Below are 72,089 nucleotides of genomic sequence, written 5' to 3'. Positions count from 1 at the left end.
GAATTTAGCCCCTATAAGAATAAATAGTCTTAAATAGGATTTATTGTAAGGTACTATATGTTTTATGCCAGACCTAGTTCCTAGATGTATCTTTTAGAATTCTCATCTTTTCCCTCTCATACACTGTATCTGATGTATCCCAAGTTATTATAAATATGAAGAGGGAAATACACCGTCTAAAATTCATTCTAATATTCTTGTGTATCTTTCTCTAGTTGGTATGAGAACAAGTCGATCCCATTCTGCTAGTCTTTGTCTTGTTTTTGTTAGGCAAAAGAATTATCAATCAGTCACTGTCCGCATTATCTCTCGGATCACCTCAAAGCTCAATTGGTAGAAAAATGATATACTCAGATCTATGGACTCGATTACAGTGATACTTTTTCTCCGATGACCAAAATGACTACTGTCAAACTTTTCCTTGCCATGACAACCACTCATCTTTAGCCCTTCATCAATTAGATGTTAAAAATGATTTTTTGCATGACAATTTAAAAGAGGTGTACATAGAACAACCTCCTAGGTCTGTTGCTCCGAGAGGGTCTGGTTTGGTTTGTAAGTTGTGTTGCTCTCTCTATGGTCTAAAACAATCTCCCCATGCTTGGTTTAGAAAGTTTGGTCACATTGTTCAATCTTTTGGGTCGAAACGTAGTGAGGCAGACCACTCTGTTTTCTATTGTCATACCTCAACTGGGAAATGTGTATGCTTAATAGTTTATGTTGACGATATAATCATTACATGGAATCATGACACTAAATTCTTAGTTAAAGGAGCACTTATGCAATCAGGGTTCAAACCAATGACCTTTGAAATCTCAAATATCTTTTAGGCATAGAAGTAGCTCAATCAAAGAAAGGAGTTGTAGTCTCTCAAAGAAAATACGCTCATGACATCCTTAAAGAGACAAGCATTATTTATTGTAAACCAGTGGATTGTCTCATGGATCCAAATCGGAAATTAAAGGCAAAACAAGGAGAATTTTTCTCTAACACTAAAAGATATAAGACTGATTGGAAAACTTATTTATCTATTATTAGATCAAATTTGTCCTTCGCAATTGGTATTGTGAGTCAATTCATTCCTTGTATTGATCACTAGAATGTTATCATTCATATTCTAAGATAGCTCAAAAAGGCTCAAGGATAAAGACTACATTATGAGAATAAAGGGAATACCCAAATTGTTGGCTATTCTGACGCTGATTGGGCTGGTTCTTCTATGGATAGACACTCTATGACAAGATATTGCATGTTGCTTATAAGAAATGTTATCTCTTGGACAAGCAAGAGGCAAAATGTTGTCGCTCGATCATCTACAAAAACTAGGTATAGAACAATGGCATCCCTCGTCTATAAGCTTATATGGATAAAACAATTCTTGTAAGAATTAGATTTTTGTGAAATCCAACTGATGGAGATGTATTGTGATAATCAGGTTGCTCTCCACATTGCTTCCAATCTAATGTTTCATGAGAGAACTAAACATATTAAAATTGACTGTCATTTTATTCAAGAAAAGTTATTGTGTAAGGAAATTTGCACGGAGTTTGTTCGATCAAATGATCAACTTGCAGATGTAATAACAAAATCTTTAAGAGGTCCTCATATTGAATCTATTTGTTCCAAGCTAGGTACATACAATTTGTGTACTCCAGCATGTTAGAATAAATAGTCTTGAATAGGATTTATTGTAAGGTGTTATGTGTTTTGTGCTAGACCTAGTTCCTAGATGTATCTTTTAGAATTCTTTTCCTTTCCCTCTTATACATTGTATCTGATGCATCCCAAGTTATTATAAATATGAAATCTTAAGAGAAGGAAATACAACTTCTAAAACTCATTATAATATTCTTGTGTATCTCAAGTGCCCTCATCATACCAAAATCAGGAAGCAAACATCAAGCTTATGGGGATAAAACTTTCATAACCAAAATCATTACTTTCGCTATAGAACCTTCATTGTATTTATCTGTGTTTTGGGTCACATAAGCCCTATTAAAAAGGTTTATACTAAGTAACTACATATGATGTGATCACAATACAACACAAGTTCTGAAACTATTCCAGGTAATTAAATGTGTAAGCTAACCATTTTTCAAGGCTCGACACAACTACAAGTAGCCAGTTACTTCTTTTTCCAATGAGTTGCTACTGATTAAAACTTAAACCCAAATGATAAAAGAGAGTACTAGTAGTATTTTAAAGACACAAATATCTAAAATATACAATGTTCCTGTTAGGTTCCTTTATTCAGGGAACCAAAACAGAAACCTCTTTTCTCACTCACACACTCAATAGCAGAAGATAAATTGTATGTATATGTATTTTATTCAATCTGTAATGTATAGAAAGAAGAAAATACATGTAAATGTTCCCCCAAGGAAGCCTCCCTTCCTCCACTAGCCAAGAGGTCCAGTCTAAACCCAAGCAAAAATATCTGATGATCCTCTCTCACTCTATTATGTTTCTTATTTATATTCTCTCTCTACTAACAAACTAACCTCCTTTCCCGCCTTTAATTCTCCCCTTTTATTCCTTCTCACGTATACCTTTAACTTCCTAACAGTTCCACATCGCTCTGGTTAAATGACTTAAAAACGATGTCTTTTTATTTTCCTTATTAAAACAATGTCTCAATAAAGGAACTCTATGACACTTCACCTAACATTTTTTTATCAATCCCTCCAAGGTTAGACCTTTTATAAGACTCTAAGAACAAACTCTAATACTAACTGATAAGTACTCAACAATCTTCTTAGAAAATAAACTTTAAACTTAACTCAACATCACAAAACTAGTTTATAAAGTAAGATTTGCATCCATTTATAAATTATAATATGTTCATATTGTTAAGAAGTAGACTTTAAAACTAACTCAACCCCACACAACTGGCTTGTAATATGAGGTTTACACTCACTTATATACTCTAAATTGACCTTATCTCTAGTCGATGTGGGACTTCCAACACACCCCTCCTCACGCCGAGGTATATACATCTTGAGCGTGAGACTAAACATTAATGGGTGGTCCGATAGCGGCCCTATAGCAGGTGGAACAATATGCCCAACACAAATCTCGCTAGGATAGGCTCTAACCTGACTTTGATACCATGTTAAGAAGTGAACTTTAAGCCTAACTCAGTCCCACAAAACCGGCTTGTAAAGTGAGGTTTGCACCCACTTATATACTCTAAATTGACCTTATCTCTAGTCAATGTGGGACTTCGAACACTTATCTTTAGTGAATGTGTAATCTCCAACAAATTCCCTCACATTAAGGACTAGATATTTCGAGCATAAGACTAAATATTTATAGATGGTCCGATATTATGTGACATGATAGGCTTAATAAATCTTTCTAGAATATGCTTTGATACCATCTCACAAAGTGAATTTAGGTCTAATTCAACCTCAGAATCTCAAATACTTCTTAAAAACTAATTTTCATAGAGAGATAACTAAGAGATTTAAATACTCCATCAAAGCCCCCTTTTTATAATACCTACCTACATTATTTCCAAGCCATTGAATCTCATTTTTTATTTATTATTATTTTGTCCACCACAGTCTACTCTGCATTGCCAGATAAGTAATGCACAAAACAGAAAAATCATAGCAATTTATCTGAATGAAAAATAACCAAACCACCTACCATGCATTTCCCACCCGCTTTCCCTGTTTGTCTATGGCAACATCAGACTCAATAGAACAAGCACAATAAATCAACATATCACAAGGTCTGAGCAAATAGAGAAGGCCAAAAGATTTGGATGGTTAGGTACAGTCTTGAAAAAAGAGATTCATAAGAACGTAGCCCAAAACCTAAATAGAGAAGAGAAAGTATAGTTGTGTCATGTCTAGCAGAATGAATTAGAAGAACAAAGAGATGATGTAATTGTTCGTATAAAGCTAGCTACGCTAATAGCCATACAGCCTAAAATGCATGAGACTAATTTCTATGCATTCTCAGACAATCAGAAATTATGTTAGGTATGACTTCTAAAATAATTATTATAAAGATCAACAATTTTATCATGTATGACAAGTTCTTATTGACTGACAGCTTACAGTGCATATTTCCATCTTCTCAAATCACATTGCCACCAAATTTTATTTTTTATAACTAGAGAAATAAGGAGTTGATTTTATATATTCTAGAAAATATATATATGTGTGTGTGTGTGTGTGTAGGAAAGGTTTATTTATTCCCATATAATATATTTGTTATTTGAGGATATCATCTCCTCTATTAATTGTATTATAAATGAAGCACCCACGTTCCTCATGTTGTCTTAGATACAACCAGTATCATCTTAATTTTTCTCTCTTCCTAGAGTTTAACACGGTATTTAGAGACTTCTCTAGAAAAGATAGATTTGGGATCATGCTGAACCGATCTATCCAACTGTCCAAATGCCATGGTGAGCTATCCATGCATGCACCCTCACAAGCAACTTTTCTTCCGCGGGAGCTGCAACTGGTCAAGACAGACAATATTGTGCCACCAGGCAGTCTAGGATCCTTAATCCAAATTATATGTTAGATATCCTGGATATTTTATCTTTAATCTTTTATCTTCTATTTCTCTTTTATTATTTTTTTTCTATCATTATTTGTATTTTGGACTTAATCTATATTATCTTTATTACAAATACAGTACCCTGTGTGTATTTTCTACAAGAGGGAAGACTAAACATATACCTAGTTTTTACTATATTCAATATGGTATTAGAGCCATGAGTTAGAGTTTATTATAGCTGAGATTTGTTATTTGTTGGGTCTATCATAACACCCACTATTGGACCAATTATTCAGTCTTTTACCATCACTTAAGTATTGGATGTGTCTATTTAATAGTATATGTTGATGAAGTTGTTCTTACAGATATTGACCTTTATAGCATCTCCCATATGAAAAACCATTTTTAGACCAAAGATCTTGGCAAACTTGGATGTTTCTTGGGTATTGAGGTAGCAATCCAATGATGGTATTATTACATCTCAAAGAAAGTATGCATTGGATATTCTGGAGGAAATTGGGTTGATGAATTCAAAATATGTTGACACACCCATGGATCCTAATACCAAAGCCCTACCAAATCAATGGGAGCCTATTTCAGATCCTAAACAGTATAGAAGATTAGTTGGGAAATTAAATTATCTTATAGTTACTCTTCCTGATGTTTCCTTTGCAGTCAATGTGATGAGTCAATTTCTCAATTCCCCATATGAAGATCATTGGAATGCAATCATTCGTATATTAAAGTACATTAAAGGATCTTCTAGAAAAGGTTTGTGATATGGTTTCAATAATCATACAAGAGTTGTTTGTTATTTAGATGCTAATTAGCCAGGATCTTCTTTTGATAGGAGATCTACTTTCGGATATTGTATCTCCACTGGTGGTAAATTGATCTCTTGGAAGAGCAAGAAACAAAGTGTTGTGACAAGATTTAGTGCAAAAGCAGAATATAGGGCGATAGCGTCAGCCACTTGTGAACTTGTTTAGCTTAAGCAACTGTTTAGAGAGTTACAATTTAGAGATGTCATTCAAATGACACTTATATTTGACAATCAGGTTGTTTTTCATATTAGTTCTAATATTGTCTTTCATGAGAGGACCAAACTCATTGAGATTGACTATGATTTCATTTGAGAGAAGATTGTATCCGGAGACATCAAAACTGAGTTCGTTAACTCAAGTGATCAGTTAGCATATACTTTCACTACATCTTTACGGAGACTGAGAATTGATTATATTTGTAATAAGCTTGGTATTTATATGCACCAGCTTAAAGGAGAGTGTTAGATATCTTGGATATCTTACATATCTTATCTTTTATATTCAATCTTTTGTTTCTTTGTTGTCATTTCTTTTCTATCATTATTTGTATTTTGGACTTAACCCATATTTTTATTATTATAAATATAATATCCTATATGTAATTTTTTACACAAGCGGAGATTAATCTTATACCTCATTTTTACTATATTCAATAATAATGAACCAATCTTTACAACCTCTTTTATCTTAGGAGTCTCAACTCACTTAACCAAGGACTTGATTTCTTGATAATACCCACACAATAATAACTACTAAGTAAGGAAAATCGGAATCTAAAATCTTAGTCTACAGGTATAATCTCCATCAAATATTCTGCCATATCTTTTGTAATTGTTAGATGTTAAGATATGTGTTTCTGTTATTTGGGCTTAGTCTATTCTGTATTAAGGGCATTGGCCCATATCTTACAATATAAATAAACTACCCTATGTGTAGTCTAAACATATAAGGGATATTTTCTCCCAATCTTCTTTATTTCTCATATGGTATCTAGAGCACAGGAATAGTTCCAGTCAACTCCACGGTCTCCGGCACCCATCACTGCTGCTGTTGTCGCGTCGCCACCGCCGCCGCCGCCGTCGCCGCCGCCGTCGCCGGAGCACCAGAATCGACCGGCGACCACACCATCGGAAGCGTCTCGGCCGGGCGACCACCGTCGCACGAAGATCGCCGCGATCGGAGCTCTCACGCGCCACCGCAAGAGTCGCCGCTGCCGCCGCGCGTGCCGGCGCGTCGCCGGAGCTTTCCGCCGCCGATCAGCACCGCCGTGATCGCCTCCTCGCCCTCTTTCTGGATCTGTGGTCGTTGCGTCAATCGGAGCAGTTTGAATTTTTAGGGTTTCTCCCTCTCCATGGCGTCTTCCTCGTCTACAAACACCTCTATTGGTGGCTCATCTTCTGATCCCTCAATATATACTAATTATGTGAATGTACACTTGTCCATTGACAAGTTAGATGGCACAAATTATGCAACCTGGGCGTCCGACATCAAACTTTGGTTGAAGAGTCAGGGGTACTTAGATCATCTTACTCAAAATGTGACTACTGCTCTCATAGATGACACTTCCCGCTGGATGAAAATTGATGCTCAGTTATGCATTGTTATAAAGTCCACCATTCACTCCTCACTGAAACAAATGTTTCGATCCTATGAGACATGTTCAGAAGTATGGGCACAAGCAAAGTTGTTATACACAAATGACACTCAGCGTCTTTATGGTGTTTGTCAGGACCTATTAACTGTTATTGGTCCGCGCAATCCTGGTCCCATGGCAGAATATTTGGGTAAAATTCATGCCCTTCTTCATGACTTTAATGATATATTACCTCCTGCTTCCACTCCTGCTGAAGAATTGGAACAACGATCAAAGTTCTTCATGTTGTTGGCATTATACGGACTCTCTGATGATGTTTCTCATGTCCGTGATCAGATTTTGGGTTCTCCTGTCATACCCAACTTTACTTCTACTTGTTCTGCTCTTTTGCGTATACCGAACAAACCCGTCACTGAGACATCTCCTCGTACTGATGATTCCTCTGTTATGGCTGCTCAACGTGATGATCGAAGTCGGTCTCGCAAGCCAAGTAAAGGACGTCCAAAATGTGACCATTGTGGCAAGTTAGGCCACAAGATTGATAGATGTTATGCTCTTCATGGACGTCCTCCTCGACCTGTAGCAGTGGCAAATTCTGATCCACCTCCCCGATCACCGTCTGCAGACCATCCTACTTCATCTAATATCGTAGACAAACCTGTAATCTTTAACGAATTTCTCAGATGGTATGAGGATCATCAGCACTCTGGTTCCACTACATCTGCATCTGTTGCACGTACAGGTACACCTTTTGTTGGTCTAACTCACTCCCTTGGACCTTGGGTCCTTGACTCAGGCGCCACCGATCATATCACTGGTAACAAGTCCTTGTTTTCTTCCTTGTCATGGCCGGCTAATTTACCCTCGGTAACAATGGCTGATGGGTCTAGAGTCTCATCTCATGGTATTGGTACTGTTAATATTTTTCCATCCATATCCATTGATCATGTACTTTATGTCCCTGGGTCTCCCTTCAACTTATTGTCCATTAGTCGTTTAACTCGTACTCTTAATTGTGTTATTTCCTTTACTAAAGATTCTGTTTGGTTGCAGGACCGGAGTTCGAAACACATGATTGGCACAGGATGTGAGTCTCATGGCCTTTATCATCTCCGCCCTTCTCCACATGTTGGCGTAGTCATGGAGTCACCATCCCTTCTTCATGCTCAGTTCGGTCATCCTAGTCTTGCCAAACTACAACAACTTGTCCCGAGGTTGTCCACATTATCAAGTTTGTCGTGTGAGTCTTGTCAGTTAGGGAAGCATACTCGTAGTTCCTTTCCTCGTAGTGTCTCACAACGGGCGTCGTCCCCCTTTTCATTGGTTCATTCTGACATTTGGGGACCTAGTCGTGTTAAGTCCATTTTAGGTTTTCAGTATTTTGTTACCTTTATTGATGACTATTCCAGATGTACTTGGTTGTTTTTAATGAAGAATCGTTCTGAGTTGTTTTCTATTTTTCAATCTTTTTTCAATGAAATAAAAACACAGTTTGGGGTGTCTATTCGAAATTTACGTAGTGATAATGGCCGTGAATACCTTTCTCAACCGTTTAAACAGTTTATGGCTTCTCATGGCATTCTTCACCAAACCTCATGTGCTTATACCCCTCAACAAAATGGGGTGGCTGAGCGTAAGAATAGACACCTTATTGAAACAACTCGTACACTTCTTATTCATGGTCAAGTACCCTCACGTTTTTGGGGTGATGCAGTTCTCACAGCATGTTATCTTATCAACCGCATGCCCTCTTCCGTCCTAGATAACAAAATCCCTCATTCTATCTTATTTCCTCAAGACCCTCTGCATCCATTACCTCTTCGAGTTTTTGGGTCTACATGTTTTGTTCATGATTTTAGTCCTGGTCTTGATAAGTTATCTCCTAGGTCTCACAAATGTGTCTTCTTAGGATTTCCACGGTCACAAAAGGGCTATAAGTGTTTTTCCCCTTCCCTCAATCGTCATTTTATCTCTGCTGATGTCACTTTTGATGAGTCTTCTTTTTACTTTTCACATCTATCTTCTAGTTCTGTACCTCTCCCTGTTACTGTTGATATTCCTCTTATCTGTGATTCTCCTGGTGATGCTCCACCCATTTTGTCTTCTCCTTCTTTAGACTCTCATTCACCACAGGATCATCCTTCACCTCCACCCCTTCAGGTTTATAGTCGTCGTAATTGTCTCCCTCATGACTCACTTCCGGTGCCGCCTCATGTGTCTCCTCCGGCTCCAGCAACTGAGTCTGACTTGCCTATTGCCCTCCGTAAAGGTATACGCTCTACCCGTAACCCTTCCCCCCATTATACTGTTCTTAATTACCACAGATTATCTCCATCTTTTTATACTTGTCTCTCATCCATTTCTTCTGTGTCAATTCCCAAATCTGTGGGTGATGCCTTAACTCATCCTGGTTGGCGTCAAGCTATGATGGATGAATTAAGTGCTTTACAGGAAAGTGGAACTTGGGAGCTTGTCCAATTACCATCTGGAAAGTCTGTTGTTGGTTGCAGGTGGGTGTATGCTATCAAGGTTGGTCCTGATGGCACAATTGATCGTTTGAAAGCTCGACTGGTTGCCAAAGGCTACACACAGATTTTTGGTTTGGATTATGGTGATACTTTTTCTCCAGTGGCAAAAATGACCTCTGTTCGCCTTTTCATTGCCATGGCCGCTCTTCGACAATGGCCTCTTTACCAACTTGATGTCAAAAATGCTTTTCTCAATGGTGATTTGCAGGAAGAAATTTATATGGAGCAACCGCCTGGCTTTGTTGCTCAGGGGGAGTCATCTGGATTGGTATGTCGTCTTCGCAAATCCTTGTATGGCCTAAAACAGTCTCCTCGGGCCTGGTTTGGTAAATTCAGTTGTGTTGTTCAACAATTTGGTATGTCTCGCAGTGAAGCGGATCATTCAGTGTTCTATCGCCACTCGAGTGCTGGATGTATCTATTTAATAGTGTATGTCGATGATATTGTTCTCACAGGAAGCGACTATCTTGGCATCTCTCAGATGAAACAACACCTTTGTCATCATTTTCAAACCAAAGATCTTGGCAAACTCCGGTACTTTTTGGGTATTGAAGTAGCACAATCCAATGATGGTATTGTCATATCTCAGAGGAAGTATGCGTTAGACATCTTGGAGGAAACAGGGTTAATGAACTGTAAATCTGTTGAGACACCTATGGACCCTAACATCAAACTCCTACCAAATCAGGGGGAGCCTTTCTCAGATCCTGAACGGTACAGAAGACTAGTTGGTAAATTAAACTATCTTACTGTTACGCGTCCTGACATTTCCTTCGCAGTTAGTGTGGTGAGTCAATTTCTAAACTCCCCATGTGAAGACCATTGGGATGCAGTTGTTCGTATACTGAAGTATATTAAAAGATCACCTGGAAAAGGTTTGCTATATGGCCCTAACAACGATACAAAGATCGTTTGCTATTCAGATGCTGATTGGGCTGGTTCCCCTTCTGATAGGAGGTCTACTTCTGGATATTGTGTCTCTATTGGTAGCAACTTGATATCTTGGAAAAGTAAGAAGCAAAGTGTTGTGGCAAGGTCGAGTGCAGAAGCAGAATATAGAGCTATGGCATCAGCTACTTGCGAGCTTGTGTGGCTTAAACAATTGCTTAGTGAATTGAAATTTGGAGATGTCACTCACATGATACTTATATGTGATAATCAAGCTGCTCTCCATATTAGCTCTAATCCTGTCTTCCATGAGAGAACCAAACACATTGAAGTTGATTGTCATTTCATTCGAGAAAAAATCATATCCGGAGATATCAAGACTGAGTTTGTTAACTCAAGCAACCAGTTGGCAGACATATTCACTAAGTCCTTACGAGGACCTAGAATTGATTATCTTTGTAACAAGCTTGGAACATATGATTTATATGCTCCAGCTTGAGGGGGAGTGTTAGATGTTAAGATGTGTGTTTCTGTTATTTGGGCTTAGTCTATTCTGTATTAAGGGCATTGGCCCATATCTTACAATATAAATAAACTACCCTATGTGTAGTCTAAACATATAAGGGATATTTTCTCCCAATCTTCTTTATTTCTCATAGTAATCAACATCCATCTTCCGTCTGTTTCACTCCCAAAACATACAACACACATGGATACTCATATGACATAGGATCAAATATTTTCACATGATCAATAAAGTCTCAGTATTTTAATATGAAGATTTGGTTTGGCACCCAAGATATCTTCAGCTGAGAACCACGTATCAAAGACTAATTCTTTTGGTCAGAAAACCAATTTAAGAAGCTCCCTTCTCCCAACATATGTTATTCCAAACACACCGACATGGAAATAGATTGAACCACTCCCTATCTCAATATTAAGAGTTTTGGGGTACAAAGGGTATCTTCGGCCGATAGTCAAATAGTAATCTTTCACATCACAGACTAGTTCCTCGACGTATTAAAAATCATTTAAGAAACTACGTTCTCACAACTGATGTTATTTCATAGACATTTGAAAATCAATTATTATTTGACAAACATATTGCACACCATGTTGGTCTAAACATTAAGATTGAATAGCAGAAATCAAAAAACCCAATTCAAAATCTTGACTATTAAAGAGGAGAGGGAACAAGGGAGTAGCAGTGTGGCACAGACCAGGGGAGATGTAAAACTTGCGGGTAGGGCCAGAGTTGTTGGAGACTCGTAGGATGAAGCGAGCTACAGGCGGCTGTTCCTTGGAAAGCCGAGAAGGCTCAGGAAAGATGTGTATGTAGAGGTACCTGTTCCGTTCTATGGAAATGTACCTGGGAATAATAGACAACACATCAAACATCACACATACATATACAATAACAATTCAGGCACAATCACTCACAACACAAGACACTAATCAAATTAATAGTATAGAGATGTGTTACGTGATGTGCGTACCAGTTCCAAATTCCGAGCTTGAAAGGGTCGGATTTTTTGTAGGAGCAGGGTCCAAAGTTGTCGATTCTCCATTGGGCTAATCGGGAAATGGTTTCAACTTTGGAATCGGCCATGTCAGTGAGAGGTTATGGGTGTGGGGAAAGTGAGGAAAAGGAAGAAAAGAGGAGTACCGGACACGGACACAGACACCTGCAGAAGAAAAAGCAGGGTTGGACTGTGTCAAAAAGCATCGTTGTTGAAAAACAACCAGGTTTGTAGTGTTTGATAGCGCGTTATTGATTGTATAGTGTCATCATTGGTTGCGTTTTTTATTCAGAGAAATATGCTAATCATTACAAAAAATACCATGAAATAGTTAGGTGATTGATTAAAAATGTCACAAAATTAGATTAAAAAATGGAAAATATGTATACGACAAACATAGATGCATTTAAATAAAATATTTTACAACACATATTTTAACTTTTAAAATAAAAAAGAAGTTAACTTAAAATATATTTCTCATTTTTTTTATTCTACTCATAAACTTAATAAATATTGATAAATACTATTGAAATTTTAATTTAAGAATAATACATATTTTATTTTTATTTTTATTAGTATTTCAAATGTTACGAATCTATTAATTTAGGTTTTTTGTTTTGTTTTTGCCATCATGAAATTATTTTATCAATACTATTTTGTATATTATTTAAGTATTATAATAAACATACCAAATTATTATAAAACTATTATAGCTTTATATTTGAATTTATTAGAAGACATGTTCATAAAGGGTTTTTCTTCAGTGTTGTTAATGGATCACAATTGTACTTTAAAAGATTAAAAAGTGCCGAGATATCAATTGAAATACCGAATTGAATTTAAATGAATCAATCGAGATAACTTTTTTATATCACTTAGGGTGTGTTTAGTTGGAGGTAATTGGGGGAGAGTAATTGGGGGAGAGTGATTGAGTGGATTTGAGGGGATTTGAGGGTGATTTTTTTGTGTGTTTATTTGAGTGGATTTGAAGGTAACTGAGAGTGAATTTTGGGTTGAAGTTTGTGAGAATTAGTGTAGGATTTGATTGATGTGACGATTTTAAAAAATTAGTTTAATTGGTAGAAATTGAAGATTACCAAAATGTCCCTAGGTATTAAAGTAATATAAAATTATATTTGTTAATGTTATATTTAATTGTAAAAATGTTTATTAAAAGTTAAAAGTTTGGAATAATTATTAAAAATAATTTAAAAAATATAATTAAATTATACTTGATTAAAATTAATTTTTTATTAATATAGCATTAATACAAGTAGTGATCTAACACATCCTATCAATTTCCCCCCAAATATATTTTACATAATTTATTCCACCGCTTATGCGGTGGAAGTCCCATCAGCCTCTTCACACATGTGGGATTTGCACATAAGAAGTCATAGCATTGCTCCAACAAAGTCTCATCAGATATCTGCATCCCACTCAGCATATCGTAAATGTCAGCTTCTGTATATGTGTAGTTCGGGGTCCGACGAAGAATTTCTGTTTGAGAACGTAATATTTCATTCCTATCTTTCATCGTCGAAACTTGTTCTACGGCTGCATTAGAAATGACCCCGAGATGCACATTTGAAGAGGTAAGGGCATCAGTGAAACCGTCCAGACTGCTCCTCAATGCACTAAAGTGAGAATCAACGACATCGACCAGCGGTGCCTTCCTTTTGGAGCCTCTTGAGGATGAAGTTCCACCAGATGGAACGGAAGGCACAGATTGAGTATTCCCTGGACTATATTCATCTACAGATGGAGGAGGTGATGTTGGAGTTGGGTCTCTGTATGTCGTCCAGTCAGGTTGTTCTGGAATGTACTCAATGTTCTTATTCAAATCAACACTAACACGAGGCGTAATCCGACGACGTGTTTGACGAGCGGTCCGAACACCACTCCCAGTAGCTCGATCAGAAGCCCACAACTCCACCATTAAATCATAATGTCTTATGCTGGTAACTCTCTACTTTGATGCAGTTGGCCTCGACTTAAACAACATACATGAAAAATTTAGTGGTTGAAGTTATATATTTTAAGAATGTACCAAAAGTCAATGTTTAACAAATACCTGAATTAGGTCAGCCCAAACCTCATCTTCAGCTTCAAACCTCATAGTGACACTATTCCAAGCAAAGCCACTCAATCCACTAAAGAGGTCATGAGCCTCCCGCCATCTGTCTTTCAATACCTTTTGACGATTTTTTACATTAGCTTTAGTAACATAAACATAACCAGCATTATGAAGGAATTGAACCATGTTATTGTATGCTTGGGTTGTCCAACTACCATCAATCCTATTCCCCAAACGATTCTCCTCAATCATAGAATGCAAAAGTTTTGCATCCATGTCCTCAGTCCATTTGCAAAACTCTCTCATACCACCAGAGGTATCAGTCGCAGCACCCTTACCCCTGTCCATATTAAACCTATTTGATAGAGAAACCAGTAAGAAGTGAAGTTCAATTAAACATAAAAGTAACAGCATGGCATATTCAAATCATATAGTCATAACAATATATTAATTACAATAACTAAGAATTTTGATAATCTCGCCACATTTGATCCGCTATGGCATCCCTAATAGTACTACCAACCCTATAATCATCTTCACGAACTTGAGAGGATGACACATTCTGCTCTTCCCTTTCATTTAACTCGTTATCAACCTCATTAAGCAATGGGTCATCCCTATCAACTCCACGGATAAAGTTGTGTAGGATACAACAAGCCAAAATAATATTCGTCATCGTCTCCAATTCATAATGTGGTTCAGTGCCACTTGCAATGATAGAGAACCGTTTCTTCAATACACCAAATGTTCTTTCAATAACATTTATGAGTGATGAATGTCGATGGTTAAAGAGCTCTCGTGCATTTTGTGGTCCTCTGCGAGAAAATTCTTTAAGGTGATATCTGACGCCTCTATATGGTGTCATAACCGTACTTTTCAACGTAAATCCAGCGTCGCCGAGATAGTATTTTCCTATAGGTATGTTCACATCAGTACTGATTAATTACAATAAATTCCCAATCATTATATTCCAATGAAGAGACTTACCTTGGGGGATGACCAACGGATCATCTCGATCAAGAGCATTTTTTAAGATTCTAGAATCAGATGCTGTGCCTTCCCACCCAGCTAGAACGTATGTGAATTTCATATCAAAGTCACATGCGGCAAACACATTTTGAGTTGGCCAATCTTTTCTACCACGAAATCTTGGAGCATCTTCTCTTGGCACCCTTACACGAACGTGAGTACCATCTATGGCCCCTAAGCAATCCTAAACATTGAATTAATAAGTCATCATACAACTGCATAACATTAACATCCTTTCATAAAATCACAGTCTGACTAACACATTCAAATCATTACCTTGAAGTAAGGATAAAACCGATTATTGTTCAACACATATGGATGAACCTCATCTCCTGATGGCTGACTTAAAAATTCTGATTCTAGAGTTATAATAGCATCCAGCACATTGTGAAAGAATTTGCTTACCGTCGCCCCAGATCGATGAAAGAAAAATGCGACACTCCGATTCTTGACATTATGCCCAACTATATAAAGAAATTGAGCTACTTGTTCTTCCACTGTAGACCGAATGGCGTCTTTAACTAACCCAGTTGATCTTAATCTCTCACAAAGATTAATAAATGCCTCTGGACCCATCCGAATAATGTCACGACACTGAGTAGTATGCACCAGGTACGACATTAACTCCTGTCTGCGACGGTCTTTGTCGGGAAGGAAATTGCTAACACTGCTTGCATCACTCGAGAACATATTCAATATATTCAAGGCATGACAAACAATGCATAACATTGTTAGTGCAGCCATTGAGGTTGTTATTTGTAATTGTTGATGTAACATTGCGACTATATTAAAGTCTACACCAACCACATCGTCGTCTATATCTTCACGGTCCAAGTACGACAAATCTAATTCTTCTTCCATCTATTTTTACTTAAAGAAATAATCATACTATAATTAACATCATGCATTGATATTTTAATTAAACATATCTTGTTCATATTTTAATACATTCATATATCATATATTCATATAATAAATAAACAAAATACAGTAAAACATTCATATATTCATTCAAAATATAGCAAAAAAAATTATACAACACATTAAAAAGGCATTCGTATTTTCCAATTAAAAACAAACATATTTTCAAATTAAAAACAAACAAACAATAACACTTACCTCTTGAAGATCTGTGTAGTGGAAATGATCAAATAAAAAGGCGAAAGATTTCACTGAAACTCCAACCAATGTAGTCAAACAATCACTGATTATGGACGTTCCACCTCTTGTCTATGTATATCAACTAATACGGTATCACCAAACCTGTTAATATCATAATATTACATACAGGAGAACTATCACTTCTAGGATTTTAAATTGTTCAAAATATATATTTAATTGAACTAAAATACACTCTACAATCTCAAATCAACAAAAATGATTTTGAACAAATAAAACAATTAAATAATATAAACTAATACATTTTTTTTACATACAACTGGAGAAAAGGTAAATATCACAAATATGTATTTTTCTGATAAAACAAATTCACCCACCCATCAAACACCAAAATTAATTAATTATTATTTAATTCATAATCGAATAAAACAAATTGCCGATGCATATATATTGTGTCCCTTTCTTAATTTATAGAAAAACAACACATCACAAAGAATGCTACGGTCCCAACAACGGCTAGATGCACAATTTTATTATATGCCTTTGTATGTTTTTGTTAAATAATTCAAATTCTCATATTTTGCAAATATATTATTTTATATTAAATAAAAGGTATATGATGATTAAGTTAAAATTGAAATTGTAAAATAAAGTTTTGTAAAGAAATTGAGAAGGGGTGAACTGGCTACTGGCTGTCATATTAGGTTGAGGTTGATCGGGTGTATGTCTACTACGTACTTACCCTTTTTCACACCACACCTCACAGTGTTGCTCGATTAGAGTCCTTCTTCTTCTTCTTCTTCTTCTCCCACTACCCTCTTATTTCTTCTCTGTCTCTACTCTCTACCACTCTCAAACTCTTCTTTTTAAGTTCCTTTTGATAATGTAAAAAAAAATTTTGCGAAAAAACCAACCAATTTTTGCGAAACAAAATTATTCATAGCTATCACGTGTTTCAATAAATCTAAGATGTTCTTCAACACGACAAAATTGTAGCTTTGCATAACAAAAGAAAGCACAGAACGTACCAAAATCTGAACTCACAATAATGAACAAATACAGCACAGACGTAAACAACTACAATCATACTTCACGTTACCTTTGTGTGTTCCTCCGCACTCAAACTCAGTTGCAGCACCTCCTTCACTTGCACATCACAATGGTGTTCTTCCTGGCTGAATGCTGTTATGGTTGGATTAATTAAGACCCCCACAACCACACACGCAGCACATATTAATAGTTCTTCAACACGGTCAAAAGCTAGTGCCTCTGTATTGTGTGACTAATGCATGCGAGAATCGTCTATGTTGAAGCGAATATTCACTGTTCAAGAGAATCTTCACTGTTGAAGACCTGTAATAAGCTAACCCTCAGGAATCTCTGCCATTTACAGCTTTGAATAACTCAGATGCACAGTAGCCAAATTTTCGGTTTCAATGCATGGAATTTGGAAATGTTTGAGGGACACATGAGACATTTCGTCTAGGATCCCTCCAAATCGCCGCTTTCCCCCGGGTGACGAAAAAGGTCCCCATCCCGCAATTGCCTCCCATTCCCTCCGCGCGGTTCTTATCAAACGAACACGACTTTCACTTCGTTTCATCGCTCCCAAATCATCGTTAAGAGTAAAATAACCCCATGTGAACACAACCTTAGTCATATTTACAAATATGATCCAACTCTTAAAAAGCTTGCAGAAAATATACAAATGGGTTAAAATAATTAAGAAATTATGCATTAATATGCTGTAGAGTTAAGCATATGTGACTGATGACATTTGCAATATCTGGGATAACATGCTCAAAATTTATTGAACCTACTCCTAGCAAGAGATTTAGAGAATCCATTTATTGGTTGAGATGAGATTAAAGTTTATTAAATTATTGTAAACGAAAAACAAGGAAATAAATCATTTTAAAAGAAAATGACGTGATGTTTCAAAAGAATATGTTCAGAAATCAAACGTAACTTATCTATCTCAATATACATAAACTTTAGATGCAATTACACTCTTTAACACATAAAGTAAGTAGAAATATAAAAATGTATTTAAACCGATAAACGAATTTAGTTACTACAAGTTTGAATTAGATTGAGGTCAAAAAAATTTTAATTTTTTTAAATATAGATTAAATTTGACTCAACTCACTTAATTTGATTAAACGGATTTGAACTAAGTTGAAGGTAATTGACTCACAACCCATCATCAAAAATCCTTTATTAGATTTTTACTATTCTTTTACAAGTTTTTTATTATAATTATTTATTACTTCTAGCTATGTAGATTGACCATTTAATCTTTTTAAATTTTATAATATTGTTCAATAATGTTTGAATAGTTTAAATGGTTAATTTATTTGTTTGACAAGTTATGTAAGTTGATACCTTGATTCTTAACTACAATCTTTATAATAATGTTTGGTAAAATAGCTCATCACTTTGACTATAATGCTCTAAACTAATGTTATACAATAATGAGTTGAGTTAATTCGTTTTTATTGCATTGTAATAAGTATATAAAAGAAATTGGAAGAACAAAACATCCTTAAGTGGGTTAATCTACTATTGCACTAGCTCGTGGTGGGTCGAGTTGAGTGATAAAGTCAGATTTTACCATTATTTTAGTATTGAATATTGAACAAAAATCAACTCTTCCTTAGCTTTTTACCTTCTAAATCCTAGTTTTCTTTGATTATTCTAGGTAGTTACATCTTGAGTTGTAATGATTCAATTTGATCACTAATCCCCGCTTTTTGTGTGCTTAAATCAATTAGAAAAAGATTTTATATCAAAGCAAGGCATTGACACCCAAGACAAGTAGGAAGAACAACAAAAACTTGAACCTGAAGAAGTTCGGAATCACGCCTAGACTCCCCTCCAAGAGCGCTGAGCGCCAAATAGCTTGCAAAGCTCACGCTTGGGCGCCCCTTCAAGGGCGTTGAGTGCCAGATGGCTTGCAAAGCTCACACCTGGGCGTCCCTCCAAGGGTGCTGAGCGCCAGATGGCTCACAAAGCTCACTCCTGGGCGCCCCTCCAAGGGCGCTGAGCACCACTTGATGTGCAAAGCTCACGCTTGGGCATCCCCTGTCTAGGCGTTGAGCGCCACTTTTGCTAATGTGACATGTTTTACCTATTTAGGTCTAAAACGCGAGGGAAGTATCATCTTTTGGCAGTTGGACACGAAAACATTCTCCAAGAGAACTTGGAGGCTAGCTTTGGTGTGTGGAAACATTCCTTTCTTCTTCCTTGGGTCTCCACCTTCTTCCATTTCTTCCATTTGTAAGCTTAAGCTCTCTATGACAATGAAGAGCTAACTTCATTCTTGTTGAGGATAGATGTAACCACTGAACTCTTATGTAATATGAAGATGTTTTGAATATATTTATTGCCTCTTTCATTGAATTCTAGTAGTTTTGTTCCTTCACTTAAAGCTTGTTATGGTTTGGCCACTTAGAGTTTGATATTTGGTTTGTATGACATTGGAAAATATATTGTGTACCTAGACTTGGAATAAGCTACTAAAAGGAAATTGTATCTAGGGATAAAACTTAGACCATTAGTTATCTTAAATCTTAATTCTTAAAGCATAGTTACGTATTATGGTTTTCAAGAGATTGAAGTCTAATAAAGAAGTTTAGGCTCTTTCTACCAAGGGATTAAGTTTTGAGTAAACTAGTAAATTGACGTTAGCATATTAATGAAGATGATGTGTTTTTACAAGCATAAGGTGAAGTAGGTGAAATCTTACCCCAACAATACTAATTCATATAATTTCTAATCTAATTTTATTTCCAAGTGTTTTAGCTACAAAAGTTCACTTTACTATTCATGCATCATATCTATTTTAATTGCACCCAAAAACCCATTTCATGAAATCATTCTTTAGTCTCTATTGATTTGGTACACTTGCTAATGAGTTAACACTAAGTTACAAAATTTTGGTTCAACAAAAAGTGATTAGAGTTAAACTGACTCATTTTTAACTATATGAACCAAGTTGACTCACTTTGCACCCCTACACATAAGTTTACACAATAACACTTATAAACTCTAGCACATAGGCTAATGATTTATTGGGACCAATAAAATGTTTAGCTCATAGGCTAATGATGAATTTGGCCCCGAGGCTATATTACTTTAAACTCGGAGAGCTTAGCCCTGAAGCCATATTACTTTAAGTTAAGAGAGAGCTTGGCCTCGAGGCCATATTACTTTAAGCTCAAAGAGAGCTCGGTCTCAAAGCCATACTACTTTAATTAAGCTCAGACAAAGCTCGTCCCTAAGGCCATATTAATTTAAGCTTAGAGAGATTTCGACCTCGAGGTCATATTAATTTAAGCTTAGAGAGAGTTCGACCTCGAGGTCATACTACTTTAAACTCAAAGAGAGCTCGACCTTAAGACCATACCACTTTAAGCTTAAAGAGAGCTCAACCACGAGGCTAGAATTACTTTGAAGCTCGAATAGAGCTCGACCACGAGGCCAAAATTATTTTGAAGCTCGGATAAAGCTCAACGACGAGGCCATAATTATTTTGAAGTTGAGATAAAGCTCAACCACGAGACATGATTATTTTGAAGCTTAGATAAAAGTGTGGCCACGAGCTTGGAATTACTTTAAAGCTTAGATAAGATCTCGATCACGAGGGTAGAATTACTTTAAAGCTCATATAAAAGCTTAGCCACGAGGTTGTAATTACTTAAAAGCCAGAGAGAGCTTGAACCTAAGGCCAGATTATATATTAGAGCTCGGCCCCGAGGCCAATCCACGTACAAAGCATGGCCAAATGGCCTAACTATGAACTCGACCGAATGACCAACCCATTTGCAAGCCATACAACTCGACCCAAACCAAACTCCTGAGACTAGGGGGCTTATGTTCCTACTCGGCCCAAAAGACATATTAAGTGCATGACCCAATATGACCATTTAAACTCTTCATTATGAAGTAGCCAAAACCTACACCTATTTTGGCCATATTTACATATTATAACTAAATATTTGTAGTTTGAAATGTTATTATTATTTATCCTTATGTTATTATTATTAGAATGTTATTATACTCTCTATATAAGCATTATTCTAAAAGGGACATAAGCCCACAACCCATGTTGATCATATAAATATAGAAATAACCTTAAGGGATACTCACTTCAAACTTGATATTTGATAATTATTCTTATATAATAGATCCTAACCCTCTTACTGACTTAAGAATCGGAGAATTTTTTATAGGTGGATATTCCCCTCTCATAAACGAGGATGCACTCTTCAAAAGAAATGAGCAATCAAAATACCATTAAGTCGTCTACAAAATTCATGATCCAAAATGAGGTAAGATGAGAAAGAATTCTATATAGTCTTTTATGCACATGTAATTTTTGTGTAATTCAAATTTTTGGAAACATAAATTATTCTTTTTTTTTTTCTGATTTTGGCAACGGGAATTGCATAATTTAGCCCAAGCAAGAGAGAAGCCAAGCCCTCCCTGTCAACTACATTATATTGAGGGCGGGCCCATTATTACAGTAAGATAAAACAAAAGCCCTCGGAACAGAAAAAGGGCATTAGAGTAAAATCCCAACACGACCCAACGCTCTCACACCGCAATCTGTCTCCACCTGTACCAATCCAAATAATAATTTCTTCTTCAAAATTCATTTGCTCACTACACTTTGATCTGATCTCCACAAACCCAATCAATTTCATCATTCTTCTTCTTCTTCCACAAAGAACAAGGAGAGAAAGTTTCAACACCGTAGCAGAGGAATCAAATCTAACCATGGCAGGTTTCAGTGGCGACGAAACCGCTCCTTTCTTCGGCTTCCTCGGCGCTGCCGCGGCTCTCGTTTTCTCCTGTTCGTCACTCTCTCTCTCCTTGGTTTGTCAATTTAATAATAATGATGATAATGATTTAATTTGTTGCCTTTTGATGATTGAAAGGTATGGGAGCAGCGTACGGAACTGCGAAGAGTGGGGTGGGAGTCGCGTCGATGGGTGTGATGAGGCCGGAGCTTGTGATGAAGTCGATAGTGCCGGTGGTTATGGCTGGAGTGTTGGGTATTTATGGGTTGATTATTGCGGTTATCATTAGCACCGGGATAAACCCCAAGGCTAAGTCTTACTATCTCTTTGATGGTTATGCCCACTTGTCCTCTGGCCTTGCCTGTGGCCTTGCTGGCCTCTCTGCTGGAATGGCCATTGGAATTGTTGGGGATGCTGGTGTTAGGTAACTCCTCCTCATACCTATGGGCACTTGTAGAATAGAAACTGTAGTAATTATTGGAAATCTCATATGGATTCTAATATGATGAAAGTAACGCGTATATGTGGGACACAAATCTCACTTTCATATTGAATGCTGATATGGTCGAAATAGTGTGTATATAAATTTGGTGTATACCTTGTTCATGAGTTAGTTTTCCTAGTTGAAATATGCCTAAACCCAAATTTAAAGAGTAAGACCTTTGAAATAGTGTGCAAAATATAATTAATTATTCATGTAAGATGATGTGGGATTGGGTCTTGGGGAAAAGATTTGTCTCCCATAATGTGATGAATCAAGGTTTGAACTCCCGCTGGCAGAGGTATTCACATTTGGTGCTCGACCTATCTTGAATAAGATTGCTTTTGGAGAAGGATACTTATGGGAAATTAAAAATAAATAGCATAGAACTTACATGTTTAGTATTTTTTTAAAGTTGTTCTCTAATTACTTTACTAATTCATGTAAGAAAAATTTGCATGTAAAGCCTGCATAGATTATCTAGGAAAATTTCCAGTTCTGATTGGAGAACAATACAATTGCATCTAAGTTTTGTCCGTTCGTTTCTTTCATTACTGCAAGCAACGAAATTGATTAGATTGTTGTTTTGTAGAGTATATAGTGCTTAGCAATGATTTAAAAGTCATATATTTCTTGTTGTTTAATAATAACTGGTGAGCAACCTTTCACATTATTCACAGCATTGAAATGTGTTGTGTTTACAATTTTGTCCTTGATTTGTGCTATTATATTCTTCAGTTCGCTTTTGTTGTTCAAACCGTTTCTTATTGATCCTGAAAAATGTTATAAAGGAGTATGAACCATGTTTTTGTGATTTAGATGTTTAACTCGTTAAAATCAGGGACTACATTAAAGTTTAAGAGGGGGGACATTTTTTAGAATCAGTGTGCTATTTAGTTTACTTCTATGAAAACTATGCGGTGCTCCTCACCTAAGGTTAGCTGCATTGCACATATTCTGTTTTTTCTAATGGATTTTGTATGATCATTTCTATATATGCTTACATGAGGCTTTCTTTTTGCTGACGTGGAAATTAGTAATTATTAATGCGGGCTAAATAGATGTATTGGACTATTTCAAAATATCTGCTTGTGGAAATTGCTGCTTAGTTCAATTCCTGCTGCGAAATGTTGTGTATTGGTTTGTTCATTATATGTTGTTCGAGTGTAATATCAGAATTTCTTAATTTATCTTGTCTTTATTAACTTGTGGACTTGTAAAATATTTTATTCACGTTCCTTGTGTGAATAAGTGGATTGAGCTGATGAAATAAATCTGATGTGTCTCTTTCTACTTAACATGTTATTTACGTTGAAAGGGTAAAATATTATCAAAATTAGGGATGAGATGGCTATATTGACTTTCCACCCTTTATGTTGTGTCAACGAAACCTACTTTTGCCTTTTTAAGTGGTTGTTATTAGAAAGGCAATTCATAAATTAATTTGTTGCTTGTGGAGATAATTATCTAATGTAGAATCTAATTTGCAATTTACACTCTATTTTATGTTCTTTTCCGACTAAAAGATATGTTTATTGAAATTCAGCTGCTGTTACTCTTCTCCCTCTTTATATAGTTGTTGACCATGGATGGTTCATGTAAATAACCCTGCTTCTGCCGCCATTTTCAGATGTTTAATGTTTATTTGAATACTTAATTTATTCCCTTTTGTGCGATTCGCTATTTTTTGTTGTTTTATGCCGTGCCATATCGATTTTCTACCTTCTTGTGTGCATATATGTGTGTGCTTTTGCATTTTCCAGCTAAAATTATAGTTTGCTTTATAGAGCTATGTAATATGTGTAATTGTTAACTGATCGAATACTTGAACACTAAAATGATTTGTTTTGTCAGGGCTAATGCTCAGCAGCCGAAGCTGTTTGTTGGTATGATTCTTATTTTGATTTTCGCTGAAGCTCTTGCTCTTTATGGCCTCATTGTGGGTATCATCCTCTCATCTCGGGCTGGCCAATCTCGTGCTGATTAAAACGAGCCAACTCAGTGATACTTGGTAGTCCAGTGATTTTTATTATCAGGCCTGTATTTGAAATGGGAGATATTTGTCTTTAGTATATTGCTATTATTTCATTTATTTTCATACACAAACCTTGTATCCAAACTCCATCAGTTTTATCTAGTATTTTCCTATGGACTTCATATTTGGATGGCTGCATAGTGATTTGATACTTTTTTGTTGTGCAGAATCAGTGGAAATTATTGATACAATATACCTTGTTTGTACAAGTTAAAACTATTGATGACTTATCCTACCTTTGTTGCAATATGAACTTCCATAGGATTATTCTCAGGTTTACAACCCTATTTGAACAGAATGAAATGGTTGTTTAACCTTCTTGTGAGAAGATAACAATTAATTTAGGGAAAGGAAGAAAATGTGTCACATTCCAAGACCAAAGAACCTCGGGTACCTAAGCAATATATGTTGCCTCGTGGCAGTGGGAATCTAATATTAAAGACTTCTAAATGTGCCTTTTATACATTATTCACATGTATATGACGTGTGCACTATAGATATGTGATAATATCATTTATAGAGATGTACAATACAACTTGCATGTTATAAAGCTCCGACACGACCTACCGCGCGCGCTTTCTTGCGTTGGAAGCGTTGTGGATACGGACACCTATCGGGTGCATGTATTGCGCGAAGTCGAACGCACTTATTTAACCTAGTCACGACTCTGTTCCCAGACGTACAGAGAAGAAAAGTACAGGTACGTTATCACGTCTCCGTGTCAAATACATTTGACACGTTGTCTCGTCATATTATACGAAAATGCTGCCACCTCAATTTTTTTATAAAGGAAAGTAAACTGGTAAGGTCAAATCCTTTGATATTGAATGGTATTTCTAAAAGTTTTTCATTCTCGCTGGTTGTGTTGGAGTGAGGTCAAAAGAGAAGTTGTGGTGTTGCATTTAGGGTTTCGAAAGCTGCGAAAGAGTATTGAAGATTGTGATTGTTGGTTGAACTGTGGATATTGGTGCTTCCTTGTTGGATTGTGGGTGTTGGTAGTTTGTTTTTTAATTATGGGTGTTCGTTGTTTTATTCGATAGTGGGTATTCGTGGTTTTGTTGGATTGTGAGTGTTCATGGTTTTTTTTTTTCACAGTTGTGAGAGTATCTTTTGTGTTTCGATTTTTCATTTTCTCTCTTAGCGTCATTTAGGTTTTGGAGATGACTTTGGGATCTTTTTTAGAGACCTATATTTGGTGGCCTTATATTTGTTTTATATTTGCTTGACCAAGTAAGTATTCCTAACTTTTGGGAGAGGTTGGGTGCCACGAATCCGAACTCAATTTGTCCCCATGATGCCAGACTATTTTGATGAGGTCGGGGCACATTATTTTGACAAATATGAACTTGAGGTCGACAAGAGGGCATTGAGCCAAGACAAACACGTCATTGAGCTCGACCATACCTTGTTGAGCCTGGACACAGACCCAATTGCACTAATGAAAATTTGGTTTTGAAGTTGAGAGATAATATATTTTTTTTAAAATGTGTAGGATATACTATAATGGACAAACACGAAAGGGGAATTGTATGTATCGTCTAAGTGTGTGTATTAATATTCAATACTTTGATTATTGTATTCAATGTATGAACCTATGCTTTGATTTACATTTACAAGTTACACTTAGAGTTAGGCCTAACTGTGTATATTAATATTCAATACTTTGATTATTGTATTCAATGTATGAACCTATGCTTTGATTTACACTTACAAGTTACACTTCGAGTTAGGCCTAACTGTGTATATTAATATTCAATACTTTGATTATTGTATTCAATGTATGAATCTATGTTTTGATTTACACTTACAAGTTACACTTAGAGTTAGGCACAGAGTACACACACAACCTATAGTTGATTTGAATGGTTGTCTAAAGTCATTTCAAAAGGAGTGCATGAAGGCCACATCTTTTAAATGGATAGTGGATATGGTATAACATGTGATAATTTATAGTCTTGTACTTGTAAAATTAATTAGTAGGTGGAATGTTGGTGAAAAGACTTTTAGGATTAAGGAGAATTGAGTCCCTCTTACAGTTCATGATGTTTGTTTTTTCTTAGGTTTATGTAATATGGTGAAAATGTTGACTTAGAAAATGATGTAGGTGGAATTGTTAATAAGTTATTTAGGGAGGAGAAGCAGGACATAACAATTATGTGTATAAAGGAAAAGTTGACTGAAAGCAGATTTCAAAGCCTAAGAACTGTTGACAGTTTTTCTTGGTTGTATATTTTTTTGGAATTTAGAATAAGGTTGTCAAACTCGAGAGTTTACGTAAACTCGTGAGAGTCCAATAAACTCGACTCATCAACTCGACTCGTAAACTCGTAAGAGTTTACTTTGCATGAAAAAAAATATAAATAACATCCTAATCCAAATAAGATAATAAAATTATATAAATTCAAATACATAAGTTCATAGAAATATTGTTCATAGAAATATAATGTAAAACATTAATTGAAATGTCAAAGTCTCTATGCCTAATCCTTTAATCCTCTAATAATGGCATCATCATCTCCATCATCATCCTCATCTAACTCTTCCTTTGATGAATGTTGAGCATCCTCATTGTCCCCAAATGTTATGTTATCAAGATCAAGAGCATCTAGAGCAGGATCTATTGTTGCTCCATTTAAGTGAACATTTTCACTTTCAACTCGTTCAATCTCAACAACATCATCTGCCTCTTCAATTATCCATTCATCATCTGATTTGATGTCATGAAATGGAAGAGATACAGTTTTTCGAATTTGTCTACTTTTCATCTTGGAGTTATACATCACATAAACTAAATCATTCATCTTGTTTTGATGCAAACAATTCCTTCTCTTTGTATGAACCTAAAATGAAATATAATATTTTTAGTGAATATATAAAATAAAGAAATTTATAAATTAAAAATAATTTAAATTACCATTTCAAATAAGCTCCATTTACGCTCACATCCAGAAGAACTACAAGTCAAGCTTAGAATTCGAATAACAAATCTCTTCAACTCTGGAGTTCCATCACCAAACATGTCCCACCATTCCTTAGGATTTAACTCTTTTGTACACTCCTTTGCATCTTCAATTCCAAAAAGTCCTCTACCATAATGAAATTCAATAATTTGTGAATTAATTTTTCTTTTTTCTACCATATCTCGTATCAATCTTCTCATGCAAATATACAATCCTTTTTTCACCTCTTCACCCTCATCATATCTAAAGATAGGTTCATAGTGGAAATGAGGTTCAGAAAATTGGCATTTGCATGCAAAGGCCTATGAAGTTGATTATACCATCGATCATCAATTATTCTCCAAACCTCTTCATAACTACATCAATTATGCTATATCAAAAATAATTTCACACATAAGTAATTAAATATTGAATGAGTAAAAGTTTGAAAATTGACCTATTTTTGATATTATTAAAATTAGGCCTAATCTTCTTTTTTGTACAATCCATCTCTTCATAAATGAAAACCATTGCGGATTTTACATCTGAGTGTACTAATCTTAAGACCACCATAAGAGGAGCAGCAACTTTCAGGCATGTGGAGACATTCTTCCAAAATCGACTATCTAATACTACATATTCTATTTTTCTGCCTTCTTGTGAAGTTCCAAACTTGGTTGTCTTTCACACTTCAGAGCTAAACATGGTCAACAATGATGCTTTTCAATTCATGAAGACAAACAAGAGTTAAATAAATTGTGACAAATATAGTCACACCCGGTCTTATCAAGTCTCTACCTTTAACGAACTTTTTCAACAAGGAAATCAACATTGATCTTCCGTAAATGTAAATGGTAATATTTCTTCCCTTCTTAATTGTCAATTCATGGACCTTTAAATTTTTTTCAAAATATTCAAATATCAAATCAATGCAATGTGTTGCGCATGGAGTCCAATACAATGTGTTGCCTTGAAATTTGCAGTATTATCAGTCACAACTTGAACAACATTTTCTTCTCCAACAAACTTAACAACATCGTCTAACATTTTGAAAACTTTATCACTGTTTTTGATATGTCTGAAGTGTCCAATGAATAAAGAAAAATCATTTCTTTAGGACTATTCACCAAGAAGTTGCAAATCAAATGTATTTTTCTATCTATCCAATCATCAAATATAATTGTAGATCGAGTTTTCTCCCACTCCTCCTTATTTGATTTAAGGATTGTGGAACAAACGAGAGAAAGGGTGTTGCATTCCTAAACCATTGCAATAACTACCTAGGGGCAGTGCATGGAAGAGAAAAGACTTATGCGGATACACGTTCATGAAGGAGCGGCTACTTCATTATGTAAAATTCTAAAATTACCCTTAATGAAAATAAAAAAAATTGAGGCCCACGTGTCAAATGATTGTCAAAAGTGAAAACTGTCAAAGTATTGTTTCTGAAATGGTATATTACGTTGAGAAAAAACACATTTAAACCCAATTTCCAAAGTATAACACATTATAGTGAGGGGAGGGTGGAAAGAGTGTGGAAATGGCGACGAGGAGCAATGCAGAGGGTGAGGGTGATGGTGGGAAGAGTAACAATATCGTATGGGACGAAGCTTTGCAGAGGTTCGAGACAGAGGACAAGGAGGCGTTTTTGGAGTACGTGTTGAGAGAGAAGGGGAAGGTCATGGATTTGGTCCACACCTTTGTGCCCCCTTCCAAGAGAGGTTTTGGCTTGGCCTCCCACCTTTGCGTCGCTGCCTTTCAACATGCCCAATCGCACTCCTTAATCGTCATCCCGACCTGTTCCTATGTCTCTGTAAGGACCTAACTTTATCGTTAGATTAGATTATACCCTTTTGCTTCTTCTTTCTTTTTGTTTCCTCTGTATGCTTGTTTTCATAAGTTCATTGATATGGCATGAGAGGGTTTTAAGGGTTTATCTGTAGATTGAATCTTAATATTTAGGGTGAGCTCTTTTGGTATAACTAGGAGGTATCTGGATGTTCTTGTTTCACATTCAAGTAATCTCCTCCTATTGGGTTAAAGGACAAAGTGTCAAACTACATGTATCAACAAAAAATGATAACCAGGGTAAGCTTTGACTCAAGGTAAGGTTGTGGCTTGGTGATCGGTTGGTCATGGGTTTGAATTCAGAAACAGTCTCTTTGCTTAAGAGAGGGGAAGGTTGGTTGCGTACTAGTACCTTCTTCTTTACATCTGCAAATTGAGGAGTCTTTGATACTGGGATATGTTTGTTTATAAATTGAGGAGTTTTCTTTACATTTCCGAGCCCTTCACTTTAGTGTGTGGATCTTGCCCTGCATAGGCAACTCTTGTCTACTTGGGAAGAAAAATGTAGGTTTATTGCTATGCTTTGCTTTACCAACATTCCATCATCGAAACTGTATTCTTCAATTATCCTTGATGGTTTTCTTGATTCTCAACTTGAATGGCAGGGGTTGAGGAATCCTAGCAGCAAATTGTTGTCTTTGTCTTGAATAGACAACGTCAATTGGTTGTAATTTGTAAGATTTATGTGCGAATAGAAGCAATCTCAATTATGAGCGCCATTGGCCCCCAAGCTCTTTGCTTTGTAACAAGGTTTTAAAATGGTCCCTGACTATGATTTTGGGGCACAATTAGGGAGCTAAGCATCATAAACTCCAGTTTAGATCCAGTATATAGAACTGCAGTACTACAGAATTTGGTTGTTTTGAAGTATTCATATCAGAAGCTACACCTATGGATAATTTATAACGCCTGAAAGTTGGTTAGCTGGTAACTATAGAACTGCAAGACAAAGTATAGCTTGCCACGGATTAAAGGCATGTCTATGAATTTAATGGAAAGCTTTGTTTGTATTGTGTTGTCTTATAGAATATGGGTAATAAAGTCTTACCCAAAGTACAATACAAATTCATAAAACAGAATTATTAACTTTACACCAATAAGCAATAGTCTTAGCTTCGCAGCACTTTTTTGAAGTACTTTTTTCTTATAATTTTTTATATGTATTTTAAACATATCCAACAAATAAGATCTGGACAAAGATATGCAGGCCTGATCCGCCTATCAGTAACTCTATCAGAGAATTTAGGGTTAATACTACTATACTTAGTCTGAAATAGAAACTTGATAACCCTTATATCCTGAAGTTCGAGGATATGTAACTCACTTGTCTTAACTATTAAGTATAGTCGTGTCTAATGTCTGATTCTACACAGTTTTTGTAGTGAGTTAGATGACACAATATTTTTGCTGAACATTGGTTTAGTAAAGTATGAGGAAGAGGGATTTTGATAACAAATATCCTAATATCATAAAAGATATAATTGAATATTTTTTTTTTTGTTTTAGATGTTGAGTCAGGTCTAATTGTATTTGTCATTAGTTATTCTGAATTAAAAACTTATATTGATATTGAGTTTTCTGAATTAAGGTGTGATAAATGTATTTTATATCTTGGTGTTAGCTCACCATTGTACTTATTGTATTGTGATTATGCTTTGAGGTGAGAAATATAAGTGAGTTGAAAGTTAATAAACAAGATAAATAATATATAAGAAAGAATGTACAAGTTCATTGTGTTCGAATTTTGAACATGAATGTATTTTTTATGTTCACGTTTTGGTCTTTTAAGAATTTCTACTGTTTTGCAGGACACATTTCTTCCCCGGAACCCATCTTGGAATTCTATTGTGTACTCAAAAGGAGGCAAATCTAGTATCTGAAACTGCCAAGCTCCTAGTCCAGGTTCTTCTGAGGAACCGTTTGTATGATAATTATTATCTGCTAAACTATTCTTGATTGGCTCTGTCGTTAATAATAGCAACACTTTTTTTGCTTGTAATAAATAACCTCCCTTTTTTATAAAAAAAAACTTGTGATTATTGGTCGCCAAAGGGCATTCCTCATCACTAGTGTAAGTAAATTTTTTTATATTACTAAAATATTTATATTAAAGGACCTAACTTCTAGGAGACTCGTCAAACATGCATTCATTTGATCCATACATATTTGGGAGAAGAAATTCTATATGCAAATTACTACCCTTTTCTTTCATTCTGATTATGTTTAATTATTTATCTAGTTGTCCCAAAATGTCAAGATGGTCATTTACTATTTTTTTTGTGTCAATTTGGTTCTGATTTATGAAAAAATGATGCAATTTGGTCATTTTTATTAGTATTTTATAGATAGTGTTAAATTCACTGTCATTTGTGATTTTTTTATTTTTTTAAAATAATTTAATTTTTTGTTTGGATTTTATTTTCACATACATTTCAAAGTTATGTCATGTGGCACAATAAGTATGACATCGTATTAATAGTGTGATGTAATAGTAATAATGTAACGTGACATAGTGTTAATTTAGTTTTCATATTTATTTTTTTATTTAATTTAGTATTAACTTTTAAAAATGGAACAATATTGTCTTTTTATTTAAATGTAACAATTTTTTTATTATTCATATGCTGTTATTTTTATTAAAATTAACATTGTTATTAAATATTTATGAAAATATTTTTAAACTAACTTTAAAATCTATATAAATTTGTTTAAAATCATGTTAATTAGAGTTTAAATGTGATTATTAAATCTAATGAAAAATAAAACACAAATTGTTCAACAAAAAACAACAGAAACAAATTAAAATTAATAAGTTGAATAGAATAATTTCTTAATATTCAAGTTTGAGTTCATATACTTTTATATATATATATATATATATATATATATATATATATATATATATATATTTAATTTAACTTTTTTATAATTGTTGTCCCTTTAAAAAAATAAATTTTAGTTTTAATTTGATATAAAATTTTCACAATGCTATATTTTCTAAATTTTTCGCGTATTAGAATTTTTATATTATATTCGTAACATCTTAAATGGGATGTTAGACAACTCACGGCTAATATTCAACCCTCTAAACCTAACTTGTTGCCACCTTCTTTCCCTTAATTCTTTCTAGAATATTCTATGTTAATGTCTGATCAAACCTAATTACACATTTTCTTTTCGGACTTTCACTCACATTTAAAACAAAAGTCTGATATAACATTTAAGATTGGCACGTTAAAAATTCGGATTCCCTACTTTAATTAAAGTCAGTCTCATGTGTTGTCCATATTCAAAGAAACTAAGGCATTTTCATTCAAAGAAACTAAGACACTCTCATTCATAAAACAAAACCGTGATAGCAAAAACATAAAACAACATATAGTTGGAACTCTCTACCTCATGCATCAAGCAACCACATCAACCAATCCAACTATCACATTCATCTTTACTATAACCATACACAACAAACCCCCCACCCCACACACACACACACATGTATTTATAAATTAATCACGTCAATAAATAGCATAGTAAAATACATAAATAAGAACATTTTATACATAGAACAGGAATTCAACACATGACTACAGATTCATATCACCAACAGACGTATCACTTATGATAAATATACAATTTCTTATTAGGATACACTTAAACAAACAACGTTTACAACATCTTTCCCATAACTTTATATTTTTCTGGGTCTTACAACATGACAACTTGAACCAATGAACAATACAATGAATCAATAAAAGGTGCAAGCTAACCTAAATGACATGCATGGAAACAAAGAACACATTCAAATTAGTCGAAACTAAGTAATGTGACATCAACATGTATTGCGCTGTAAACTCAGAAACTATGCACCTAGATTGATTCAATTAAGATGAACATGATGATGTATGTAATGTATTGTATAGGAAAAATTGTAAAGCCTGAAACCATGACCAACATGACAATGAACAAATTCAGAATTAGAATTGAAGCATGCAAAGAAAACAAATCAGAAGGTGTGCACTATGAAATGAAACTACTAACTTCCTTTTGATGCAGAAAATATGTAAAGGATGCCTAACTTCTAAATGGGTACTGGCTACATGTATGAAAATAAGGAAAAAATAAGACCAATTAATTGAATCAGATATCACAAGAATGATTCTAATTCAAATGGCACGCATAATCTCTAGACTAAGCTGTGCGATTTTGATAAATGAATCCAAGTGAGTCCAAGGGCTTAATTGCAAAGCTGAAAAATAGAGAAACGGATTAAAGAAGTATTATTTACATTAAAACACTACTAAAAACAAATTTTAAATGGTTTTTCTAAAGACTCCAATTTTTGTACAAAAAGTAAAATATAACCTAATTATAGAAATTTACAAACTAAAAGAAACTAAATGAATTTTTACAAAGAAAAACGGAGAAAAAAAATGGAGTGTTAACAATGTTACCTTCATGAAACATGTTACTCAACATATGAGCACATTAGAAAGAATCATGTCCAACATCACGAATCATTTGCACTAGCCGATCACTCATCTTTGAATCAACTTCTTTTACTTTTACTTAAGACATTTCTAAAGTTGGCATGTCATTAATTCACTATGTCATGTCCACTTTGTGTAGCTTTTTAGGAAACCATCACAAAGAATATGCTCCTGAATAACTTCAATTGGCAGTTTTCACTCTTTCGAACAATTAACACATGGGGCAATAGAATCTTCCATTATTATCTAAAACATTCATCATTACAATTTCAAGAAATTGCTTTACTTCACTCCCATATTCAATTGTCATGCTTATAAAATTTATCCAACTCTGATTTATTGTGGTGTGTATAAACCAACACTTTTTTTCTTAGTTAGAGCTACGAAAAACAGTCTAACATGCAATCCAATATGTGAACTCTACCCTACCACCATTTAGGGATGAAAGAGGCTAAGTTTGAAGGAAAGACATGTGAATAAGGTGAGGCCAAACAAGTTCTCCTATGTTTACTATAACCATAGTCCATCTATGATGCTAACAAGTTAAAAGTCACAAGACTTCATGATAAAGGACTATCTCTTTAACATCTATGAGAAGAACTTGTGGAAGAACATTTGCAATTCAAAAAATCTATGACAAGGTCAAAGATCAAAACATGTCTCCTTGAATCTTATAATGTTTCATGAATGAGGAAACGTACAAAACACAAAGATCATGAGCACAACTGAAGAATAATTTAGGAAATTAAATAATTTGTAATTTTATTTTAATTTTATAGAACATTAATTTCGTTGGATGTGCCAATTTGTGTTAGTTGGGCGAGTAGACCTCGTTAGGCAAAATTTTGCGTATGTAATTTTTTGTTTTTTGTTATTTTTAGGTGTTTTTAGCTTTGAGTTTCATTATAGAGTTTCTAGGTTTTAATAAACTTATATGTATATATAGAGAGGTACCAAAAGTTGGTGTAAATACTTTTGAGTCATATTATATGCATTTCCATTTTCTTTGAGAGAGGATTATTTTGGTTCTTGGATTAGAACTCTAATTCTTATCAAATGTTAAAATCTTTGTGGCAAATCTTCGCTTGACTTATCAATCTGCTAGATTGTGGCGTCTCCATCCTGTCTTATTTCGTATTCTTCTATAATTTATTTTTGTTCTGCCTCTTGTGGATTCAAATATAAAAGGAATTGTACTCTTTCTTGGGCAGAATCATATCATCTGGTATTAGAGCAAAGTTATGGTTTAAATATCCTTTTTGTAGGAATTGGTATCATGCAATAGAATGTTTAAAAGCATGTAATCAGACAAAACCAAGAGGAGAGGGAATTAGTTCCATTTGAAAATTACTTCTCTTTAATAGATTATTACTTTTAAAAGTTTCTTTGAAAAATATGAAAACTTACGTTGAATAAAAGCAGATAAATAAAGTACAGAAGGATGGAGAAAAATTACACAGGTAACTTTTATACTAGTTCATATTAAAAGACCCTACGTCTAGTTGTTAGTCTCTCCAAAAAAGTGATTAACCTTTCCACTAAAATAAGTAACAATTTATAATAAGGAAATAAGGATTGACATTAGAAATCACCTATCTTAACAGATAAGAGATGAAAGACACCTCCTTTTGACGCACAAAAGGATGAACAACTTGACTCTGCGTTGTAGGTATACTCCACCACTTAGACACACTAAGAAAAAAACACTTCCTCCTACAAGCACCAAGTTCACAAGCTCCCTTTTCACAAACACAAAGAGTTTTCCTTAGGCACATAGTTCTAATACTCTTAAGTGAAAAATTTCTCTATAAGAATTGTGAAGACCTCTATTTATAGCCTAAGGTTCGAGAGGGTCAGAAACTGAAAGACAACTCCGAACTGCTAGTAATAATCGATTACCAAAAGTGATAATTGATTATTTTTGTCCGTTATAAGGTTTTCAAAATAGTGATAATCGATTATCACCTGCCGAACCCTGGTCAATTATAACTTTCGGTGATAATCGATTATCCTGAGAGATAATCGATTATTGTCGATTTGGAGTGTTTTCTCGTTTTACACATGATAATCGATTATCCTTCATGGTAATCGATTATTGCCACAATATAGCTATACTAAAAAGCAATTTACAAGCTTCTTATGATGTACAAGTAAAAGCAAAAGCCTAATACAAGGTTTTCTATAAAAATGCTTTAATACTGTATGTAAATAATTCTTCAAGGTTTCAAGTGCATCATTGTCAAAATCTCTTCAAAGCATCAATGCTTCACATTGGTAACAATCTCTCCCTTTTTGATGATGATCAAAAACTTGTTGAAGGCTTGTGATATGTCATGTTCTGTAAGGTCCTGTTCTTAATTGTCAAGTAAGGGAAAAATAGTAATTAATCTAGAATAAAGATAACAAGATGTCAACATAATCATATATCTCCACCTCAAATATGTACTAGTTATCACAATCCATAAGATGTCAATAAAAAAATTCCTCCCCTTTTCTGATCATAATAAAAAAATCATCTGATCTCTATGTTCCCCCTAAATTAGTTAATTCAAAAAGAATTTAGGTCCCCTTAATTCATTAAAATTACTCTCCCTAAATGTAACTTTCCCTTTAAAATCTAAAACAAATTCTTAAAATTAATTTTTTTTTTACGTTATAACTTAAGCTAATCGATTATCACTCTTGATAATTGATTATTACTGAACCAAATTTGTACATTGGAGTCAAAATGAATATTTTGAGACCTTGATAATCGATTATCACCCTTGATAATCAATTATTGTGCGTTAACTTTTAAAAAAATGTTATTTTAACTATTTTTGGACACTTAAGATATATCTAAGATTCATAAATCATTTCAGAGCTCTTAAAATTTACCATGATACCATAGAGCCTTCTTTTCCTTTTGAAAATTTAGCCTACAAAACAAAGCAATAGAGTTTTGGTTCCCAAAATGTTATTTGAGTCCTTTAAGGTTATAGGCAAATTACTTTATAATAGGAAACCAAGCATATTTTCCATGAGGAACATCAAAATGTTTGATTCTACATTTGTTAAGAGTGTGCCCTTTTTCATGCAATAAAAACATGTGACAACATTTGAGTTCCTATAATAAGTTGTTCCTTTTTCAACTCATACCCTACGTGTTCTTTTAATTTGGTTCTTACTTTTATGAACACTTTTATTTTTATAAACCTTTTTAACAGGTATCGACATTTCAACATTATTATTTCTAGTTGCCACTTCAAGTAAATTTTCAAAAATACACTCTTACATGACTCACATTCAACATCTGAAACATTTTTCTTTTCGAGATCTAAAATTTTATTTTTCAAACGTTCTTCCTCTTTTATAGATTTTTCAAATTTTAATTGCAACTCTTTAAACTCTTTTAATTTCTTATGAGCAACATCTAACTTTTCAAATTCATCAAGTAATTCAAGAAAGGCTTTTTACAAGTCAATTTCACAAGTTTCAGAACTAGAACAACTTACTTGGCTTGCAGTGTCATCAATATTTTCCATCAAGCACAAGTTGACTTCTTCATCGGAATCACTTGAAATAGAGATGCTTGATGCATTATCCTCCCAAGTAATGTAAGGTCCCTTCTTCTTGAAAAACTTATTTTCTTCACACTTTTTGATGTTTGGACAATCCGCATTAATGTGCCCTTTTTTTATGCAACCATAACACATATGATTTGAAGAGGATCCTTCTTTCTTCTTCCAATCCTTTTTAAATTGTTCTTTACCTTTAGATTTCATGAACTTGTTGAATTTTCTAATTATGTGACTCATATTTTCATAATTTGAGTCTTCACCTCCAGATTCCTCATCCTTCTTTAAACTCTTGCCTTTTGAATTTTCAATTTTGAAGGCCAATGTTTTCTTCTTTCCTTGGTCTTCCTCAGTAGTTAGTCTATTCAACTTGAGCTCATGCTTTCTCAACTTTCCAAAAAGCACAACCATAAACATGGACGTCAAGTGTTGAGACTACGTGATCGTAGTAACCTTTGACTGCCACGTCCTGTTCAAAGATTTTAGAATTTTAACATTTAATTCGTCAGTGTCAAATTTTTTACCTAAACCAAAAAGATGGTTGGCGATGCGTGTCAAGCATTTTTGCACATCAATGATGGTTTCACCCTGTTTCATCTTGAACATCTCATACTCTTGTTTCCTTGCACGCTTCACATCGTCAGTTCCTTTATGAGTTACTTGAAGAACTTCCCACATCTCCTGAGCTGTTTTGCACACTAAAATCCTATAAAATTCATCTAATACCAAAGCAGATGATATTATATTACGAGATTTTATATCAAATTGACCTCGTCTATTTTCTTCAATAGTCCATTGCAAATATGGCTTTCCTTCCTCTATACCATTCACATTAAAAATATGAATAATAGGACCATTTACAACAACTTCCCAGATACCCCAGTCAACAGCCCTAAAAATATTTGCATTCTGACTTTCCATAACGCATAATTTTCCCCCGTAAAAAGTGGAGGTATGTCGATGGAGGCACCCTCGACATAAACTTGGTTTTGCCCAACCATTTTCGAAAAATTTGAAAAACTATCAAAGCAAGCTCTGATACCAATTGTAGGAATTGGTATCGTGCAACGAAATGTTTAAAAGCGTGAAATCAGACAAAACAAAGAGGGGAGATAATTGATTTCAGTTGAAAATTGCTTGTCGTTAGTAGATTATTGCTTTTAAAAGTTTTTTCGAAAAATATGAAACTTACGTTGAATAAAAGCAGATAAATAAAGTAGAAAATGATGGAGAAAAATTACACAGGTAATTTTTATACTGGTTTAGATCAAAAGACCTGACGTCTAGTTGTTAAGATCTCCAAAAGAGTGATTAATTTTTCCACTAAAATAAGTAACAATTTGCAATAGAGAAATAAGGATTGAGATTAGAAACCACCTCTCTTAATAGATAAGAGATGAAAGATACCTCCTTTTGACATACACAAGGATGAACAACTTGACTCTACTTTGTAGGTATACTCCACCACGTAGACACACCAAGAAAGAGCACTTCCTCCTACAAGCACCAAGTTCACAAGCTCCCTTTTCACAAACACAAAAAGTTTCCCTTAGACATACAACTCTAATACTCTTACGCGAAAATTTTCTCTCTAAGAATTGTGAAGACCTCTATTATAGCCCAAGGTTCGAGTAGGGTCAAAAACTGAAAAGGCAACTCCCAACTGCTAGTAATCGATTACCAAAAGTGATAATCAATTATTTTTGTCCGTTATAAGGTTTTCAAAATAGTGATAATTGATTATCATTAGTGATAATCGATTATTGCCGAACTCTTGTCAATTATAACTTTTGGTGATAATCGATTATCCTGAGAGATAATCGATTATTTCCGATTTGATGTGTTTTCTCGTTTTACACATGATATAATCGATTATTGCCGCAACATATCTATACTAAAAAGCAATTTAAAAGGCTTCTTATGATGTACAAGTGAAAGCAAAAGCCTAATACAAGGTTTTCTATAAAAATGCTTTAACAATGTATGTAAAAAATTCTGCAAGGCTTCAAGTGCATCATCGTCAAAATCTCTTCAAAACATCATTGCTTGACATTGGTAACATTCTTTTATCTGCTTTTTTTGTCATATTAAAAAGAAACTAAAAATTCTTGAATGTTTGTGTTATGTGCTTTATTCTGAAATTTTGTTTAGTTCGTTGCTCTTAGAATTTTATAAGGAGTAAAACCCCTAATATTTTAACCAATTTCGTTGAGTTTTTATTTTTTGTGTTCTTCATTTAAATTGTGCATTTTTACATTGGATTCGTGGAAATTATGTCTTTTGTGTTTTTCTTTTAATTGTAGTCCCAATTAATTATTTACCTTGATCTTGCATGACTTTTGGTGTTTGAAAGACAAATTATTTAATTTTCTTTATGTGTGTGGAACTGAAAAACAAAGAATAGTTGATTTTAGTAAAAGAGAAACAAATATATATTAAAAAAAATAAATAAAAAAGAGAAAGTAAGGTTCCAAGAGTAATAAAAAAAATCATAGAGTTCACACAATTATTATGTTGCACTATTGCTTATAATTGTTAATCTATCGAATTATATTTAGTCTTTTTTAGAGTCTCCGCATTGTCTCATTTAACTCTTTTTAGTAGTCCTATTTATTAAGAAGTGGACTTTAAGCCTAACTCAACCCCACAAAACCGGCTTGTATGGTGAGGTTTGCACCCACTTATAAACTATGAATTGGCTTTATCTCTAGTCGATGTGAGACTTCCAACACACCCTCCTCACGCCGAGGTATATACATCTCGAGCGTGGGATTAGACAATGGGTGGTCCGATAGCGGTCCGATAGCGGCCCGATAGCGGGTGAAACAATATGCCCAGCAAACAACAATATCGCTAGGATAGACTCTAACCATGACTCTGATACCATGTTAGAAGTGGACTTTAAGCCTAACTCAACCCTATAAAACCGGCTTGTATGGTGAGGTTTGTACCCACTTATAAACTATGAATTGGCTTTATCTCTAGTCGATGTGGGACTTCCAACACTATTAAATTTTAATTTTATTGTTTTAGTTCTTTTAAAAATTCCTTGAAGTTTTATGATTCCTCTTATTATAACAAATTGTTTGATGATTTTTGTAGTTGGGTATTTAACCCTGGAGGCTGACCTCTAAACCTTTGATAATAGGAGATTGGTCTCTTCTAGGATCCAACTATCACTTTAGTATAATTTCTATTTTTGATTATTTTAGATTTTTGTCTTTGATTTATTACTTTTTTTGTGCGTAAGATCTTCTAGAATTTAGGTCAAATACTATCCAAACAGGGGAGAATGATAAATAATCTTTAAGTGGTACGAATTTACGGACAAATCCTCTTCAAGGAAGGTATGATAGAGGACTATCTTCGGAACATGTATGAGAAGAACTTGTGAAAGAACATTTGTAATTCAAAGAATCTATGACAATGTCAAAGATCAAAACACGTCTCCTTGAATCTTATAATGTTCCATGAAGGATGAAACTTAAAGAACATGAAGATCATGAGCACAATTAAAGAATAATTTAAGAAATTAAATAATTTGTAATTTTATTTTAATTTTAAATTGAAGATAATGAACCCCAAACATAAAGATCACTTGAATTACAATTAAGATTATATTCCAACTGCACACCCCTGGTCTATTTCTAGCATCAGAAGCATACAAGAAAACTAATTGGATCATAACTTAAGATTAGCTTACACTCAATCTTAAGCCAGTTAAACATGATAAGTGATCAGTTCATCCAACAACAAACATAAATCAATTAACCATTTTAAATCAAAGAAAACATGCATAAATGAAAAGTTTCACCGAATACAAAAGAGTTTGAATCTGCTACATCATGCTCCAACACAGCAAAGATTTAGCTCCTCGTGAATAATGGAAAAAGTACATGCAAAGAGGAGGAAAACATCTCCCAATCCTCTAAAGATGTGTCTTTGAATTACAAGGATATATGTGAAGAGACTCAATAGAGTCTCTCTCTAAAATCATTCTAAGAAAGTGTAGACCCAAGTCTTTCTCTCTCTCCTTTTGCACCTCCTTTGAATCTGTCCGAAGTGCTTGTATTTATAGACATTCGTAGTATGGCCCAAGCAGTGGTTCATGGTTCTAACACTGAGGTTTCCTCCCTTAGTGAGTTTCCTCTATGGCTCAAGCTATGAAGTTTAGGGTTAGAGTTGCCTACAGTTGCTTAATAATGAAGTACTCTCTCATGGCTTAAGCTTTAATTCATGGCTTTAGGAAACCTTCTTGAGTGAGTTTTCTGTATGGCTCAAGCCCTCAGGTGGCACTACAGCTATAACAAGACAATTCATCAAAAAGTGCTGAATTTATTTTATTTTTTTCTCAATTCATAGATTAACTCCTTGGATTCATATGTTCCTACAAAATAAGTGAAAATTGGAGTAGATATCATAGATTTTAACACAATCAAAACAAGATAAGTGCTAATTTAAAAATGAAAATTACTTATCTTAAGCACTTATCAAGGTGGGGATTTGACCTTGGAGGTAAACCTCCAAACCGTTGATAATAAGAGATTGACCTCTTTCAGGATCTAAATATCACTTTGGTAGAATTTCTATTTTTGATTATTTTATATTTGTGTCTTTGATTTATGTTTGTGTTTGTTGGTATGATCTTCTAGAATTCAAGTCAAATTCTATCTAAATAGGAGAGAATGATAAGGAATTTTCAAGTGGTACGAATTTGAGGACAAATCCTCTTTAATAAGGAGGGTATGATAAAAAACTATCTCCTAAGCATGTATAAGAAGAATTTATGGAAGAACATTTGCAATTCAAAGAATCTATGACAAGGTCAAAGATCAAAACACGTCTCCTTGAATCTTATAATGTTCAATAAAGGGGAGAACTTAAAGAACATGAAGATCATGAGCACAATTGAAGAATAATTTAGGAAATTAAATAAATTGTATCTTTATTTTAATTTTACAGAATGTTAAATTCACCGGGCAGGCTAGTTTATGTTCGCTGGGCAAGTGGGCCTCGTTAGGCGGAAGTCTATGTTTATTATTTTTGTTTTCTGTTATTTTTTTTCTTGGGCTTTATTTTAGGCTTTCTAGTTTTCCTTAAACTTATGTGTATATGTATAGAAGTATCAAAAGATGATGTAAATACTTTTGAGTCATATTATATGCATTTGGATTCATTGAGAAAGGATTCTCTTGGTTCTTGAATTAGAATTTTGATTCTTATCAAATGTTAACATCTTTCTGGTGAATCTTCGCAATATGATCAATTTTTGGTGTCTCCATCCTTATCTTATTTCACTTTTTTCTTTGATTTGTTTTTGTTGTGCCTCTTGTGGATTTAAATTCAGAAGCAATCGTATCATTTCTTGGACAAGATTGTATCATCTAGTATCAAAGCAAGGTTATGGTTTGAATATCCTCATCTTATTTTTTGTATCAAATTTAAAAAAAAACCTAAAAATTCTTGAATGTTTGCATTATGTGCTTTATTTTGAAACTTTGTTTGGTTTATTGTTCTAAAAATTTTATAAGGAATAAAACCCGTAATATTTTATTCAATTTTATTGAGTTTTTATTTTTTTGTGTTCTTCGTTTAAATTGTACATTTCTACATTTGATTCTACCCATTTTTGTATCGTCGTTCATCTTAACGGGTATACTTATTTGGAATCCTAGTTAGGAAGACTTGTTTGAACTGGTCACCAAGACTAACCTTTGGCTCTAATAGGGTCTACATAGGGGGAGGTTCACTGTGGAGACACAACAATAATAAAACTTGAGTCCAATCACATATACCACTCTTAATCCAAAATATTAAGACAATAAGTTTGTAAGTCTTTATTATTATATAATACTCTCCTATCTCATTTTTATCCAATGTGAGATTTAAATTCATTCTTGTCTCAAAAGCATTTTTAACATAAATATATTTTAGAATGATTATTTCCAAGTATTTCGGATTCTCTCTAACTTAGTTCCAATGTACCTCGAACTTCAAATGTTTTGGATTGAGTGGCTAAAAAGCAAACTCTAAAAGTAAAAAAAGAAATAATTGACTGAATTTCATGTAAATTTAAAGGCTTAATACCTCTTTTGGTCCTTTGAAAGAGGGAGAATTGTTCAAAATGGTCCTACCTTTTTAAAAAGTTCGAAACGGTCCCAACTTGTGAAAAATCGGGTCAAGTTAATCCTTTTTGGTTACGGCGTTAAAGTTTTAATGGTGCAGGTGCCCCCTGAACAAATCATAATGAGGTGTTTAGTTTTAGTGATTGCGTGACATTGTGAGAGTGAATGAGCTGTAAAATAAAAAATTGGACAAAAAAAAAGATTGCGTGGTAGTGTAATGTGAGAGGTTAAAAAAAGAAGGGTTAGGGTTAGAATGAAATCGTGATTTAGGATTAAACATTCTGGTGAAAATGGATTTCAAATTGGGGTTAGTGTTTATCTCGTTGAAGAGGAAATTTGAAGATCGAATTGAAAAACGTAACTCATGGATATGCTGGATATGCTACCCCTTGTTTGATCATGGATATGTTGTGTCTTGTAATGGATGTTAGAGGTATGAATGTCGGGTCGGGGGCAAAGGTAACACACAATACATTGTTAAGGGGTCACATAATGAATTTCCACGCAAAGGTAGCACACAACAAGTTTGTCCTGCCTACTAGTACTGCTTGACTAATACAACAAGAAGAGATTACATCTAAAACTTCTCTTTTATGTATTTTTAACAGTACTGTACCATGGGACTTGGTTGGGTTGGACTAGATTTTCGGGGCTTGCTCCCATCACTTTTTGAAGAGTAAAACATGCTCCTTTAATAATCTGTTATTATATTAAGCCATAAATTAAAACATTTTTTAATGTATATGATGGTTTCTTTACAAAGCTGTTGTGAACTTATTCTCCAAAAATATGAGTACTGCAGTATAGAATTTTTTCCCCAACTAGTTGTCTATCTTTTTATATGCAGTAGAGAACTTATTAACCCAATAAAGAATTTCCCTTTGCATCAGCCATCAAATTTCATCAAACTAGAATCACACTTTCATCGCAAGCCGCCACCGTCGCCAACACCGCACCAACCTCTATGTCCGTCCTCCACCATGCCATCGCAAGTTTCGCTGCAGCCACCACAAGAGTTCATCTCGCCACCGTGAGCTTCAAGCCACCAGAAGCAACGCCTCTACCAATTCGTAGAAATCCCTTTGTGGCGTAGGCACGCAACTTTTCCCTTTGCAATTCTGAAACCCTAATTTGGGTAGAAAGGGTTTGCCATATGTCAAACCCTAACCCCTTTTCTTTTAACCCTCTGTCAAAACATTGCCACATAATCAATTTTAAGAAAAAAAAATTTAAATTTACACCTCATTCACTCTCACAGTGCCACACAATCACTAAAACTGGACACCTTATTATGTTTTGTCCAAGGACACCTGCGCCGTTAAAATTTTGACTTCATAACCAAAAAGGATTAAGCCAAATTTAAATATATTGACAAAAGAGTGAAAATATGAGTGAAAATATTTTCCAAGGTGGAGTTAATCTCATTTCTCGGTGACTTATGGGGTAACCTTCACAGGATTCCATCAATGACGAGCCATTATGAAAACCAATAAGTAATTATAATTAAATAAAATTGAAGCAAAATTAAGATCTTCAACTATTGAAGAATAACCCAAACCAAATCAAAATCAATCACATAGAAGTGAATCAATTCCAAACACCCGGCATTCATTTAGTAATATAAAAACTCGTTTCCTTCTCCAATTTTTGCTCGCACCTTTTCTTTCTCTCTCCTTGTCTCTCCTTGTCTCTCCCTGTTTCTCCCTCTCTCGTTCGCGTTCTTCGTCGCAAATCCGAAGGAGGATCTCTCTTGCTTTTTCTCTAGGTATACAAATATTTGTATGACGCTATGTTCTTAGCACGCGTGTTTTGGGTTTTGATCTGATCGGATTTGTTATTTCGATCTGTTTTAGGTTTTCGCGATGGCGTCGAAGCGAATTTTGAAGGAGCTTAAGGATTTGCAGAAGGATCCTCCAACTTCTTGCAGTGCCGGTCCATATTTCCCCCATTTTTTTTTTATGTTTTGCCTTTTTCGTTAAGATTTTTTTTTGTTGAATTATTTGGTGTTTGTTTGGCCTTAACGGTTTAGATTTAAGTTTGGCCAGGAAGAAACTGATTCCGTTTATTTGTAGAAAGTTTTTGTATACTGTAAAATTACAGTTGAAAATTTTATCTTTGGTTTATAGTTGAGATTTGCTTCAATCGGTTACCGCGGATATTGTTTGAGATTGATCTTGCTGTTGCTTTTAGATTAAAGTAGTGTTTAGTTGGTTCCGTGTTGCAGTGATGAGCTGCGAACTTGTTGTGGATTGATGATACGGAAGGAGAAATAATTGGGGTTTTGTGATGAATGCTGAAATGATTTTCTATATGGACCAACAGTAGTTTTGTGTTTCATATGTTTTAAGGTTCTTGTAATAGGATACATATTCCCCAACCTCATGATTATTTTAAATTTCATTCACTATTCCATATTTCCTGTTAGCATTAATTCCTGGATCATGCATCTATTGGCTGTTGTGTGTTTTATGGCAAAATTATTCAATAAAGGCAGCTGGAGCTGCTGTAGTTGACTTTTATATATAGTCTTTGGATGACATAGTTGGATAAAACTGCTAGGTACTGTTATTTTCACGTTTTCATTTCCTTGCACTATCATTTAGGAGTTTATACACTTTTAATTAGAAAAATTACAAATTTTAGGTCCTGTTGCTGAAGACATGTTTCATTGGCAAGCAACAATTATGGGTCCTCCGGACAGTCCTTATGCGGGAGGTGTTTTCCTAGTGACTATTCATTTCCCTCCAGATTATCCCTTCAAGCCACCCAAGGTTTGTATATCATTTTGGAGTATATAATGTTTTATACCTTAACTTTCTTGAATTATTTTTAAATAATAATGGAATGTAGTTCCCCTTATTTTCTTTTTTCATTTCCCTTAAGTGTATAAAATTTATGCATGTATCATTTCCATTAAGTGTTTGAAAATTTATGCATGTATCTGAATGTTGTCATCAACATCATATCATTTGTTCTCTAGTGCATACTTATATGTATGGTGATGGATCTTTCAGGTTGCATTTAGGACGAAAGTATTCCACCCAAACATAAATAGCAATGGAAGCATTTGCCTCGATATATTAAAGGAGCAGTGGAGCCCTGCCCTAACCATTTCCAAGGTAGGTTTGTTCATTTATAAGGTGTTTTGAAATGTGTTTTGTTATTCCTCTATTAAAAGTATTGAGGATTTTACATTGACTTGATATATTGTTAAATTGTGTAGTATTTAAGTGGAAGTTCCATTTTACAAGTTAGTTTGTGAGTTTGAAGTAGGTTTAAAATTCACTTTTATAGAATGGTATCAAACTCTATCTTAACAAGATTTGTTGGACTTATTGTGTCACATGCATTCATGCTACTATTGACCACCTACAAATATTTAGTGTCATGCTTGACATGTCTGCATGATTTGAGTATGTTGGAGATTTCACATTGACTATAAATATAATCAAATTATAATATATAAGTGGGTGCAAACTTCATGTTATAAGTCGTTTTTATGAGATTAAACTTAAAGTTTGCTATCTGAGAATATAAGGGGAACACTTATGATAACCAAGGTTTGTATAGTGGGGAGAAACGTTACAAGTAGAATGTCTACCCTTGAGTAGCAATAGCTCAATCATTTTCAGATGGAACTATATCTAGTAGGGAAGGTGGCCTCGGGGAAGGATCAAAAGCATGACCTTCACTATATCATTATTTGTTGAAGATGGATCCTATATTAGAATATCAAAAGGTTTGAACGATGTTGATTTTCCTAAAGTGTAGTAGAAACTTCCCAAGTTTTGGTAGAGTCATCTGGTTATGAGGAAAAATGATTGACAATGGTAAGAAAGTATCTACATATGTCGTTATTAGAATGAACAATTGTATGATATGGAACAAACTTAAAGAAAGAGATTTCAGCAACACATAATAACGATAAAGATCAGGGGAGAAACATCAATACGAGCTATGAGGTTATGTACAAAGTATGTGGAACCAAAACCATATATAGGAAGGTTGTATAGATGAGAATGAGGAAAAATGATAGAGTGGGGTAACACAATATTTTAAACTATAAGGGATAATAATATGAAAATAATTTCAAATATCAGAGTGAACTAAATATAGAGGAGGCAAAGCTTGTTTATTGTGACAAACATGTCTTCCTAATTGACTAACTAACAATCCAAAGCAGAAAAATCATTTAAACTTTCATCCAATCCAATATCCAATCCTGTACTTTTATTGAAGGTCGATAGTATCATGGAGTTAGATCAATTTGACAAAATACAACAAATTTAAAAGGCAATTAGGAAATAAAGAACATAGTCACTACTAAGCGATGAAAGGGGTTAGGTAGTGTTAGAATATTTACCCTATTTATCATGATTATATTCTGTCCAGGGTTACCCTATTTATCATGATTATATTGTGTCTAGGGTTACCCTATTTATCATGATTATATTGTGTCTAGGTTACCCTATTTATCATGATTATATTGTGTCTAAGTTACCCTAATTATCATGTACTCTTGTATCAATTTATTTTTATAAATAGAAGATTATGAGAGAGATCAATTAAGTCCTCTAGAATTATTTCTTTTCAATCTCAAGTTGGTAGTACCAATTGATGGGATAAGCTCTTCCAAGTTATATCACTCAAGCCAAGGTGGTGGTTTGTAGAAGCTTGATGGTGGTGGAAATATGGTATGCATATGGTGGTTTTGATGTGATGAGATGATGACTCCTCTTTCTAGCTATATGACTCAAGCAAGGCAGAGAGACTATAGTGGTGTCTGATATGTTCTCAAGAATGGTTGAGCTAACTCAAGAGGAACGATAGGTAGAGAAAACCTAGAAGGGATGCTTTAGCCTCAGTGACCTAAGTTGAGTAGTATGACATAAATTTGGTAACATAATAATACTCAATTCAAAAGTGAATTTATACGAGAGAGACACTTCTATTTATAAGCTTAGGTAACCCTAAAGGTGTCTCTAAATTGTAGAAACATAACCCTAATACTCTAACTTGGAGACCAAGGAATAAACTTCTCCATTAGAAGGATGACACATGACCACTATTAGGGAGAAATCTTCTCGAGCATGCCACATGTCAAGAGCATGTGTCTTACAAAAGAGAGCAACTTGGAGACTTTTTTAGCCATGGACCCACAAGCTTCTAGATGGTTTGCTTTCCAAGTTAAGATTTTTTACCCTAGATTCAAGTGTCTTCATATGGCCCATCTTCTCTGGCCAAAACCCTATACCTAGCCAAAAATACAAATCCCAAAAGGAAACCTAGACTATTTCACCCATTATACAAGGCCCAAAAGAAAACATAGACTATTTGATCCTTTGACCCATTATACAAGATCCAAAAGAAAACCCTATACTACTAGACTCATAATACAAAGCCCTAAGAAACCTATTCTAAAAACTCACTGATGGCCCATGACGATAAAAGTTTGGACCCTCCTTCCACAGATGATTTCAACCCTTCTTGAATGTTCTTGATGGCTTGGTGGTATGCCATCATCCCTTCCCTTTTGAAAATAATTTGTCTTCAAATCTTCATGTTTCTTCATGGCAAAACCTTTTTCTTATTGTTGGTCAACTTGGTATCATTCCTCCAGGATCAAAGATCCATCTACAATAATCACTATTAGAAGTGGATTTTAAGCCTAATTCAACCCCACAAAACCGGCTTGTAGGGTGAGGTTTGCACCCACTTATAAACTATGAATTGGCCTTATCTCTAGTCGATGTGGGACATCCAACACACCCCCTTCACGCCGAGGTATAGACATCTCGTGCGTGATAATAGAAATTGGGTGGTCCGATAACGGTCCGATAGCGGATGGAATAGAAGAATAGAATGCCCACTTAGAACTCGCTAGGATAGGCTCTAACCATGGCTCTGATACCATATTAGAAGTGGATTTTAAGCCTAACTCAACCCCACAAAACCGGCTTGTAAGGTGAGGTTTGCACCCACTTATAAACTATGAATTGGCCTTATCTCTAGTCGATGTGGGACTTCCAACATCACCAAACAAGATTTCAATCACTTTTTGTTTCATAAGCACAATATATCTCAATGAAAGACTAGAAGGAGGCCTTACCGTTAATTTTGAGAGACATTTCTTGAGAGTTTTCAATGCCTACTTTCCAAGAGTGTTTTCATCCACTTTGGGTTAATTGTAAACTAGGAAGCAACATTAACTTAAAGTGTGATTTTGAAAAATTTGAGGAGTTTAAAATAATGGGAAGTTGAAATGAGGTTGAAAAGTTTTGAAAAGTAAAGGTTGAAATTATGAAAGATGATTTAATGATAAATTGAGAAGTTCAGTGATTGGAAAACTTCCTTTGTCATCTTGGTTTCAACTATTATTGAGGGAGTGGTAGGTGCCTTTAGTAACACTTTCTCTTCTTCTCTTCTCTCAATCTCTTTTTTTTCTCTCTTTTTTCTTTCTCATTACCTAATGATGGGATAGGCTCCTCCAAGTTACATGACTCAAGCCAAGGGGAGACTTCCAAATGGGTGACGATTTGTGGAAGCTTGATGGTGGTTGAAATATGGTACGCATACGGCGGGTTTGATATGATGAGATGATGACTCCTCCTTTCAACTATATGACTATAGTAAGGGAGAGAGGCTATGGTGGGGTTTGATGTGTTCTCAAGAGTTGTTGGCCAAATTAAGAGGAAGGGTGTCTAGAGGAAACCTAGAAGGGGTGTTCTAGTCTTGGTGTCTTAAGTTGAGTAGTATAACACAAATTTGGTAGTATAATAATACTCAATTCAAAGGTGAATTTATATGTGGAGACTCCTCTGTTTATAACCTTAGATAACCCTAAAGGTGTTTCCAAATTGTAAAAGCAGCAAAACCCTAATATTGTAACTTGGAGACCAAGGAAAATTTGTCTCTATTAGGAGGATGGCACATGGCCACTATCAAGGAGAAATCCTCTCCATTAGGAGCATGTCGCATGACAAGAGCATGTATCTCACAAAAAAGAGTAACTTGGAAACCATTATGGCAAAGGGCCACAAGCTTCTAGAAGGTTTGCTCTCCAATTTTTTTGACCTAAATCCAAGTGTCTCTTTAGGGCCCAAATACAAGGCCTAAAATAAAATCTAGACTACTTGGCTATTATACAATGCTCAAAAGAAAATCCTATAATGCTAGGCCCGTATACAAAGCCCAAATAAACCTATTCTACTAAAAACTTACTAATAGTCCATGCTGATAAGAGTCTGGGCTTTTCTTTCACAGATGACTTCAATCCTTCTTGAATGTTCTAGGCCATTACTATTGGGTATGCCATCACCAATTCTCCAAGCTTGTGTTTATAAATCATTGGCAACAATTATAAAATGCAAATTGGTAACTTTTGTTAAAAAAGAAAAGAGAATGATTGTGAGATATATGATTGGTTACACCGTAGATGGACCTGGACTCATACTTAGTTTGACAATTGAAGCATATTTTAGACTAGCTAGATCATCTTGATTCAGACTGGTTCGACAAGGCAGGTCCTGGTCTAACTGCTTGTCATTTAGTTCAACATATCAGCAGGATCATCTTGACCAAACTGGTTCATGACCATCCTTGTTCAATTTCCCAACACTAGTACTAGTCTCTTCCTGAATATAATAATTGTGTCTTGAAGTTAAACGTCTTCTTCTGATCCATATGAACGTTGCTTGTCACTGTTGTAGTTTAAATTAAATTTTCTGTTTTGCATCAAGTTCAAGTGACAGGTCTTAGAGCTAATCTTATGCAAGTGGTTAAGCATGTTCAAAATATTTATTGTGGTATCGTTGCTTACTTTGTTCATCTTTAGGTGTTGCTTTCAATTTGTTCCCTGTTAACGGACCCAAATCCTGATGATCCTTTGGTCCCTGAAATTGCCCACATGTACAAGACAGACAGGAATAAATATGAGTCAACTGCAAGAAGCTGGACCCAGAAATATGCCATGGGCTAATTAACATATAGTACGAGGGAGAGCGATTTTTATTTTCAATGTCTAGGCCTAACAGGCTTTGTATGAATATTTGAGGACCCTGAAACATTTCTTCTGTTGTTTGTATTGCAAAATGCAAATGCTACCTCTAAAGCAGTGAAATGTAGCCCCAATTAAAAGTTTGTCAAAATTTTAACATTGTATTTGCAGCACCATCGCTTATTTAGAATGTTTGGGTTGGTCTATTATTATGCACTAAAGTTGCCATTTATTGAAAATCAATGAATTTGATAACCATATAGCGGTAAGATTTCATGTTTTAATTTTCAAGAGTCCATGGTATTGAGTAGCCATATAGCTCAAGTTTTGATGGACGCTGAATATGGTTTTGGTAAAGCTATGCTTCGAGCATAAAATTTTAATCAAGTTCATACTTAGTTTCTATTGAGAAGAAGAAATTAAATCTGCCCTATGGTATTGGATAACTATCAACCTTCAGGTATTGAATAATGCCCGGATACTATTTATGATGTTAAGCCACAACTATCACAATAATTCCCTAATGTGAGCTTTCCTCTGTTTCCTTCTGACCATTCAGAGCAATTTCTTTTTGAATCACTGTTAGAGTGAGATAAGTTTTCTGGAGATCTTGTTAGTTGTGGGAGGGGGAGGTATATAAAAACCAAGAGGAACATGCAATTAAAAAGAAGAATGGAACTTGAGATGTTAAGAGAGATTATATATATAAATCTCAACGATTGACTCCTAACCTTATAAGAGATAATATTCATACATCTACGTGTGTGTGTATAGTTATATATTAGAAATGAAGTGTCTTGTTTTTCAACACAAGATGGGGTGAATTGGTGAACAATAAAAATAAATGCTTTTTAAATCTTTTTGCAAATTTAGAATGATCTTTAATCTTTCTTGTAATCTAAGTAAGACGCGTATGTAGTGAAAGTAAAAGAGATAAGGAGAGAAATACAAATAGAAGATTTATACTGGTTCGGTCTCAATGCCTACATTTAATTTCCCTTCCAATCAACTTTAGATTGAAGGATATTTCATTATAATGATTTGAGTTTTACAACAAAGGTTTTACAGAGACTCTCTCAAATATAAACACCTCTCTCAATCAATAATCAAATATAGAAAGATAACACCTACATAAATAATTACAAGTCTGCACTGCAGAACCCTTTGAGAACACCTCTCAAAGGACCAAGAACTCCTTACTCTTCTTCCTGGCCGCACACATAGGGAACCACCACAATCTAAGATTGTAGAAAACAAAGTCTGATCAGGTAAGAATACACCTCACTCGTGTAGTAGTTGGTTATCAATGTAAATCCAGATTTGTTCTTCACGAAACCTCAAGATGTATCAAACTCTATGAATCTTGTTTCTTGGAGCGTCTTAACACCTGTAACACTTTTCTCAAATCAAAGATATCAGATATGAAAATTTAGAATGACCAATCTGTTTCAGAGTTATGTGTAATGCGTTAATTTATAGTTTTCCTCATGATAGACGCAATCGATTACGTTAGTAATGTAATCGGTTATATTAGTAGTAGATGTAACAAAATTACAACTAACACATTTCTAATTGAATGCACAATTAATATAATCGATTTGCAATAAATGCTAGTCAAACATATTTAAAAATATGATCGTTATTGTAGATATGATAAAGCTTGAAAACAATTTTCAAATTATAACAGACTTAATTGATTATATAACCAGTGTAATCGATTAAGCTTTTCATTTAAAAAGATTTTGAAAACTTTTTCTCTTCAAAAACTCATCACAACATATTTCAATAATATGTTTGCGAAGACACGAGTTTTAATTGATTTTACACTTAATGTAATCAATTTAAAACTTGTTGTTTTGCCACAGTTTAAAAACATAAGCTGTCTGATGGACTTAATTGATTACAACATCACTGTAATCAATTATTTCATACAGAGTTGCTTTGTGCTTGTGGTTTTAACACACAAAAACATTCAGAATGCATACAGAGATATAAACACAATTATGATCACAAAAGTATGCAAACTAAACAACATATGAACATATGTATTCATCAAGAAACATTTTCATAGCAACATATGTGTCAATCACAAATACACATTTCTATTGTGTCATTACAACATCTATGTTTTGTTACAATTAATATGTTGTCATCATAAAAAACAAACACAAATATTGAGTTTAACACTCACATTGCTCCCCTTTCAATAATATATATATATATATATATATATATATATATATATATATATATATATATATATATATATATTCAAGCACATAAATGTCAACATCATTAAATATGTCTTCTTTAACAAGTTAAACATAATTGTCTACTTTAAAATTTCAAATACTATGTATTCTAAAATACATTTGTAATTTGTCATTATGAAAAAAAAGATATTACTAAAAAAAATAAAAAGAACTGTTTGAATATTTATCGTATTTATCATAATTGTAGTGTGTTTAGTATATATTGTAGTAGTATCTAGGTCTGCACCTAGGTTAAGGGACAAACTCATAATTTTTCATTTACTTTTGTATAAGAACTTTCTTATATGTAGAATGAGAGTGAGAGATATTTTTCAAGCCCTTTAGAATTATTTTACAGTTTCAATCTCAAGTTGATATTAGAGCGGGTTGATCGTGCTCTGGTTTGCTGTCCGTGGTTGTCCAGTCCTTATCTGCAACTGTCCATTGCAGTTTGAAGCTCTTCAACTTTGTCAGCCACTATTCTTCACTATTTCGCCATCGGTCGCTGTCGACTGTCGTCACAGTTTCATTCGACAACCATTGGATATGGTTCATCTCTCTACATGATGACCATCCCCACCGGTGCCGGGATCACGTTCTCCTCCACGCGCGGTCACAGATTCATCTTTGTGCGCTGCGAATAGGCGTGTACTGTTCATGTGCTGCCCTTTGCTCGTGAGGTTACCATCGCGACATCTCCCCAATGGTCGTCAGTCCTTCCTCTCCCCATTCTGACCCTCGAAACTCCTCTCCGAAAGGGTCCCAAAGCTTCCCTTGAAGAAAGTTGGTCTAAACCCTTATGGTTTTCTACCTCCTTGCTGTTGCGGTTTCTTCTTTTTCAGAAATGGCTTCTAGCAGTGCTCTTTCATTCTCTAGAAATCCATCAATTACTTCTAAGAAGCTAATTGAAAAAATTATCTATCATAGCCTGCCGCTGTTGAAATGTAGCTCCTTGGTTAAGGACATTATGACCACCTTGAGCGAGATGGAAGCCATGTGCCTGCTGAAAAAGCTGATTAGTGAAATTAAGCAAATTTCTAGTTGTATGCTCTGTTATGGCAATCAGTGGAACCCAAACTTATATCTCTAAGAGCTTTCAAAACTTGACACTTCTTTTGGAAGAGAACTCAAAGCATTTATGCTAACGATATTCAACGTTTCTATGACACAACAAACAAGCTTGCATCTCTTAAAAATGGCAGACCATGATATGATGTCCTTCATGGCTAAAACCCAATTTGCTGTCGAAGAACAAAGGATGTTTTTAGAAACAGACTCATTAGAGGATATCAAGAAGAAACTAGACAAATATTACATGGTGTGATCCTTCGTCCCTACATTCAAATTTTTGATCATATAAGAGATAAACATTTTACCAGTCATGAGATCCCCTCCATGGAAACATGGACCACTCGCCTTCTGCGTGTCCCAATACCTCAAACTCAGGAAACACATGAACTAGTGGAACCATCTGTCATGGTTACCACACAAGGAAGAGGAGGACATGACATTAGAGGAGGAGGACGAGGAGGTCGGGGACGTCCTCAATGCATATACTATAAAAGGATGGGTCACACTCAAGAGAATTATTACTTCTTACATTATTTCTCTTCCAAAACCGTCAAATTTCGAAGACTTAAACTTCTACTTCTAATTTCACCGATGATGAATATCAAGAGTATCTAAGGTTAAAGTCTAACAGCTTGGCACAAACATCTCAATCTCCTAGTACATCAACAACCTGCATTTCTCAATCCATGGAAGGTCAAAATTCATAGGTAATTGACTCAGGTGCTTCTGATCACATTTATGGTAATACCTCCTTGTTCTCATCCATTTCCTTTCGAGAAAAACCTCATTTCATAGTCCTTGCAATTGGATCTAAAACTTGCTCAAAATGAGTTGGTCATGCTTCCTTGTCTCCCTCCCTCAATCTAAACTCTGTCCTTTTTGTCCCTAATATTCCTTTTAATTTAATTTCCCCAAGCCAGATGACCAAAATGTTAAATTGTTCAATAACCTTTGATCACAAATCTTTTGTTATACAAGGGCGTAGTTTGGGGAGACAGATTGAAAAAGGATATGAAGCTGAGGGATTATACTGTTTTAGATATCGTCCAAGGTTGTCTTCTGTTGCTACTCCTAATCCTAAAGTACTACAAGATCGACTAGGCCATCCTCATTTGTTCAAATTAAAAAAGATGTGTCCTAAACTTAGTAGTCTCTAGACCTTAGAATGTGAGTCATGTTAACTAGGAAAACATGTTAGATCTACCTTTGCTAAAAGGTTTATCTCAATATGTAATTCTTGTTTTTCAATCATCCATTCTGAAATATGAGGACCTAGCCGTACCTCCTCCTTTGGTTTTAGATATTTTATTACCTTTATTGATGAATATTCAAATGTACTTGGGTTTATCTTATGAAAAATCGTTCTAAAATTTTAGCCATCTTTACATCATTTTTAACTGAAATCAAGAATCAATTTGGCAAGTAATCAAAATATTAAGAAGTGATAATCCCAAAGAGTATTTCTCATCCTCTTTTTCTGCAATCTTGAGTTCCTATGGTATATTACATCAATCTACTTGTCCTCGTACACCAATACAAAATGGTATTAACAGAACAAAAAAATAGACACGTGCTATAAACTGCTCATACCCTTTTGCTTGGTGCCCATATTCCTGCCCATCATTAGGGGGATGCCATCTTAATTGCATTTTATCTTATTAATAGGATGCCTTCCTCCTCTCTTGATCATAAAGTCCCGTTCTCCATTCTATTTCACATGTATTCCTGAGTGTTTGGCTGTGTATGTTTTGTTCATGGCTTGTCTCCAGGACTAGACAAACTCTCCATTCACGCTCTCAAATTTGTCTTCTTAGTCTATTCTCGACACCAAAAAGGATATCGGTGTTACTCTCCTGAAACTAAGAAGTATTACATGTTTGCCAATGTAACATTCTTTGAACAAACTCCTTACTTCTCTCCAACTATTCAGGATGTTCATATCCTCCACCAGGTCCTTCCTATTCCAGTGGCTGAGTTAAATAGCTCAACTGTCTCTGTCAATCCAAGTCTTAATTAAAATTCTCTACACTCGTTTCTCCACATATTCAGATCATCCCACATAGGGTCCTAATGGATAGTCCACCTCCCTAAGAAAATGGTGAATCTCCTATTTCATATTCTTCTCCTTCGCCACCCCCTACCACGTCTCTTGGTGCAAATGATTCAGCATGGCCTATTGTCCTGAGAAAAGGTACTCGTTCCACTCGAAACCCTATCCAATTTATAATTTTCTTAGCTATCATCGATTGTCGCCTTCCTATTTTTCTCTTTTATCCTCAATGTTTTGTTGTTATAGCCAATAATGTCAAAAAAGCACTTGATGATACTAGATGGTGACAAGCTATGATTGCAGAAATGCATGCTCTTGACTAAAGTAACACTTGGGATCTAGTGCCCCTTCCCCAAAGAAAAAAGGCAGTTGGTTCCAGATGAGTGTATACAGTTAAAGTCAGCTCTAATGGTAAAATTTATCGACTCAATGTCCAGCTTGTTGTAAAAGGTTACACTTAGTTTTGAAACAACCGATACCGATTTTGCGTAGTGGAAATATTAAAATAGAGTACGATACAGATTGTTAAAAGCAAAGAGCTTGTTCGGTCAATTTAAAAAAAGGTTCCTTTGATTTTCTTATAAACTTTTTATCAAACAGTTGATGAGCAGAAAATATAAGAGTGTAGGGAGTAGAAAAATCAGAAAAATGATTTTTTTCCTGGTTCGAATAAAAAGATTCTACGTCTAGACGTTAATCACTATGAATAGTGATTAACTTTTTTAGTAAAACAGTTTCATAATTACAATGAAAGTGAATAGAAAATAACAATAAAAAAACACCTTCCTTCGACAAACGAAATGGAAGAATGCAGTAAGAACCTTCCTTCGACAAACGAACCAGAAGAGCTTCCTTCGAGAAACGAACCGGAAGCAACAACTCTGCCAACTTGAAGAGAACCGCTCCGACCTTTGACACACAAAGCGCGAGCTTCTCCTATTCACAGGACTTGACAAGAGCAAGAACTAGCACTTGAGAACTTCCTCATCTTAAACTGTATTATCAAATTCGCAAAGTTAACTTTTGAAGGTTCTGGCAAAGAGATTTATAGTCTATTGGTCTGAAAATGAAAAGACGCATTCCAATTGCCGGTGATAATCGATTATTGTAAGTAATAATCGATTATATGCGAGACTTGGACCGGTTAGGATATTTAACACGTCAACCGGTCGACTTGAGTTCTTCACCTTCTGCCGCTCGGTTTGAGTCGTCACAGCCTCCTGCCGTTCGACTTGTCTCCTTACAGCTTTTCAGCGTTCGGTGCTAACTGCTCGGTCTCGATCATGCTCTCCACCACTCGGCTCAATATTTATAAACTTTCCAACTCTTAACATTTTCTTCTATAGTGTTAGTTGGACACAATATCGTTCGGCTTGTGTTAGACACCATTCGGTTCACAACTTGTGTTCGGCCAGTGTTAGTGATCGTTCAATATTCAACTGAGTTTCGTCAATGTTCAACTCTGTTCGGTCTTGAGTATCCGTTCGGTCTTGAACATTGTTCGGCTATGAACGACTATACATCGTCCAGCCTTCAACTATTACATATCGTTCGGTCTTTGACTGATAGTGATCGTTCGGTCTCAGTCATGCCACTGCTCGGGTGCCAGGTTCAATTCTAACACCACTTCACCTTCCAACCGCTCGGTCTTGTTCATGCCTTCTACCGTTCGGTTTTAACTGCACGGTCTTGGTGTCTTCTCTTATACATAAATTCTTTTAAACTCATACAACAAAAGTCTTCTTATTCTTCACTTTGTAACATCATCAAAATCATTATCTTCAGGATACCAATGTTCCTCATTGGTAACAATCTCCCCCTCTTTGACGATGATAAAAAATTTCCTGTTTAAAAGCATTGTTGAATATCTGCAAAAAGTTTTAACTTACAAACAAGTTAGTAGTAACTGCACTAGAAGTGTTTTTCCCCCTTTTTGATCATAAGCAAAAAGTAAGTATACTCTCCCTCAAAAAAATAATGTATGCACTATATGAGAACATGAAATGATTCTATTTATTTTGGGAAAATGTCAATACAGCATAAGGAAATACAACCAAAATAGTACACTAAGTGAAAAAAAGCAAACAATCAGCCTAATCTAGAAATCTTGAGAGGGTGGTGTTTCCAGAGGATGAAGATTGAGGCGATTTTCAATGTTGCCAAGACGAGTGTCAAAATCATCAAACCTCTCAATCACATATTCCTCATGAGTTTGCTGCATTTCAATGAGTTCATCAAAACGTGCTTGATGAGCTAAACTCATGTCCTCCAATTGCTTGGACAAATTTGAAAAGTACTCGTCCATTGAGAGAGAGGAGGATGAAGGCATAGTGAAAGGTCCAGCTTCAGAGGGAGCAACAACTCCTACTGGTTCTGCCATATGGGCATCCATATCATCATCTTCATCATCCTGATGATCATCATCCTTGTAAGTGATCACGCGCCCACAGGCGACAAAACCCATTTGATGAAACGTTGTCTCCCTAATTTAAGTCCCAATTGCTTAGATGACTTGGGTGAGCTCTCCTTCTATATGAACTCCTTTGTATTCAAGAATCCTAGAGATGAGGAGAGCGTAGGGAAGATGATAGGCATGATACATTTTGGCTTTTAGCATAGTGTCAGAGATGAGTGCATGCCAATCGATATGGATATTATTTAAAATCCCATAAAGAAGAAGATCATGCTCAAAACATTGAGTGTGATTGGTAGCACGGGGGCACAAAAGCCACACTATCAGATAATGAATTAAGCGTTCTTCTACCTTGAAGCCACCCACCAGCAGTTGACGACGATTGATTTGTTGTTGAAGATGTCTCAGAAATGATTGGAAGGCTAGCAAGCGATTGATGTCTACTAGATGAGTGATACCTTGAGCTCCAAATAAATCAAGGAATTGGAAGCCATAGAATCGGTAGAAATCCAACTTGATGAATTTAATTGCCATGAGCTGACGTTCCTACCAAAAGTTGGCAAAATCTGCATACTTTTCTTGATCGAAAATCCAGCCTTCAATGGATGTAGGGCGAGGAGCACGAGGTCTGGATGAGGACGCTCTAGCAGCCCGGCGGTGAGGTCTTCTTGAATCAGCCATGACAAGATGAGAAGAAATGAGATATGTGAAGAGTGATGAGAGGAAAAGGGAAATCTGGTGCAAATCTTAGTTGAGCCGAGTTTTGGGTGCAAAGGAGTGGCTGTTAATCGATTATGAGGGGTTATTTATAGGAAAGATGGAAAAACTAGCCATTTATGGCCATTTATAGCCGTTTTAGAGCGTGGTAACAACTCTATTTTTGACACTACACGCGTGATAATTGATTATTGTAAGTGATAATCGATTATCTGTTCATAAGTTAATTTCCAGAAATTGCATGATAATCAATTGATGATAATTGATTGTCTATTCATGACTACCCAGATTTGAATGCAAGTTAGGATAATCGATTATGACTCGTAATAATCGATTATGAGCGAACATAAACCTTTTCTACAAGCTTGGAATGATCGATTATATTCATATAATAATCGATTAAATATGCTGAAAGTACGAAAAACTTAAAAAGGCATGAATCTTAAGACTAAGATATATCTATAACTCCTAACTCTCTTCTAAGATCATAGAACCTATCCTTAGGCAAGGCTTTTGTAAAAATGTCTACTAATTGATGCAAAGTATCAATATATTCTATAGAGCAATCACCTTTTTGGATATGATCTCTTAAGAAGTGATGTCTTATCTCTATATGCTTAGTTCTAGAGTGCATTATGGGGTTCTTGGTTAGGTTTATAGCACTAGTGTTGTCACATTTCAGAGGAATGTGATCAAGGAAGATATCAAAATCCTCCAATTTCTGTTTCATCCAGAAGATTTAGGCACAATAGTTGCCTGCAGCTATATATTCAGCTTCAGTGGTTGACAAGGCTACGCATGCTTGTTTCTTTGAGTGCCAAGACACTAAAGAACAACCCAGAAAATGACAAGTACCACTAGTACTTTTCCTATCTATTTTACAACCCCCATAATCTGCATCAAAATAACCAACGAAACTAGGTAATGCATAAGAAGGATACCAAAGTCCAAAAGAGATAGTTCCTTTAAGGTATTTCATGATTCTCTTAACAACAGATAAATGAGATTCCTTAGGATTTTCTTTGTACCTAGCACATACACACACACACTTTGCATAATATCTGGTCTACTAGTAGTAAGATACAACAGAGATCCTATCATCCCTCTAAACAAAGTTTGATTAATTTCTTCTCCAGATTCATCCTTATCTAAGTAACAAGAAGTCGCCATAGGTGTTAGCTTCTTTACAAGTATCCATTCCGAATTTCTTAAGTACTTCTTTACAGTATTTGGTTTTGGAGACAAAGGTTCCCCCTTCCATTTGTTTTATTTGTAGTCCTAAGAAGAAGTTCAACTCACCCATCATAGACATCTCAAACTCACCTTGCATTATATTTGGAAAACCCTCACATAATGAATTGTCAGTAGATCCAAAGATAATATCATCCACATAGACTTGAACAAGTAAAATATATTTTCCTACTTTCTTAATGAATAAGGTTGAATCAACCTTTCCTCTAGAAAAATCATTTTCAATCAAGAAGGTACTAAGTCTTTCATACGAAGACCTAGGTGCCTGTTTAAGGCCATACAATGCCTTTTTCAGTTTAAGCACATGATTAGGAAATTTAAAATCTTCAAATCCAGGAGGTTGACTGACATATACCTCCTCTTTTATAAAACCAATCAAAAATGCACTTTTTACATCCATTTGATATAGTTTAAATTTCATCAATGATGCATAAGCAAGTAAAAGTCTAATTGCTTCCAACCTACCGGATCATAGGTCTCATCATAATCTGTACCTTCCTCTTGACAATAGCCCTTTGCAACTAGCCTTTCTTTGTTTTTTGTAATTTTTCCATCTTCATCAAGCTTATTTCTGAACACCCATTTTGTGCCAATGACTTGATAGTCTTTTTTTCTACGAATAAGTTCCCAAACATGATTCCTTTCAAATTGATTTAGCTCTTTGAATAGTAATGCACCACTTATAATCTTGAAGAGCTTCCTTTATATTCTTGGGCTCTATCTGAGACACAAAGGCTACTGTTAGGCAAAAGTTATTAAAATTATGTGTAGTAGTTACCCCTTTAGATATGTCTCCAATGACATTGTCCAAAGAGAGTCCACGTGGTTCTTGATAGCTCTTTGGAACAACTCCTTGATGTTCACTTTGAGTTTCCATAGTGTTGAAAATAGAATGGCTTAATTTCTCACACCCAGAGAGGGGTGAAATGGTGAAATATAAAAATAAAGTTTTCTTTAGATCTTTTTCGCAAAGTTGATGTCTTTAAAAAGCTTTCTTGAAATGCAAGGAAAAGGATTTGTTTATGCAGCGGAAATATAATCGATTTAATGCAGTATGCAGTCGACTGAATAAAAAGTGCAGGGATAGAAAGATCAAACACTGGGTTTTTATACTGGTTCGTCCAAGCCTACATCCAGTGTCCTTCCAACCACAGGAAGCCAATGCACTATAATGATAAAAGTTTTTACAACAAGTAGATAAACACCACGGTCACTTCTTGTTTCCAGGAGCTTTTTCCTTTTCTCTGTAAGAATGCACTCTCTGCAAAATATCACAAAACTGTTAGAATCACAAAAGTTCTTACATAGATCAAGTTCGCGTCAATTTATAGATTTTCACAATTCAGACGCATTTTAATCGACTTAGCTACTAATGTAGTCGAATGTAACAATTCAATCAAAGCAGTTAGAAGCAATTAATGCAGTTAATTGAATGTGCAATTAAAGGAATTTCAAAACAGTAACAGACTTAGTCGAATGCAAGTTGCATATAATCGACTATGTAACACAGTTAAACAGAGTTTTGAAAAACTTCTTCTTTGAAAATCCTCACACCATAATTTGAACAAGTTTGTGCAAAGCCACGAGTTTTAATCGACTCACTCCATAATGAAGTCGACTTAAAACTGTTGTTTTGCCACACCATAAAAAGTTCAGCATAAGTGCTTGTGGTTTTCGTTCTATAAAATATCAGACATGCATTCACCAATAAAATCAATTATATAGCACAGTGAAATGCAATTTATCAACACATTCATGTTCTCCTTACTTTAAACAGATTTATACATTGATTAAAACACGTAGCATGTAAGCAATAAAACATGTAACACATAAACAACACATGTGTTATTAATTATGTTGTCATCATCAAAAACTAGAAGCTCTGAGATTGTAAGTTCAGCTAAACCAGTGCTCTTCCTATCAACAATCTCAACAATCTCGCCCTTTTTGGATGATGCAGAACCATGAGTAATAAACAACCATGTTGTACAAATCCAATCATATCATGTCAAAATGTATTAGTGCAAATGATTAGCAATTACATCAGATCATGTATCATAGCAAAACATTGCAAACATTTTGAGATATTCTCATTTCATTCAGCTCAAAAAAGTATCAATTCATATCAGAGCATAAGCGATTCATATCAGAGCAAAAATAGAATATCAGATCATAATATGATTATGAGAGACTCTATCAGATTATTCTCCTAGCATTATCAGAAAATTTAGCACTGGAAACTCTTTTTCCCAACATTCTCCCCCTTTGTGCATTAGCAAAAAAGGTATGCCATATGATAATGATATGCTGACAGACATTTATTGAGAGATGCATCAGTAAATCATATTAATCAAACAATGATGCTCCCCCTGTCACAAATAATCACATGATAAAGATATAATCTCCCCCTAAAGTGTAGGCATGTGAAATTATCTAAGATTCATATGCAATGCTCCCCCTACCATTATGCATGTTTTATAATCAAAATCTAAATGCACAATTCATTTTTCACAGAACATTTCATAGAAGGTATAAACCTATGACAGTATTGTATCAGATAAGAGATTGTGCAACTACATCAATGTGGCATAGATACAATATCAATCAACAATCTCAATATTATCTCAAGTAATTTCAATCAAATATAAGATCAGAGATATATTGAAAATGAAACAAACAACAATATATGATCAATAAGTAAAGTAACCGAATTCCAATTCATGGAATTTATAACCCCTGTTAAAATGGTAATCGATTGATCCACTGTTGTAATCGATTTCATTGCTTTCCATTTGAGTTTTATCTCCAGTAGTTATTCCAGAAGCAATGTTCCTATAAAACCTTTCAAGATCTTTCTAGATCAAGCATTTTAGAATTATTGTAATGGAAGAAATATTACAGATATAATCTGTGTGTAAATGTATGAGTGCAATGATAAACAGTAAATTAATCAACTTCATACACCACACAATCAATTTCAATCAGATATAAATAGTTACTCAACTTAAAACAAACTCTGATTTCATTGATGTGAAATATGATTACAATCAGATGATATCAAAACGAAATGGCATACAAAGCCATTTACAAAACAAGTACTAAAATTAAACAAAACAAAAAAACAAGCAAACTTAGATTTTCTTCTTGTTCTTATTCAGATCTCTTAAGGAGCATGTCATTGTTACTTTCTTCATCAATCTCATTCTCTTCACTCTCATCAACATTCATTCTGGTAGAATCATCATGTGTACTTCCCTCTTCATCTGACTCATCTTTGTTGTCATCCTCATCAGGAGTGTTCAACTTGAGATGCTCTTTTATTTCCAAGACAGCATCTCTTGTAGCTTGACACATAATTTTGAGAGCTTTAATTTCCCTTAGAACTATCCTTTCAAATTCAGAACGAGCTCTATATGGAGTAGAAGACTGCTCTATATCATTTTCATCTTCAACAATTTCACTTTTAAACTGCCAACCCTCAAATGTGTGCTGCAGACCCATCATGTGTAAAACAGCTTTGATTATCAGACTGGTACGGTTATAAGATACACTTGATTCATCAATACAATTTACGCCGAAGAGGACAAGAATCTTTGATATAAACACACAATATGGCAGCTTTGCAGATTCAAGTCTTGTTACTTTCAACATGTTTTCAGAGATGGCAGCAGGCCAGTCAACTTGAATGTTATCTTTCAAAGCTTTAAGCAGAAGTAAGTCTTCAGTGGTAGCTTGGTCATGATTACCCCCTGTAGGCAAGAGTATCCATGAAATGATGAACACCACTAGTCTATCATTCTTTTTCATACCTCCGGTCTTGTAATGAGAATAATCCTAAATATCATCAGGATTCCTTAGACAGTCTTGATAAACAGAGAATTTATGGAAGCCATCTATGCCAAAATGGAACTTTTCTCCTTCCATTTTTAGACCAGCAATATCAGTCCAGACCTCTTCAGTGAGCTTGATATCTACCCCTTTGACTTTGGAACAAAGTGTTCCGTCACTGATCTTCAGGTTACAGTAAAATACCTTCACAAGCTTCGGATACCATGGATCCACCATCTCCACAAATTTCTTTAGTCCCAGTCGTTTGATCTAGTTCTGAAATTCAAAGCCTTCATTCATGAAAAAGCTTAGTTTTAAAAACTTTTGTGTTACCAAACTACGCATTTTTCAGCAGTCGAGAAACTTTGATTGCACTTCACCACTAATCCATCCATCAAGTTCTGAAGGACGCTTCTTATTTTTCAGACCAATTGTCTTTACCCTTTTGCATTGAGCAGAATTGGAAGCCATTGCAAGAATGAATAATGGTGTTGATCACCGAGTGAAAGAGAGTGATGATTCAGATGTTGCTGAGAAACTTTAGTGAATGGACTCCGGTTTATTAGGTTTTAATAAGCCAAGCACAATTTTGGAGGGAACAATTTGTATTGATTTTCGCACCAAAAATTTTCCTTATCGATTCAAATAAATTTGAAAAATTAATTAGCATAGAAACGACTTAATCGATTTTATTATTTTCGAAGTTGACTGCTGTATGACAAAGGTTTTCACAAAATAGAAACAATCATACAATGACATAATCGACTATACATTTAATTCAATCGATTAAAAGACGTAAAACTGATTTTCACGGCAAACAATCTCAATCAATCAACCATCAACCAATCAATCATTAAACAATCAATCATCAAATATCATGCGTGATGCAATGTGAAAATGAATGTTACCACTTGCAGATACTCAAGAAATTTTATATCATCAAGTCATCTCATCCTTGAGTTCTGTACTGCTACAACAACTACTGCTCCTTTCCTGCACTATAGTTAAAAGGTTTTGACCCTGATACCCATTTGAATTTGGGTCCTGTGTTGTTAGTAGCAGGAAGGTGTTCCTTGGGAACCCATTTGTACTTTCCCTTTGGAATACCAACATTTCTAATATAGCAGTATCTAACTATATGACTAAGTGTATTGCAATAAAAGCATGCATTAGTAGTAGACTTACTCAGATTAATTAATTTCTTTGAGTTTGTCCTATTACTTTTGGCTTTGTAAGCAATACCTTGTCTGTAGATAGCTCTTCCAGAAGATCTCAGCACAACATCAAGATTTTCTTTTCCTTGAGTGAGTTTTGCCAATGTGCTGGTTAAGTACTGAATTTTCTCAACATGTAGAGAACAACTATCATACTCTTTCTCAATAATTTGTACTTCAGTCTCTATTGTCTTTGCAGATTTGAGAGCTTCTTCAAGATCTTTCTCAAACTTTTCATTGTCCTTCACAAGATTGTTAATCCTGTATTCATAATCTCTTCTCTTAGATAATAATCGATTGACCTTGTACTGAAGTCGCATGGCCTCTGCATGAACTTCCTGAAATGCGTCCAGTAGCATATGATACTTGACTTCTATTGGTTCATTTTCAAAGTCATCATCACTGTCATCATCAGATTGTGTCGAGGCAACTATGATGCATAGGTTTGACTCTTCTTCACGATCATAATCTTCATCACTGTAAGAATCTTCATCACTGTCTTCCCATGCAATATAGGCTTTCCTCTGTTTCCCGTTCTTATCCTGAGGATACTTGGAGGATTCTTTCTACTTGTTCTTCAAGTCTGGACAATCAGGCTTGATATGACAATCCTTTCCACATTCATAACATTGAACAACATTGTTTCTTGAATTCTTCTTTCCTCCTCTAGGGAAACCTGCATTGTTAGTTGCAGAATTTTTATTTTTCATGAATCTCCCAAATTTTCTTACCATCATATTCATCATTTCTTTTTCTGATATATCAACATCTAAATCAGACTCATGAATTTTTGCAGCTTTCTTGCTTGTGGCTTTTAGAGCAATAGATTTATTTTCTTCAATTTCTTCTTTCTCCTTTATCCTTCCAAGCTCCAATTCATGTTCTCTCAGTTTGCCAAACAAGGTTTCCATATTCATGCTTGTAAGGTCTCTTGATTCAGATATAGGAGTGACATTTGGTTGCCAGCTTCTGTTGAGGCTTTTTAAGATCTTTATGTTGATCTCTTCTTTATCAAACGCTTTCCCGAGACCCATGAGGTGATTGACTATGTGTGTGAATCGTTTCTGTACCTCATAGATCGTCTCACCAGCCTTCATTCTGAATAACTCATATTCTTGAATATTAGATTTCTTTCTGGCCCTTTTCACTTCATCCGTTCCTTCATGTGTCACTTCAAGTACCTCCCACATTTCGTTGGCAGTCTTGCATTGTGATATCCTGAAAAATTCATCCATGGTTAGTGTAGAAGTAATAAGATTTCTAGCCTTAACATCATATTGAGCTCTTCGGTTCTAATCTTGAGTCCACTCAGAAAATGTTTTCAAAACAGTTTTTCCGTTAACAATATGAGTTGGCTCAAATAAACCGTTTAGAGTTGCATCCCAAACTCCTTTATCCACGGATTAAAGAAAGATTTGCATCCTTATTTTCTAGAAAGCATAATTTTCTCCAGCAAATAGTGGTGGTCTATTTGTGGATGCACCTTCACCAAAAGTTTGAAAATTTAAAGCCATTTCTTAGGATCAGTCGATTTAAGGAAAAAGATAATCGACTTGTTTTTCAAATATCTTATGAAAACCAACTCTGATACCTATTGTTGAAAAAGAATGGCTTAATTTCTCACACCAAGAGGGGGGTGAATTGTATAAAAACAAAGTTTTCTTTAAATCTTTTTCGCAAAGTTGATGCCTTTAAAAGCTTTCTTGAAACGCAAGGAAAAAGATTTGTTTATGTAGCGAAAATATAATCGATTTAATGCACTATGCAGTCGACTGAATAAAAAGTGCAGGGATAGAAAGATCAAACACTGGGTTTTTATACTGGTTCGTCCAAGCCTACATCCAGTGTCCTTTCAACCACAGGAAGCCAATGCACTATAATGATCAAGGTTTTATAGAGACCTCATGTCAAAAATATAAAACACCTCTCTAACCCTCTAATCAAAATATAGGCATATACAAAATAGACTAGCAATAAGAATCCCCTATCCTGTAGTCCAACCCTTTGAGCCACCCTCAAAGTCAAGAACACAACACACTCTTCTTCCTATAATCACAACAGGAAAACCACAAACCAATCTTTACAAGATTATAGCCTCTGATCTTTCAGTAACACCCAAATATGCAGATATGATCAGCCTTTTGTAAATGGAGTTAACTTGCTCTTCAAGAATCCACAAGTAGATGAACACCACGGTCACTTCTTGTTTCTTGGAGCTTTTTCCCTTTCTCTGTAAGAATGCATTCTCTGCAAAATATCACAAAACTGTTAGAATCACAAAAGTTCTTACATAGATCAGACACATTTTAATCGACTTAGCTACTAATGCAGTCGAATGTAACAATTCAGTCAAAGTAGTTAGCAGCAATTAATGCAGTTAATTGAATGTGCAATTAATGCAATCAAACCATAATAAATGCCTGGTCAACATATATAAAAATATAGCCATTGTAACATTTAACACAAGCATTAACAAAATTTCAAAACAGTAACAAACTTAGTCGAATGCAAGTTGCATATAATCGACTATGTAACACAGTTAAACAAAGTTTTGAAAAAGTTCTTCTTTGAAAATCCTCACAACACACTTTGAACAAGTTTGTGCAAAGCCACGAGTTTTAATTGAATCACTCCATAATGAAGTCGACTTAAAACTGTTGTTTTGCCACACAATAAAAAGTTCAGCATAAGTACTTGTGGTTTTCTTTCTATAAAACATCAGACATGCATTCACCAATAAAATCAATTATATAGCATAGTGAAATGCAATTTATCAACACAATCATGTTCTCCATGCTTTAAACAGATTTATACATTGATTAAAACATTTCGCCTGTAAGCAATAGAAGATGTAACACATAAACATCACATGTGTTATTAATTATGTTGTCATCTTCAAAAACTAGAAGCTATGAGCTTGTAGGTTCAACTAAACCAGTGCTCTTCCTATCAACAATCTCAACACATAGGATTATTTTCATTTAGAAATCCTCATCACTTGCAATTGGTTTGTTGGACTCAAGAGGATTCACCTCAAGGTCCACAATTTCATCAAAGACAACGTGCATTGACTCCTCAATTATCAAAGTTCTTCTATTAAATACCCTATATGCTTTGCTAGTTAAAGAATAGCCTAAAAATATGGCTTCGTCAGATTTAGCATCAAATTTTCCTAGATTACCTTTACCGTTATTCAATACAAAACATTTGCATCCAAAGATTCTTAAATGAGACACATTCGGTTTTCTACCTTTTAAAAATTCATAGGGAGTTAACTTAAGAATGGGTCTAATAAGCATCCTGTTCAGCACATAACAAGAAGTACTAACTGCATCAGCCCAAAAATATTTAGGTACATTAGATTCATTTAAAAGAGTCCTAGCTAATTCTTCTAATGATCTATTTTTCCTCTCAACAACCCTATTTTGTTGGGGAGTTCTAGGAGTAGAAAAATTATGAGTTATTCCATACTCATCACAAAACTTTTCAAAAGATTCATTTTGAAATTCACTGGCTTGATCACTTCTTAAAGTTTTGATTTTCAGGTCCTTTTCATTTTGGACACGTTTGGCAAAAGTTTTGAATGCTTTAAAAGCTTCACTTTTCAAAGTTAAAAAGAAAGTCCAAGTAAAACTTGTATAATCATCAACAATCACAAGAGCATAATAATTTCCACAAAAACTCTTAATTCTAGATGAACCAAACAAATCCATAAGCAAAAGTTCTAGAGGATTTGATGTAGAAATCATGCTTTTAGATGAAAAAGAGGATTTGGTTTATTTGCCTTTTTGACAAGCAGAACATAATTTGTCTTTTTCAAAATTTAGATTAGGGAAACCAATCACAAAATCTTTAGAAATCAGTTTATTTAGATGTTGCATATGAATGTGTGCAGCTCTTTTATGCCATAACCAAGGATTTTCCTCTTTTGCAACTAAACATGTTATGCCATGACTAGATGCAATTTCAATGTCAATCAAATAAATATTATTATGCCTAACACCTTTGAAAGCAATATCAAAAGAATTCTTAAAATAAACAGTACATTTATCACTTTCAAATGTTACCTTGAGACCTTTGTCACATAATTGACTTATGCTTAGGAGGTTGTGTTTGAGGCCTTCAACATACAATACGTCTTTTATGGTCAAGGTGTTTCCTCTTCCAATGTTTCCGGTTCCAATAATTCTTCCTTTATTGTTGTCCCCATATGTCACAAATCCTTGCTTTTTCTTTTCAATAGAGATGAACCACTATCAAGATACCACAATGACTTCTTTGACTTTATAGGTTCCTATAAAACAAGTTGAGCAAGAATTTAGGTCCCCAATCTCATTATGGGTCCTTGGGGTTAGTTCATGCAAGCAAGCATCATTTTATAGTTTTCACCCATGCGTATTTTCCATTTGGAATTCCAAAATGTTTAATGTTGCATTTGTTTGATGTATGACCATGCTTCATGCAATAAAAACAACAAATATCATACACCTTATTTTTCACAAAAGTCCCTTTTTCAACCCAAACTCTACGAGTTCTCTTATCTTTTGACTTTTTATGATGATGCATGTTCTTACTGCTATTATTGCTTCTTTTAAAGATAGTTTTATCATATGAGTTAGGCTTGGATGCCTTTGCAAGTAAATTTTCAAGAATTTCAATATCAAACATATGACTCTTAAAAGATAAACATTCAACAAGATTCTTAAAATTAGATACTTTTGTTTCTTAGTTGCAAATTTCATTTTTCAAAATTACTTCATCTAAAGCTTTCTCATATTTGATTTGCAAATCCTTAAACTCATTTTCAAATTTTTATGAGCAGCATCTAGTTTCTCAGATTCATTTAACAATTCAAGAAAGGCTTTTTGTAAATCAAATTCATCACTTGACTCAAAACTAGAATCACTTACTTGACTTCCTGCATCATTAGAGTCAGCCATTAAACATAAGTTTGCTTCTTCATCTGATTCACTTTAGCTTGAAGAATTAGAAGCATTTTCTTCCCAAGCTATGTAAGCCTTGTTCTTCTTGGGAAATTTTCTTTCCTTCTTTTCTTCACTTCTCTTGTTCATAGGACAATTAGTCTTCACGTGTCCTCTTTCTCCGCATCCATAACACTTCACGCTTGATGGAGAGCCTTAATTCTCTTGTCTTTCTCCACGGTATTTATCCTTTCCTTTTGCTCTCATGAATTTAGCAAATTTCTTTATCATGAGGCTCATGTTTTCCTCATCATCAGAGTCATCATCCTCGGTTCTTCTTGAACTCTTTCCTTTTGAGATTTCAGACTTAAAAGCTAAGGTCTTCCTTTTACCTTGATCCTCCTCCGCTGTCAATCTATTTAACTCAAGCTCATGCTCACGAAGCTTTCCAAACAATTTTGCCATTGACATTTGAGAGAGATTTTGAGACTCCGAGATGGTAGTCACCTTTGGTTGCCAAGACCTGTCCAATGATTTCAGAATTTTTACATTTAATTCATCAATATCAAATGTCTTACCCAACCCAGTTAAGTGGTTCACAATATGAGTGAAGCGCTTTTGGACATAAGAAATAGTTTCTCTGTGTGACTCTGAGGACCTCCAACATCTCCTGTGCTGTCTTACAAACTGAAATTCTATAGAATTCATCAAGTACAACAGCAGATGAAATAATATTACGAGCCTTAATATCAAATTGGGCTCTTCTATTTTCCTCAACAGTCCAGTTAAAGTATGGTTTTTCTACTTCTACACCATCAACAATACTTTTTGGAATATAAGGACCATTTTATACAGCTTCCCAGATGCCTCTATCAACAGATCCCATAAAAATTTCCATTCTGACTTTCGAGAATGCATAGTTATCACCAGTAAAAAGTTGTGGTTTGTTAATAGAAGCACCCTCAACATATACATGATTTTGATGACCGACCACTTTTGAAA

At 34.7% G+C, this 72,089-nt stretch overlaps 5 protein-coding genes across 5 annotated transcripts in view; 3 read left to right on the top strand and 2 right to left on the bottom strand.

Annotated features, from left to right (window-relative positions):
* Positions 1-12,127, bottom strand: part of LOC108338361 (BTB/POZ domain-containing protein At1g21780) — a 13,545-nt gene extending 1,418 nt beyond the window's left edge. Inside the window, exons 1-2 of the mRNA XM_017575191.2 lie at positions 11,849-12,127; positions 11,573-11,721 (exon numbers count right to left, since the gene is read on the bottom strand). Coding sequence (XP_017430680.1) covers positions 11,573-11,721; positions 11,849-11,961 — 262 coding nt within the window. The 5' untranslated portion in view covers positions 11,962-12,127. The remainder of the gene's footprint in view (positions 1-11,572; positions 11,722-11,848) is intronic.
* Positions 12,128-13,928: 1,801 nt separating this feature from the next.
* On the bottom strand, positions 13,929-14,297 carry LOC128197803 (uncharacterized). The gene has a single exon (XM_052880601.1). It carries the CDS (start codon positions 14,295-14,297, stop codon positions 13,929-13,931), a length of 369 nt encoding a protein of 122 aa, XP_052736561.1.
* Positions 14,298-21,707: 7,410 nt separating this feature from the next.
* LOC108338688 (V-type proton ATPase 16 kDa proteolipid subunit) lies at positions 21,708-24,541 on the top strand. The gene is made up of 3 exons (XM_017575724.2): positions 21,708-21,954; positions 22,040-22,325; positions 24,237-24,541. Exons 1-3 carry the CDS (start codon positions 21,879-21,881, stop codon positions 24,367-24,369), a joined length of 495 nt encoding a protein of 164 aa, XP_017431213.1. The 5' UTR covers positions 21,708-21,878; the 3' UTR covers positions 24,370-24,541.
* A 4,305-nt stretch (positions 24,542-28,846) lies between these two features.
* Positions 28,847-31,365, top strand: LOC108337610 (acetyltransferase At1g77540-like). Its single transcript, XM_052880345.1, has 2 exons — positions 28,847-29,169; positions 31,013-31,365. The coding sequence occupies exons 1-2, from the start codon at positions 28,897-28,899 to the stop codon at positions 31,082-31,084; spliced, it is 345 nt and encodes a 114-aa protein (XP_052736305.1). The 5' UTR covers positions 28,847-28,896; the 3' UTR covers positions 31,085-31,365.
* A 13,590-nt stretch (positions 31,366-44,955) lies between these two features.
* On the top strand, positions 44,956-51,542 carry LOC108338152 (ubiquitin-conjugating enzyme E2 10). The gene is made up of 5 exons (XM_017574884.2): positions 44,956-45,138; positions 45,227-45,305; positions 46,017-46,144; positions 46,388-46,492; positions 51,208-51,542. Exons 2-5 carry the CDS (start codon positions 45,236-45,238, stop codon positions 51,349-51,351), a joined length of 447 nt encoding a protein of 148 aa, XP_017430373.1. The 5' UTR covers positions 44,956-45,138; positions 45,227-45,235; the 3' UTR covers positions 51,352-51,542.
* Positions 51,543-72,089: the final 20,547 nt, after the last annotated feature.

Source organism: Vigna angularis, chromosome 7, assembly GCF_016808095.1.
Source record: "Vigna angularis cultivar LongXiaoDou No.4 chromosome 7, ASM1680809v1, whole genome shotgun sequence".
In the NCBI taxonomy this organism is placed as follows: Eukaryota; Viridiplantae; Streptophyta; class Magnoliopsida; order Fabales; family Fabaceae; genus Vigna; species Vigna angularis.
This window is presented reverse-complemented; position numbering and strand designations above follow the sequence as displayed.

Excerpts from the sequence above, each read along its gene's own strand:
- LOC128197803 (XM_052880601.1), bottom strand. The coding sequence starts at position 14,297 with ATGGACAGGGGTAAGGGTGCTGCGACTGATACCTCTGGTGGTATGAGA.
- LOC108338152 (XM_017574884.2), top strand. The coding sequence starts at position 45,236 with ATGGCGTCGAAGCGAATTTTGAAGGAGCTTAAGGATTTGCAGAAGGAT. Across the intron at positions 45,306-46,016 it reads TCCAACTTCTTGCAGTGCCG|GTCCTGTTGCTGAAGACATG; the intron begins GTCCATATTTCC and ends TACAAATTTTAG. Across the intron at positions 46,145-46,387 it reads ATCCCTTCAAGCCACCCAAG|GTTGCATTTAGGACGAAAGT; the intron begins GTTTGTATATCA and ends TGGATCTTTCAG.
- LOC108338688 (XM_017575724.2), top strand. The coding sequence starts at position 21,879 with ATGGCAGGTTTCAGTGGCGACGAAACCGCTCCTTTCTTCGGCTTCCTC. Across the intron at positions 21,955-22,039 it reads CGCGGCTCTCGTTTTCTCCT|GTATGGGAGCAGCGTACGGA; the intron begins GTTCGTCACTCT and ends GATGATTGAAAG. Across the intron at positions 22,326-24,236 it reads GTTGGGGATGCTGGTGTTAG|GGCTAATGCTCAGCAGCCGA; the intron begins GTAACTCCTCCT and ends TTGTTTTGTCAG.
- LOC108337610 (XM_052880345.1), top strand. The coding sequence starts at position 28,897 with ATGGCGACGAGGAGCAATGCAGAGGGTGAGGGTGATGGTGGGAAGAGT. Across the intron at positions 29,170-31,012 it reads CGACCTGTTCCTATGTCTCT|GACACATTTCTTCCCCGGAA; the intron begins GTAAGGACCTAA and ends ACTGTTTTGCAG.